The sequence below is a fragment of the Schistocerca serialis genome, chromosome 5, assembly GCF_023864345.2.
Source record: "Schistocerca serialis cubense isolate TAMUIC-IGC-003099 chromosome 5, iqSchSeri2.2, whole genome shotgun sequence".
NCBI lineage: Eukaryota > Metazoa > Arthropoda > Insecta > Orthoptera > Acrididae > Schistocerca > Schistocerca serialis.
Window position 1 is genome coordinate 723,056,270 of NC_064642.1, and position 72,089 is coordinate 723,128,358.

Here is a 72,089-nt window from a genome sequence, read left to right on the forward strand (position 1 = left end):
ATAAATTACAAATCTTGTCAACAACAAATGTATTATTCATGGAATAAATCAGGTGACTTATCAGGCGCCACCCTGTAGCTCATAAGTTTTGCAGATCTTCCATCAGAGGTGTGTATGTGTGTCAGTGTATGTAAAAAGCACATTTGATTTTAATCCTGTAAATGTAAGTAAATATTCATTAGAAGGGACAATTGAATTATGTGCAGCACGTATAAAGACACCAAATGATGAAATTTATGTTATATGTTTATATAGACCACCAGGTGGAAACTTTGAAGTTTTCATAACAAAGTTTTGTGACATGATAGAGAATGTTTTTATCACACACAAGAGTAAGTTAGTAATTATAGGAGATTTCAACATAACTGTATTAGCAGATAAGTTACACACTAGACTATTCAAGTATACTCTGCCTGAATATAAAGTAAGATACCTGATCAACACTGTGACCAGAGAGACTGGAACATGCCAGACTGCAATAGATAACATAATCACTGGTATTAATCTTTATGATCTTACATCTTCTCTTACTATGCTTTGTCAGGCCACCACGCAGTAGAACTAGGTGTGAACATAAAAAAGGTTCCTACACACAGTTGCTATAGATATATTAGGATGAATACAGACCAAAATACAATAAATTTGAATAACATGGTAAGCAATGTAGATTGGACCAGAATTATAATGACACATTGTAGTCTTCACGGGTTTGCTGTCGGATCACATTGTGCAAATTCCACATTTCCTCGGAGCAACTGTCCGACTTCTTCAGGTGGCTAGGTATGACTGATGGTATCCACCCATCGATGCCCTGTTTCTAGAACATGCATGCAAAGAATGCACAGGTGTGGAAATCATGCATGCACAATGATTTGCAGTTAGATGGTGCCATATTCAAACTCCCTATGCCGAAAATCACAAAGCGGCTCTCCTGTGTGTGAGTTGTACGCTGCATTTGCCAACAGTGCGGCCATACATTACTAACTGATGGCCATACTAGACCAATTTTATGATGAGCCTGTTATCGAAGAATCTTGATTTTCGTGTCATGATTTAATAGCAGCCAGTGTAGGCTTCCAAACTGAGCTCAGTTGAAATCCTGTATCCATGTTGATGAGATTATTAGCTGTACGGATATATATTGCTTCCTTAATGATGCAATCCCAGAAAGATGATGCCAGGGATAAAACTTCCGTCTTTTCATAAATCATCTGATGTCCTGTATTCAGACAGTGTTCCGAAATTGCCGACTTTTCCGGTTGACAAAGGCATGTATGACGTTGATGTTCATCACAGCGCTTTTGTACTGTGCAGCATGTATGGCCTATACACGCTGACCCACATTGGCAAGGAATCTTGTACACAACACATTTCTTCAGGGCAAGGTGATCCTTAACCAAACCCAACAGGTTTCTCAGTTTAGCAGATGGTTGAAAGACACACTTAATTCCATATCTTCTGAGGACTCTTCTGATTCTTGATGACATGGCACCAAAATATGGCAGAATGGCCAAAGTGTTGGGTGTCTTTGTATCTTTATTCAGCTCCACAGATTGAACTCCTGGGGCTGAATCCATTATGTATCTCTCTCACAGAATAGCCATTTTGTCAGAACACTGTCTTCAAATGTCGTGTTTCACTCAACAGGCTTTCAGGATCAGATACCATGTGTGCTCTATGAACTAACACACATAATGCACTACCACATTGTGCAGGATGATGGCAGCTTGTGGCCGGTAGATATAGATCAGTATGCATTGGCTTGCAGTAGACACCGTGTCCCAAGGTTCCATCTGCTTTCCTTCATACCAAAACATCAAGAAAAGGTAAAGTACCATCTTTTTCCACTTCCACTGTGAAGTTTATATTCAGATGAAGTGAATTCAGATGCTGAAGAAATGTAGGTAGAGTATCAAGTCCATGTGTCACTATTGGGACCTCTCGTAGGCAAGTGCGACCATCACATTCAAAACTCTGAAGATTTCATAGGTCACCTGAAAACTCTTAGATTGCAATCATTGGATCCCTTAGTAAGTTTTGATGTTATGTTTTTATTTACAAAGTGCCTTTGCAGGACTCTTCAGAGCTCATTAGTAACAAGTTTGAGGGGGACATAGTAGCATTATATAAACATGTGCTTACTTCAACATACTTCTTATTTCATGACCAAAATTTTGAACAAGTGGACAGTGTCACCATGGGAAGCCCTCTGTCTCCTTTGGTGGCCAATTATTTTATGGAGGACTTTGAAGATAAAGCACTACAGTCAGCCACACACAAACCCTATTGTTTTCTGCAGTATGTGGATGATACATTTTTGGTGTGTCCACATGGACTTGATACTCTACCTACATTTCTTCAGCATTCGAATTCACTCCATCCGAATGTAAACTTCACAGTGGAAGTGGGATAAGATGGTACTTTACCTTTTCTTGATGTTTTGGTATGAAGGAAATCAAATGGAACCTTGGGACACAGTGTCTACCGCAAGCCAACGCATACTGATATATATCTGCAGGTCACAAGCTGCCATCATCCTGCACAATGTGGTAGTGTATTACAATTCTGAGGCAAATATATTTTGCACTATTTGAATCTCATCTAAGCTATGGGACAGAGGTATGGGGATTGAGTGATGAAGGTAATATGAAAAATGTACTTACCCTACAAAAGAAGGCACTTAAAATTAAGGGAAAGAAATGTGCCAGGGAGTCCTGCAGAAATTTGTTTAAAGAATTTAAAATACTAACCGTTCATAACTTGTACATACTTAAGATGATCTTTATGGCTGTAAACATTAACAAAACACTTAATAAAGAAACACATGAACACAACACTAAAGGGAGAGAGTGACAGCACAACATCTCTCACAGAACAACACTTTATGAGAAAGGCCCTCACTATGCATACAGGCATAAAACTACTGAATTGCTTCCATCCTAATATCTCCAAATTGCCCATTATAGAGCTAAAAAAAAAATTGAAATAAAAATTATGGCTACTAAACAATCCTGTGTATTCAATAGATGAGTTTCTAGATTTAGTACACTTGGCTGATGGAAGACATCTACCTAAAAATATATGACTCTCAGGTCTGTGTTACAAACTGTAAATATTTGAATCTTAGATTTGAAGACTGTGTCACAAACTGTAAATTCCTTAATCAATGTATTGCAATAGCAAATTGGTTTTATGTGTAGTCCATATGTGTTACATTGTACTCTCAACTAAATTTAGAAACAGTGTAAATAATAATGCCAGGCTGTAGTAAGTAAGACTCTGACTTATCCAGAAGACTGGAACAAAGAAAACTTTTTTTTGTAATCAGTTAATGTTGGATCAAAATAAATAATGCTTCAAGCCAATAAACATTACATATTTAGCTTCAGTCAAACATTTTTGTGCCATTGGTGTGGTCGTTTGACTGTTTTGTTAATTTTACTGGGAGCATTTAGACTGAATATAATATCTTCTGTTCTACTGTCATTTTTCTGCAGCACGTACACGTGAAACTAAGTGGTACATCTCTCCAACATACCACCATAATGTGGCGTACATTTCAAAGATTGGTGTTTGATGAGATGACTGTTGTGTCACCTCAATAGTTCACATTGCGGGACTGTGGGAACATAATCTGTATCAATACTGCACAACAAAGATCCAAGAGCAGATCACGTGAAATTGGGTGAAATCTGTGTTTGTGGCTGTAACTATACTTGTGAATCTGATTTCTTACTACTAATGCTTTACAAGGAATCATTTTATAAATGCAAGACAATCTCAATTTTCATTATTTATTTTCCTGACTGACTAAATTGCATTGGTCATAGAGGATTGTCTTCTACTCCATAGTGGCAAAGTTTTCTGATGAAAATATTGTGGGGCACCATAAAAAACGTGTTCCTTAGATCCAATGTTGTTGCAAAAATTATTTATTATTATTGGAAACATTTGTGCACCTTAGTTATCATGGTTTCAACTGCTTGGGCTGTAGAAAGGCTGGACCAGAACTAGTATTATAAGGAGCTAAGTATATCATTAGATTCAAATATTGGTTTACCTATTCATGCACACAGTATTATATTATTTTTGGTACTGCAGGTGTAAGTGATGGAGGTCAATAGGCACTACATCTCCTTTCTTGTAAACTAGTTTAACTACAGATATTTTCAAACATTCTGGAGATGTTCCTTCATTTAAAATCTTATTAATTGTTTTAGCCAATGTGATTACAATACCTTTTTAGGTATTTAGTAACATACTCTCAGAGGTCATAATAGTCCACTTCTCTAGTGTTACTAAGCTTAGCTACTGATCATCTTCTCTGTCATTAGTCTTGTGAAAGTCAAAAAGCTGTTACAGTAGTGACTAGTTTCTTTCACAGCAGCTATGGATACTGTATGTGTCTTTTACTGTCATAGAGAATTAGTACTTGTGACTGTAATTATGTTTCTGAAGTGCTAATGTTATTAATGTTTTACAGTCTTAGGTCTTGAATTATAATGGCCAATATCACTCCACACCTCTTTTAAAATTTTAATTTTCTTTGGTGCTAAATAGTTTGAACACACTTCTAAATTGTACTTTTTCCTGTGTTCTTATCGTTTTTGCATAAAAATGCTTTAGTTTAAATACTGGTAATTATTTTTAGAAAATGTGTTACAGATTATTCGCAGAAATAGAGAAACAGTTAAATTTCCTTAAAGTTTCTATATGCAGGAACAGAGAGAAATTAAATATATCATTCTAAAAATTGCTGTAAATGTGTTCCATGTATACCATAATGAAAGGTTCCTTTAACAAAAAGTCTAGTTTGTGGACATGCAAATTCATGTTTTGATGAAGGTATTTTTTTTCAGAGGATCTCTCACATTTGTAAGTACTGCATGGAAGTAGAATATCTGATTACCTGTACCATTTCTTCAATTTTACTCCTCCAGTAAGTCTTAAAGTCTTTCTTTGCACCACAAAATTCTTTGTATTCAGGCATGTAATGACCTTTAGAGAATAGCATAAAAATGACATAAAAATAAGACCACACACATACAATTTTCAAGACAAGGTTTGTGCCAACAGTTTCCATGAAAATTCATTAATCAGCAGCTCCTTCCAAAAATTTTCAGTATTTGTATCCAAACTGAGATCATTCTAGAATAAAATATTAATGTTTTGTGCTGTCTTCTGCTCAAGCGTATCTGTCAGAACACTACATTTTTTATATTGTTCTCATTAGTACCAAAGTAAAGGTAATGGTAACTATTCACCGTATCATCAAGTCATTGAGCAATTGACATGCACATAAACAAGACTGAAAATATTTCTGGGCTTTCTGGCAGTGTCCTTATTTGGTGCTAATAAAAGAAACATACAGACACATTCTTGGCTGCATTGTCCTGACACTGGAGAGTCAGGCCAGTTCAGTTGGCTGAGATAATGTAGCTTTGTCAGGGTGTGTACGACCCGGGACAACCGGGAGATCCGGGAAAAACCTGGGAATTTTTTCATCCGGGAGAAAACCGGGAAAAACCCGGGGTATTTGTAGAATTCCGGGAATTTTTAATTGTTTGAGTTTTTAGTTAAATTTTTGTAATTTTGGCTGGTAAGAACCTATCTCTAACAAAGGATATTACTGTATCCCGCTACTGAAGAAAAATTCTTCAGCAATAAAACATAAAAGAGAGAAAACAACGAAAATAACTTAAATTGCAAAGGAAATGCACCATGTACAACAATGACACACAGTGCTCACGCAAGCGTCTGCCGATTGAAAATGTGTCAAAGGCTTTAGGAAGACTATGCAGTGCTTCATAACAACAAATTGCCTCCAATGAGCGTGAAGTCGCAACTGTTTACATTCGATTTGTTTTAGCAGTTATGCGTGGGCTCATGCGCATGCGCAGTTGAGTCACATTTGAGTAGTAGATTCTCCCGCTTCTTTTTTTTTTTTAATTCTCATTTTATTCGTTTTCATTCATTGTACGTGCTCGGGGCGGACGTCGTAAGACATCCGTTTAAGTTCGTCTTTGATCAGTTAACTCAGTTCTTTTTAATTACAGAGGGCTGCTAACTTTCTGACCGAACACGCTGAGCTACCGTGCTGGCAACCCGCTTCTGGCTACAGGAATGGGGCTGTTGGCTGTGCAAGCAGTCGCAGCAAGCAGCTGGATGCTACCGGAAAAAGGGGGCACCAAATTCATATTATTGAGGAAAAAAAACTTGTTTCACAAAGCGCCTAGCATCCAGCGCACGTTTATCTATCGATTATTCATATGATTTTGAAATGCTTTCCTGTTGGTTTTTGAACATTTTTGAACACATTTTAAATTGATTTCTGAATGAATCATAAGTTGGCTTGAATGCATGCATAGTGTATGTGATGTCTCTATCAGGAGAATCCTCGTCGCATCTAGGAATAAACTTTCCGCAGACAAAAGGGGGCGGGGCAATACGAGCTGAGGGAGTAAACGGATGAATGCCAATTGCTCTCTGATTATGTGAATGATTGGGTTTGCGAATGATCAGCATTGTTATAATTACTAGAGAAATCCATAGATTCAGACTACCAGATTGGAAATAAACGACTTACAGGAATAACAGGTGAGAAAGATTACGTATTATCCTCTCGGTGTATCCAAGAAAATGAAATTTTGACAGAAAATTTTTGGCCAGATTGCTACACTAGTAAGGATCAGTTGTACAGTCCCCGACTAGCAGACACATAGGTTCTATTCTGGAAGTAACGCGGAAAACATGTTGTCCAACCGGAAAATAATCGCGGGATAACTAAACCTGTGATTCTGACAGGGTTAGTGAAGTTAATCGGCGAACAAATTTTGACAATGGCAGCAATAGCTACAGAATTGGTGATGACAAGATTGTTAGAACGAGGAAGGAGAAGAAACAGGGGCATGACACAAATTATGGAAGAATAAGACGATTCTATATTTATATAAAAATTTCGTAATACTACTTTTCGATCTCATGCTTGAGAAGTTGGTGCGTATAAATGAAATGTGAAATTATTTCCTAAGATAAAGCTTTTTGCTTGTGGTAGGCCTAATAGGCATTTGATATTGGTACTTCGTGGATTATATTCTGTCGTGTTATAAAAATGGCCATTTGTGCGAAAACAGTTTCGTTTATTTGGTGTGTTACAAAATTGCTGCCATATTAGAAGGGCCTATTTTGTTTTATGTAGCAGACAGTGACAAAATAGACGTAATCAGATCGAGAAACCACACCAGTCTTGGGTATTATTTGTATTAACGGCGTTTTCAGTATTAGATAACATTTCGATTTTTCATGTAGCGAAACGTTTGACGAACTTTGATGAGGTAATAGATTCTTTCACAGAAAGGACAGCACGCCATGCAAAGCTGTAGCAAGATTAGAGAGAAAAAAAACGCTAGGAGCTAAGGTTTGAAGAAATGTCTAATTTCTTGCTTATCTCTTGTCAGTATTGGTTTTATATATTCTATATTTAATTTTATGCCACACAAAACAGCATGTTATTAACTAATAGGCAATAAAGAGTTCAGATTTTCTGAAGAGTTCTTGTTCTCTCGATTACAAATAATCCCATCCGCTTTTAATTGCGATAATTTTTTTAAAGAGGAGCAGGCTGTCAAACCGGCCAACTGGGAACGCCTGAATATAGTTTGGGCGTGCGGTAGAAAAATGCTTTATGAAGAGGCGTGGCACTGCACTTTTGCGTACTTAAGACCAAATAATATGTCTTACATTTCCTCGAATACATATGCTTTATGTTTGAGACTTTTCAGAAAGATGTGCGCTACAAGATGAACATATTTTGAAAATTCGATTTTTTTAGTATTGACCCGGTTCGCAAATGTCTTAGATCCGAGGCTGATGCGCAGAGCAGTCTGAGTTATAGTGGGTAGTCTCCACATGCCCCGTGTTTACATTTAGTGATTTTGCTGTTTCCCCTTCGTTTACCCTCACGTCAAATGAAAACAAAACGGATATCTGTGGCCGGGAGCTATCAAGTGAATTAAAACAGATTCACCTAATTACGAAAGGCTAAAATATGTCATTAGTTACAGATTTTATTTTTATTTCCACCTTTCTGACAGTCAAGCATTAATCGCCTTACGGAACAATGAAGTTGTTTTTGTCTGTTTGCTAAAGAAATTTGACTTTTGTTAACCTTTTCCGCAGAGGCAGTCAATGTATTTGAAACGAAATGTTTAATTCCACAGTACTGGCTAATTTCAACTGTTCGATGTATTTGAAGTGCACGTTTTCATTTTATAGCACAGATGGCATTATGTCATAATAAATAACCAAACATGATATAATGCAGTACTGGTGGGCCCAGAAAATTTACAACCCGAAAACCACACTGGAAAGCTTAATATCAGGTCAAGATCTACATCATAGTTGGGAATCTGGACATACGAATGTGCACTTTAAGTATGCACTTTAAATGTGCACATTTTAATATTGTTCACGAAATTCCGATGCTCTTGCAGTATCCTCTGATGTCTTGTTTCTTTTATGACATAATGTATGATCTTTCAATGTTTTACACGTACGTACATACGGCCTTCCTACGTCGTGATAGCTACCCAAGCTCGGTGTCGCCTGTTATCTGCGCTTTCTGGCAACTGCTGAAAGGAACCTATTTCTAACTGGTCGCGGGAAAATATTGCGAATAGTGGTTTGAAAAGTGTTCCTTTCAAAGTAAATATCCTTTTACGTAAGTTGAACTATGTGCAAGAATTTACCATGAATTTATTAAATCACACAGCGTTTGACTCTCATTTAAAAATTAACTCTTTGATGACGCGCCATTTAGAAGAATTTCGAACCCTGAAGGTCAGACATTTACGTCATTATTAAAAATTTTACTGTCACATTTGTGTGATCTATCTTTAAGTGTAACACGCGCAAAAAAGATCAACAGTATATGCGAAAGCTTAACTTCTCTTGCAGCTTGAGAACAATATTATATGTGAAAACTTCGCTTTTCTTGTAGCAACACTACGTATATTAATTTAAACTATTAACTTTCCCTGTTTTTGTGTTCGTAATACTTAACAGTGATGTTGCTGTTGGCTGACTACATCACGTGCCTTATGCTCTGAATATCTGCTGTCATCGGCTGGCAAGATCACGTGACATGAGCTACGAACGGCCTACAAAAGCGCATCGAAATCTCGATTTCAGTGATTCGGAAAGTAACATGCAGTGTGTGGTGGAATTCCAGTGTATACTTTCGTAATACGAAAATAAGCAGCGTACATGTTGCTGCACATCAAAGATGTTTTCTAAACCTGTCTTTTTCCCTGAGTTTCGTTTTTTAAAGTGCCGGGATATTGTACGCCCAGGTATAAAACCGTAACCATTCAATGGATTGTTAGGGGAAAATATACTGTCACCCGGGAGAAAACGTATTTTTAACCGGGAAATCCGGGAAAAATCCGGGAATTTTTTTCCTTGTCCACGTGTACACCATGTGTGTGTATGTGTGTGTTGTCTGTGATGGGTTGGTTCTGTATACTACTTGAAAGTTTTTACTAATGTGCCTACGAGCATACATCACTCCACACCAAATAGAAGAAGAAATAAACAACAGATCAGTATAAGTTGAATGTTTCTTCTATTTGCAAAATAGTGATGTAACCTCATGTAGGTATGTATTTCATATTGAATTTTCCATTCGTGTATAAATTTTATATTACTGATTTATTTGGTAGTTCTTAATGTCTTCCAACAGTAATGTTGATTGCTGTTATAAACTGAAAACAGTTGTGACATTAATATTTCACTTGAAGTCATCATTAAACAACAGAAATGACAATAGTTACATCACAGAACTTCACAGTATGCCACGTTTAATGACCTACTTGGATAGACATAAAAAAAAAAAAACCTACTCACCAAGTATTGGCAGAACACACACCTAAAAGAAGCTCATAATTAGGGAAGCTTTCAGAGCCAGTGGCAGCTTCTTCAGGCAGAACGGTTGAAGGGGAAGAAAAAGGAGTGAAGGAAAAAGACTGGAGAGGTCTAGGTAATGGCGTAGATCTCAGGAAAGTCACCCAGGACCATGGGTTAGGGGAAATTTACTGCATGGGATGAGAAGGAAAGACTGATTGTTGGGGACTGGACTTTCCCAAAACCTATTCCTTTCCCTAGACATCTCCAGTCCTTTTCCTTCACCCCTCTTCCTTCCCCTTCACCCTGAAGAAGGAGCTACTGGCTCCAAAAGCTTGCCTTATTATAACTTTCTTCTATGTGTGTGTTCTGGCACTGCTTGGTGAGTAGATTTTGTATCTGTCCAATAAAATTATTTTGTCAAAAATTGGTTGTTTTCATTGCTATATTTAATGACCTGGTTTTCACAATGTTTAGTTAATCTTCTCTTGTAGTTAAATGACACTGGAGTGTTGTTTGTGTCAGTTGTGGGTTTATTTTGTTACTAGTTTTGATTACATGTTTCGGAAGTATCGTGGTACTTTCTCTCTTTCTAATTTGTAACAGTAGTTTGTTTTATAATGTTTCAGATTTTTGAATCAAATCAACATTATCCATGATGAAAACTCCCATACGATAGATGATGGTAACAGTACGTGGAATGGACTCCATGTGTGAACATGACAACCTTGTTGCATCAATCTCATCAAGGAGAGCTGTCAGAAGTATGGAAAAAATACGTGATGGTCTACCTAAGGAGGCAAAAATTTATCATAAATGATTTAATTTGAACAATTTCATGATGTTGATGACAATTAATGTGTCTATTATTTTTTTTTGTGTGCATGTAAGGAAAGATGTCATTGATACAAAGTCACCTGGTGGGTGAGACTGTACCCTATATGATTTTCTATTACTGTCGTAGAATGACTTTCGCTTTTTACTGTCTACTTTGTTTTGTCATCATTGTCATATGTACTATATAGTTTTACTGAATATAGTACATCCATAAACATAAATGTTTTATTGATGTGAAAATATCATCTCTCTGAAGCCAAATGCTTTTCATATTAATTCTTCCATTTGTCGGTCAAATTTGTTTTCCTTACCTTTTTTTTCATCTATTGATTATGTTGCATAAGTCAAACATAAAATGATAATTTTGTAAGACACTGATTAGTCGAGGAATATGTACCACCATATATTCCTTATTAAAAACTAGATTTATTTATTTATTTATTTAGTTAATCAAATCTTATATGTACAAGATCTATGAAGATTTTGGACAAACTTAAAATTTTTAGAACTGAACTTCACCTTTCAATATGTGATACGAATTGTAAGCCATAGATTACACAATATTGATGAACAGATTAGATTATTTGTGATAACACACTAATAACCGAGCACAGCATAGCTCATCAGACTAGACCACAGTTAAGGAACTTAGTCAACTGCACATGAGCAATACTAAATATTAAAAATAAAACACAAAAACATAACAGCACAATTCAGATCAATTATACACTATTACAAAAGTTTATATACATACCATAGTACAACCACAGTGTAGAATAAGAGTACAAGAACATTTAGGTCAAATTCAGTGTTGATATTCATCAACCCCCAAATAAAATGAATGCTTAAGTAAGATATTTTTTTCTTTATTCCTAAATGCGTTTCTACTGTCTGTAATTGATTTAAGTATTTTATTGTAGAGCACACTACACATATTTCTAACACCAAGCAAATTTTTGGTCAGTCTTTGACTCTTTAGGAGAATGTCTGTACTAGTAGGAGTATTATGATCATGAATAGATTTATTGGTCTGAAACAAATGCAAATTCTTATTAACAAAAGTTACAGTTTTTATATATTAATGCAGGGAACTGGCAGTATTTTCAGTTCCCTGATAATAGGGATAGTGGAGGTATGGGGAGATGACATCTGTCTCATTATCTTCAAGAGCATCTTCTGCATTACAAGAATTTCTCCAAATAGTGATCCCCACAATGGGATACCACATGAGAGAACTGAGTGTATTAAACCAAAAAGTGTTTTTAGGATGGAGATATCACATGACTGACAAAGAATATGAAAAGCATAGCACATATAATCATTTTCTTTAGTAGCTATTCTCTGTGAATATTCCACTGTAAGTTATTGTCTATCCACACACCAAGAAATTTGATCTCATTGACTTGCTCTATTGTTTCATTGTCAATTAGTATGGGCTCCATGTAGGCAGGCTAATTTTTGGAGGCACTGAAAAGTATATGAGCAGTTTTGCTTTTGTTTAATAGTAGTTTCTTTTTGTGTACACAAAAAATTAGTCTGTTGATAGAATCTGTTATTACATTCTTAACAACCTGGAGAGATGGACTATGAAAAAGGAGATTTGTGTCACCCTCACTCAAACAATGTAAGTAAGGCATTAGGCAGATTCTGAGGCAAGTCATTGATAAATAGAGGGAAAAGTAAAAGCCCTAGACTGAACTTTGAGGGACACTACACCTAATCATAGTTTCATTGGATAGAGCTCTAATGCTATCTTTGTTTGAGACTTCAACCACCTGCCTCCTGTTACTGAGGTTTGACTGAAACCACATATTACAAATGTCTCTAATGCCAATAAATTCTACTTCTTCGAGCTGCAGAGAGTGACTGACTAAGTCCAAGGGTTTAGTCAGGTCTACAAAAAGACCAGAGACAGAATGTTTAACATTAAAAGCACTTAGAGCTTGATCAGTAAAGGAAAATAATGCTTCATTTACGGACCTGTTCTTGCAAAAACCAAACTAATGTTCTTTGAGTAGGCAATATTTATCAGAGAATGAAATTACATAGGAACACATTACTTTTCTAGGACCTTTGATATGGCAGAAAGAATGGAGATTGTGAAATTTAAAATTTCCCCAACAAATTAACATTAAAAGAGATTTTGGGATTGCAGCTGCGCATCATAAACTTCACTTCATGTTATTTCGGCTAGCCAACTGCCAGTCATTTTCAGATGAGTCATCAAAGACTAACAAAGATGTTCTCTGCTCCACCTTATATATGTATTGATCAATCACTGTTCTGTTTGAAGAGATTTTGGGATTGTAGCTGGTTGTTGCAAACTTCACTCCACGATATTTCGATTGGACACCTGCCAGCCGTCTTCAGGTGGGCCATCAAAGAGAGACAAAGACATTCTATGCTCCACCTTATATATTTATTGACCAATCTCTATTCTGTTTGAAAAGATTTTGGGATTGCATGCAGTTGTTATAAACTTCACTTCATGATATTTCAACTGTGTGCCTGACAGTCATATTCAGGTGAACCATCAGAGACATTGTCTGCTCCTCCTCTTAAACAAAGCAATAATTTTAGCAGTTTGAAAACAACTGGGAAAGAGCCTGTAATTAGGGAACTGTTAATTAGGGAATTATAATTTCTAGAGCAATATTTTTTAACAAAAAATCATGCTTGCCATCAATGCAAGGTGAATATTAGTCACTAAATAATAATCTGTTGGTCAGTTTCTCCTTGTTTGTAGAGCACTGCTGTCTGTTTGTAAAGTTTTAATACAGGGCATTAAATGTATCATGTCCACATTTAAAATGGCCTTAAGTGAATATCTGTTTCAACAGAGACAAAAACTCTGTTTCCTACTTATGCCATTCAGCTGCAATCTGTCTGAAAGTGAATATGTCACAGAACTATTACTAAATTAATAATTTACAAAGGAAAATAATTATCTGTGAAGAAGTTAGTATTACAATTACTGTTCTCAGAGGAAAATATGACAACATGCTGGCCATTTACTTGTTTTCATTTTATTTTATTTTTATTTTTTTACAGACATATTTACAGTGATTTATAATTTACACACACACACACACACACACACACACGCACACACACACACACACACACACACACACACACACACACACACACGCACACACACACACAATAATAAAAAATCATACTATTAAACATTTATTAATTCGTTTAAGGAGCAGAAGGAATGATAAGCATATATAATTTCAGTTTGTGTCTGAAGTTCATTTTATCATCCATTAAGTTCTTCATGTCAGTGTGCAGGTGGTCAAGGATTTGAATACCTCACCCCTATCTGTGACACACAAAGGCTGACTTATGGATAGTGTAAATAATTTCTCCTTCTAGTATTATATTTGTGAATGTGACTATTGTTTTTAAACATTGATAGACTGTTGACAACAAACTTCATAAGGGTATACATGGACTGTGAGACTGTTGTCAGTACACCTGACTGTTTAACGAGCTATCTACAAGAGGTCCTAGAGTGCACACCACATCTTATCCTTATGGTATGGTTCTGTGTAACAAACACTTTTTGCCTCAATGAGAAGTTACTACAGCAGAATAAAGATTTACAGATCTAAAACTGAAGTATTTAAATTATTGGCAGAATGGATTGTTTCAAAGAAACTTGCTTAAAGTATGCTACATTTTATGAGAATTCTCAATTTCCTGTGATAGGTCCTTAGGCATCACACTGGTGGCTTTTCTGCAAGAATTCACAAATACACTCTAGACCCTAACAAGAATGAACAGTTTAAATGAAAATTATTTTTATAATTTCTTGCATCCATGTGTATTTCACAGTTAATCTGAAGGCACTATCAAAGAAGATACCTGTAATGATATTCCCTTGGCAGTGGGACAGCATGTTTCTGCTCATTTTTTGTGCATACTCTATGAATGTGACTATTGTTTTTAAACATTGATAGACTGTTGACAACAAACTTCATAAGGGTATACATGGACTGTGAGACTGTTGTCAGTACACCTGACTGTTTAACGAGCTATCTACAAGAGGTCCTAGAGTGCACACCACATCTTATCCTTATGGTATGGTTCTGTGTAACAAACACTTTTTGCCTCAATGAGAAGTTACCCCGAAAAAGATGCCGTATTATATTAATGTATGAAAATAGGAAAAGTAAGTCAATATTGTACATTTTTGTCTCCAAATTCTGATATTATCCATAACACAAAAGTTGCAGAGCTGAGAAATTTAAGATGATCTGTAAATCTATAATGTATGACTTCCAGTTAAAATTCTTATCAGTATAAACAATTTTGAATGCTCTGTTTCATTTATTAATTTGTCCTCGAGTATTAATTATAACTGTGTGGTCAGGATTTGTGCTGTACTAAATTGCATATATTATCTTTTATCCAAATTAAGTGACAGTCCATTTGGAGAGGAACAGTTATTACAAGAATGGACAGCTTTGTCACTATGAAAATTATTTACTACAGCAGAATAAAGATTTACAGATCTAAAACTGAAGTATTTAAATTATTGGCAGAATGGATTGTTTCAAAGAAACTTGCTTAAAGTATGCTACATTTTATGAGAATTCTCAATTTCCTGTGATAGGTCCTTAGGCATCACACTGGTGGCTTTTCTGCAAGAATTCACAAATACACTCTAGACCCTAACAAGAATGAACAGTTTAAATGAAAATTATTTTTATAATTTCTTGCATCCATGTGTATTTCACAGTTAATCTGAAGGCACTATCAAAGAAGATACCTGTAATGATATTCCCTTGGCAGTGGGACAGCATGTTTCTGCTCATTTTTTGTGCATACTCTATGAGGATTTTGTAAATAAAATTGCGGCAACTATCGAACTAAAAACATTACCTCTGCTATTTGACTTCCATTCTCTTTGACCAATGTTGTTTGCTTTACTTCTGTTTGTGGGTTTTTGCATGCTTGTTCACTGTGTTGTTGTCTCAAGTGAACAAAAGTGTTTTATGACTAATTACATTTGGTGAGTTATGACTCCCTCGTCACATGACCAAGGAACAGAGTTTGCTACAAAGTTAAAGACATGGCAGGTAAGAGCTTGAAGAAAGATACAGGCCTTGGGAAACAGTTTGCTGTTAAGTGCGCTACTAGAGAACACCTTCAGGGTCACTTAAGGTTTCAGCTCACCACAGACTGAAACTATTCTTTCCAAACTCCACATCACCTGTGCACTGACCATGTATTGTGGTCTTGAGTGTGAAAACTGGTTTGATGCAGCTCTCCATGCTAGTCTAACCTGTGCAAGTTTTTTCATCCCTTTATAACTACTGCAGCCTACAGCCAGCTGAACCTGCTAACTGTAATCAAGTCTTGATCTCTCTTTACAGCTTTTACCCTAAACACTTCCCTCCATTATCAAATTGACAATTCATTTATGCCTAAAAATGTGTCCTATCAGCTGATGCCTTCTTCTAGCCAAGTGCACTACAAATTTCTTTTTTCTCCAATTGAATTCAGCAGCTCTCTCTTTTAATCCCACCTGATGAATCAATAGATGAAGGGATATAATTACACATATGTCCAGCAAGGTTGCTAAGCAAGGCACAGAATGTTACATCCTTCAGCACCAGGTCATGCGGTTCAACAACAGTGGCAGATTTGAGGTCTACCATGGACCATCTTGGCCTCACTTTCCTCAACTCCCTGATGTGTACTACATGGTCTCCAGTCAACTCTTTTGTGATAGCCTTGCAATACTTGGCTATTTTCTGGACATTCATTTGTACTTTGTTATTCCCTGCTGTTGATATTTAACTTACGCAGGGACAGGTCCGTTTTCCTAAAGTGGTGCTGTCTCATTATCTTTTTGAGTGCACATCGTGCCTTCTGTAAGTGAATTAATGGAATGTTCAAGCACTGAATGAATGGTTTGTATTTGAGTGTTCCCAGTTGGCTGAACTTAGAATATTCCCCCGCAATAATATTTAAGTTATTCAGTAAATGACCAGAGTACTTAAATGATTAAGAGGCATTTACCTCCAGAACTCTTTGTTACTGTTGAGTTCAGGAAAAGTCAGCATATGTGATTTATTTATATTTAACTGGTGTTGAATAAAACCTGTGTTGTTGAAGAAGCACACATACAATAACTACTTTATTAGGTATTTAATCTACCCATTTAATCTTCAGCATTCATATGTAACACCACATATCATAAGCTTATATTCTCTTCTTGACTGAACTGCTTATTGTAGTGTGGGATTTGGGTGGAGTGTCAATTAGGCTAGTGGTTGTACAGGTGTAGTCTTAATTTTACAGTTTTATTGAACATAAAATATTCTTCTTGACAAGTGACAAATAGGTATATAGTTGGACTTAGTTTGTAGCCTAATTGCAGTTCCTGTATAAGCAATACGTCAGGAAACAGTCCTCTGGCTTAGTCAGGCCTTCTTACATGGCACTCAACTAAATCTAGATCTACTGCCACTCCCAACCACAACTACTCACTTTAGCAATGCTGCTATCAACCCACTAAAATACATCCTAAACAAATTTCACACTCAACACAAAGCCTGCATCCTTTCTACATCTACATCTACATCCATTCTCTGCAAGCCACCTGACGGTGTGCGGTGGAGGGTACTTTGAGTACCTCTATCAGTTCTCCCTTCTATTCCAGTCTTTGTTGTACACTAAATTGTGCAACTCAACTGAGCAAAATACCACTGTTGGTTACTAATACTCCTTTTGTAATCTAGAAGCCTCTGTCTGCATCTCCTGTGGAACTCTGTCCTCCTGCCCAGGAACCTACGCCAACCACCCTCCTAGATTGTTTGTGTCCTCGCAGTGGCCATGCCCCATGCTGACCATTAGTGAAGTCTGTAAAAAAATCTACGTTGGACAGAAAGGAAGAAATTTTAAAACTAGGTTCAAAGAACATACCACGGGAATAGCACACAATAAATCGCTATTTGGACAACACCTAGATGCCGAGAAACACACAGAAATTCATATAGAAGAAAATCTAAGGGTATTGCGTGTGGCCCAGATGGGACCCATGATGAACAACTTGGAAAATTTAGAGATCTTCCTGCACAATAAACAGGATACAACGGCAATTATTAATGAGCAAATAGTAAGCTGGGATAATAATTATTTTGAAATCTTATTAGTTCATGACAATACTGCTTCTTCTTCTTAGCTATATTAATATTGTTTGGCAATGTATATTGATAATACTTTTATTATAGTATTTTAATTTTATAATGAAGACCTACAAAGTTTAAAGATTTCCTTACATAAGTCCTAAAATATTAATATATAATTCAGAAACAACTTTGTGGATGAGTATCCATAATACAACAACTTACGTGGATCGATGGCAGCATGATGAAGGGAGGATTGTGGTACACCATGCTATGATATCGAACGGCATGCTACAGCAGACGACATGTACGAGGAGGCTACTATGATGATGAAATCCTAGCCAAATAGGCAAATGGGCACTTGATATACTTATTTATCTAATATGTTAATTTTATAATGGAGAATACACTGATTTTGAAGTTTTTTACTAATTACTAGGAACAACTCTTATTAATAGCAGCCAAAACACACCACGACAAAGATAACAATGCAGCAGAAGACCGTAAGGATTGACAACAACACAACAGAAGAATAGTTAACGGTACGCCGTTACCATAACAATGAATGCTGCGCAAAGATGGTGTTACAGCAGATGACTTTTATGAAGCAGCTACCATGATGACAGCGTCCCAACCACACAGGCTAGGGGGCGCTCGATGTATACTGTCACCCATGGCAACGGTGTCCCTACCACAAAAGATAGAAGGCTCTGCTCTATCCACAAATGATGTGAAAAATGGATGGGACAACAGTTACCTGAATTTTAAATAATTGTAAATTTCTCGAGGTTTAATTAGTTATTTTATTATTATTATTTATTATGTTTTATATTACAACTAGAACAAACTTGAAAATTTATGATTTCTTGCTTAAGCATGTAACTACCATTGGCCACCATGGAGGGTGTTATCGTCTGCCCATGTTTTGTTAGCCTTTATTTAAGCTCATTCAGAGAGCCAACAATACATAGTTACCAACCGTGCACAGGCAGGGTGATGACTCTAGCGAGTGACCAAATGGGTATAAAAATCTGTTTATTTATGTAACTTTGACTAATTGCTTGTAGATTACATACGTGATTACTTACTAATATTATAACTTTACAGTGTAAATTGCCCTGAAGATGACCCCATCGTGGGTTGAAACAGGTTGGTGGCAAAATAAATAATTTGATTGTGACTGTCATTTTGAATAATTGATTATAAGTAAATTAATCGCTGTTTATCTCCATACAACTATTTTGTCTAAAAAAAAAAACCTCGACATTGACCACTGGTAGGCTTCCCGACGCCAGCCATGTGGTCACAGGCACTCGCTTTCAGGAAATGTGTACATGCTGATAACAGAATGACTGACTGACTTCCTTCCACCTTGTACTGCCCCACCCAACCTTAGAGCCATACTAGCTGCTACAAATGTCACTGACTGTGCCCCCAAGCCAAGCAGGATCACAAGAGCAGCACTGGTGGAGCTAGCTGATCTGTGCAGGAAGGAAGACATGCCATGAATTACAAATTCATGGCACATTATCACCCATATTTCACACCCATAGAAGGCTGTGCTCCAGACAAATAACTTCAAAGAAAGACTTTCTAGTATCTAGCTTTATTTTGATGTTAACAAATTCCTCTTGTCTAGAAATATTTTTCTTGGTATTTCCAGTCTGCATTTTATATCCTGTATAGTTTGGTCACCACCAGTCATTTGGCTGCCCAAACAGAAAAACTCACCTACTACTTTTAGTTTTTTATTTCTAGTCAAATTCATTCAGCATCACTTCACTTAACCCAACTATACTCCATTGCCCTTGTGTTACTTTTGATGATGTTCATCTTACACCTTCCAAACCACTGAAGTGCTCATCCAAGTTCTTTGCCACCTCTGACAGAATTACAATCTCATTATCAAACCTCAAAGAAATAAAAACTTTGAGTTTTAATTCAGTTTCAAAATTTCTTTTTGATTTCCTTTCCTGCGAGCTCAATGTACAGTACTCTCTTCTTATCTATTGCTTCCCTTTCATCTTATCCAACTGTACAACTGTAATCTGGTTGTAGATAAACTTTAGCTCTGGTACCTTCAAGCTTTCTCTAAATCTACAAATTCTGTAAATGTAGGTTTGCCTTTGTTCAGCATAGCTTCTAAGCTAAGTCATAGGATGTTTAATAACCCCAGTGAACATGCAAATGAAAGATATGGATGTATCAATGTGCATAACACTGACCCTGTCAGGTGGGGAAGCCAACGATGTTGCAGGTCAGTCACATGTCATTCCATGGCATGCCAATATAAGGCTACCCACATGTGGCTCACTGTTACTTTTCCTTCATTAGCGGCAGTTATCAGACTCGACTCCATGAAGTGAATTACTACCACTGCTGCTGTTTACCTGGACTGAACTGGACATGTGCTGGGATATTGTTTACTGTCCTTTAAAATTACTGCATGAATAAAGTAATGGGCCTGTTACCTGCAGGCTAAAAGCTCAAAGAACACTGTTGTGTTGTGCTTCTATTTAATGAGAGTGCAGTTTCCACTACTGTAAGACTTATTTCGTATGGTGCTTAGTATTATAACTGTGAAACATTTTGTAACATTTTACTGGCTTATGTTCATTTGCGAGGTGCCGGGGCTAGCAGTGTATTTAACACTAAATTCTAGAATCTACACATGTAAATGATGCTCTGAGCCCCCCCCTATTCTAACTCCGACTTTTGCTGTTGCACAAGGATTAAAAAATATACGCGAACTGACTGTAATCAACCCTGCAAGTGGAGTAGAAAAGAGTTTGGCACCTGCAATAATTTAATTTGATAAATAAGTTAAATAAACGAAGGTTTCATTAACATAGTGAGGAATGATAGGTTTGCTCTACCGATTAACAGAATGAAAGTTCTGTCCAAAATAACAATATGATTTATTAAGACTAAACACAAAATACTAAACCAAAACACATGAAACATTTACAATACATCAAATTGGCTCAAATTGGATACTCATACAAACACTGTAAAGGTGAAGTTGTCCCTAAACTAGATTGTGAGGTTTAAAACGAAGTGGTATGTGGAGCCAATTCCTTGCTACTCAAATCATAAGAGAGACACACAACTAACCCAACATTAATTGCTGGTACTCAAGACAGAACAAAGTTAGAAAAAGACGAACAGGCACGCTCTGCTGAGCTCTGATTATCACCTAGGAAAATCCCTATCTGCCAGTGCTGTGGACATACATTACCAAACTGTCTTCTTAACTGCCAGAACACGATCTGGCGTACCGTAGGTGATGGCTGGTTGCTTCGACGTCCTCGACCGAAAGGCGAGAGACGACTCCCACAAGAGCACCCGTACAGGCCGAACACAGAACATTCCCACCCCCACGACAGTGGCCGTGGTTAAACGTTCCAATCAGCAACTCGAAAACCGGCGGAAAATTCCACCCCATTGCTGGAGCACTACCATTCCACCAATGGAGATTCTTGGCGCCAATTTCTGCGCTGATTTTGCTACGTCACGGATGCCCTGAGCAAGCCAATCACAGTTACTATTTTGTAGAAAGCGCGGGAATTTTCCCGCCACAACTGCCTGGGTACACAAGTCATTCCCACGCCTCGCTGGTAGCCCGCCAGAAAGTGTTTTCGCTAAGTTTCTGCGAAGTGACGGAACCTCTAGCCCAGCCGCTACTTCAGGCCCCGGCGGGCGTGTCTCTTGACAATGTCGGCGTCTGGAAAGCATTCACTCGACTGCCTCACACATGTCGGCTTAACCCTCTCGAGATCAGTGGAGCCCGCCTGTCACCGGACCACCTGGGTGACGAGAGACGCTGCGTGGGAAGTCCGTGTGTGAAGGAATAGCAACTTTCCACCGCATGCAATTAGAGAGGAGAATCGTAAGATAGAAATATGAGAGGGGGCTCATGCCACCTCTCATTGCCCCTACGCCATTTTAGATTGTAATTGGCGAGCGGTTGGCTCACTTAGGAGCAAGGTAGTGAGTCAATCGCCCAAGAACAATCTTACAAACTGACTCCACATGCCGCACTCTATAAAAGAATCACTGCAACCGAAAAATGCAGCTCATAGAGGGAGGATTATTTATGATGTAGCCAACTTCACCTTCTTAATATGGAACACTAACACTCACATCACACATCCATACCCAGGGAGCCCCTTCCAAACACCGATTCACACAGACATTCACGCTCTAAATATGGCCCGGGCATGTGAGCCAAATATGGAGCAGTTTATTCTTTACAATCAGAGTTGGAGTGCTCCGCAGTTAAATGCCCAAGATTTTACAACAATTTGATTCATGAAACTAACCTGAACTCACTCACACATGATACTATTTAAGTTAACAATCTCTTTGTGAGCTTTCAGAATCTAGTTACAACCTCCGATTCATTCTGTCTCCCTGCAGCAAGAATAACCTTTACAAAATGTTCCCTGAACTGATGGTCCATTCACAATTACAGTGGTGGTATCTGCTTCAGTTTATGGGGACTTCAGGCACACTGTTTGCATACACACAACAATAAATACAAAATGCAAAAAAAAACATGGTGTGGAGAACAATACAGTAATTTGTAGTAAATATTACAGTGTGAAACACAAACACATACAAGGTATAACATACGTTACAAAAACAACACTAGAGAAAGAAATTTAAAAAAAAAACAAGGTTCATGGGGCATCAAGTTGTGCGTGCACATTGCACAAAGTTCACGACTATGCTGAGAATGAGGCACTAAATCACATTATTAGAAATATTCGAAGCACTTCACAAATTCGACAGTACTGACATCTCATAGGGCTAAACGTCGTGTGTTGTTACTACGTTGTTGCAACGGCAATAGGGTGTTCTGGAGCATCTGCAGTACTCTGTTGAGATTGCACCGAGACCTACGCATATGATCACGGCAGCACGGTAGGAAGACACAGTGATAGGCTCTCCTCACGTCGATTAATTGTCTCTGAGGTCTATTTGTTGGGATACATCACTAGTCTAGGTCTCTTGTCTCGCTGGACAGTACTTTACGTTTCCCAATATTGCAGTTCGACGAGGGATGATGGCACGTGGAGTGACTCCACAAGTGTGTGAGGTCATCCATACAGGATCGAACTAGGAGCGACGATTGCTAAAACTGCTCTCTAATAGAGAGGAGAAGTTAGAAATGAGACCATACATTTGTTAGTGTGGCACGATACTGCTTTGTGTATGCAGATCGGCCAATGCTAGTGACTTGTAAAAACCCAAACAGGTGAGTATAGAGCGTCCCTTTCTGTCCTGAGGCACATGAGGTGCAGGTTCTGACACGATATGTGATCTTCTTCGTGTACTCACGACAACGTGGTCTGCCGCAGGGAATCCCTCCAAACGGCTGCCGCGTCCGGAGAGCTAGCAGGCTGTCACGTGTCAGGGTCAACGGCCAGCCTCACTTTCGCTTGTGGCCCGGCGAGGATCCCGCCTAATCCCTCAGGTATACGGCCCGGTGACTGTCAGCTTGCAGGACCGGACGCTCGCCCTCCTGCAGGTAGCCAAAGACCTCTTGTTTTAGCGCTGGCTGGCCTCTGCATTGCCACGATACCCGTCATCTGCACAGTTCTGACAAAAATCTTATGCCTAACTTTTTCCAATGACCTTCTATGTTATAATAAATTTACATAATGACACATTGATGGTCTGTCATTTGAGACACTCTTATTTTACTTTTATAGTTATTTATCTGTAGCTATCATTATAACATCTAATCTAGACATGGAATAATTTATTTTGATATACGTGTAGAGACCGATCTCAGTATTGTACATGGTGTGTGATAACTGATGCCATGTAATGGATGAACAACTAAATGTGCGGGCCCGCACCAATATTACTATTACTTATATAGATCGACAGTAGACATGCTCAAGAATTAACTACCATATGCCAACGATCTACATTCTATGTCTTCGGAATAAATTATGTTATTATGCAGGCTGAAGTTTTACTGAGCTATAAAGAACATGCAACTATTCTACGTTCGCTCGCCGGTCGTCCCTCCATCTCGGGTCTGTGATTTGATGACCTGAAAAAATAACATCCCAACAGGCGCGCGCCAAACACTTGTGGTAGAAAACCCCCACAATATTAATCTAGTTATTGTTAAATCATACAGTTTAACTTATCCTAGTATATCGTACCCTTTTTATTTATTTATTTATTATTTATTTTTTTGTTTACCTTATACAATACTCTTACATAATTCCTGTTACATTGAGATGTCTCGCTGCTCGCCGCTATTGACGACAGTAATGTGCGCGCCGTACGACATGGCCTCCGAGTTCTCACTACGCCTCACTGAAACTCCAGAGACTGGGTTAGCCATGGCTATACAGGACAATAAATTTATAGTTGCAACTTCTTTTTCTATGTTATGCAGTATTCGCGATCAAAGCACACCTTTCCAGAGGCAATGTAATATGACCAAGCCAGGACTGGTTCCTGTTGCGGACTGAGTCGCCCAACACACGCCAGCTACAGAGTATGTCACGAATCTCCAAGTATAATTCCTTGGTTATTCATCTATGACAGTCACGAGCAGCACGCTAAATCCCCAATCTGCACATTGGCATGGTAGGCTTTATGCCCGCATTTCTATCATCTAGGGCACCATTGGCGTCAAACGCTCACAGGTTCACCCCGACTTGCAAGACAACGATGCTGGCGCAGCTCTGCAAAAACTATACTGCCCATATTCATCCTCGAAATCACGCAATATACCACAATCTTGCAGTGCACTGACGTGTGCCTGCAAGCATTGGTATGAACGTCTCACGAACTGGTTGTGGCCGCTATGGAGCGTATCACGACTTCTCAGAACGCTTCTAAGAGCACGTTCTTGTATGCGCCCGTTTGTGCGACATCTCGTCACTCATCTTTATCCCTTAACATGGACACCAGATAGGAAAGGACAAAAACATTGCTCATGGAAAGGTAGTGCCTCTTATCGCAACGACAGAGGAGATCCCGAACATAGACAAAAAAAATTAACAGCAGTAAATTCGTATGCGAGAAAACACAGCGTGTTAATACTTTAACAATCTTAATCTATTAATGCAACGATTATTGTTCCCCAAAGAAAGGTTCATATATTTGCCTATTCTACTATGTACACCACTTAAACTACTATTATTCCACGAACTTCTTTGTGTGAGAGATGTGGTGGAGTCCTATGGACTAGCGCCAATCCCTTGTCAGACTCCCCCTCCTCTGACGTGCCTTAGGATTTGCAGGTCTAATTTCAATCTCCTGGTTCTCCTGTGGTCCTTGATTTCGCTCTCTCCAGTTACGGTCGCTTCGCCGTTCGTTATTCCTCCTGTCCCAGATTCCTTGTCTAGATTGACCCTGTTCCCTGACGTTCTGGTTTCCGTGTCTCTGGTTTCCATAATCTTGAATTGCGTGGCCTTGATTTCCGTAACCCTGGTTTCCTAACTGATGAGCGCGATTATGCGATCTGTTGTCGCCTGCCCTTGCTGGCCCGTGGTATTTGTTATTTTGCGCCTTCTTCCTGTCCTTTGCGTCTTGTTTATCGAAGACTACTTCGAGTTCGCGCAATAGACTCTTGAATGCTTCGATGTCAGATCCACACTTGCCGACAAGTGTCTGTTGATACCTAACAGGCAATTTGGAAAAACAAAATTTGATGATTTCTCCCTTGCTATATGGACTATCTAAAAACTGATTCTTCTTGAGTAAATCATCAAAAAATTTGGTTGCGCTCTTATGCCCGGACACTTCCAGTTCAGGACAAAATATTATTTCGTCTTTAATGCTGTCTTGCGTTTCCTTTGACCAGTAGATCCCCAGGAATGCATCAACAAATTCCTGATAAGTCTGACACGTCGCTGCCACACCCCGCATCTTTTCCGCGGCTTGGCCCTCGATGTGTCCACACATGAATTCTAATTTTGCCAGGGTTGGCCATGATGACGGTAATGAATTTGTAAACTGCATCACCCAGCTCTTGGGATGCATCGACCCTCCATTATCTCTGAACTTTTGGAATTTTAGTATCGACAGGAAGTGATTGTGATCAAAATCCTGTCTGATCCTCGCACTGGTGTTGTCACTCGTTTCCGATACTTGCACATCTGTTGAGTGTCCTGATCTATCTTTCTGATAACTGTGATGCGCTACCTCTGTATCACAGTGGAAGTGGCACCGCGAATTCACTCTCCTAAGCGGGCTGCAATTATTGGAACTATTACTCGCTGTTTCTGTGTATGCATTGTTAGTTCCGCACTCTGTCACTGGGCTGGAGCACGGGGGGCTTTTCCTCGGAGACACAATTCTGTGTACTCCATCATTGGTACCCGAACGCGCAGTACTCGTGTGCCCATTTCGCTCTAGTTTTGCTATTCGACTCTCTACTTCTTTCATTCGTTTCGTGATGTTCGTAACCGCGATACTACCTTGGGTTTTTAAGAAAGCTAGGGATTTTGAGTGAGCTTGTGTCGCACGTCGCAAGCGCCGTACGAGTTGAGAAGTTACTTTTGCGATTTTCATTGCCCCTGTTGCTGCCGTTTTGGCTAGGCCTGCTACTTTTTGTGCAGCCATTGACATTTGTTTTATTTCTCCACATTCTATCTTTATTGTTAGTAATTCCCCTCGAATTTCTCCTATATGCGAAATTATTGCCTGAGTGTCCTTCTTACGCTGTTCGTCAGCTTCTTCCTTCTCCTTCTTACGTTGTTTCTCATCTTCTTCCTTCTCCCTTTTAAGTTGTTTGTCAGCTTCTTCTTTTTCCTTTTTACGCTGTTTCTCATCTTCTTCCTTCTCCTTCTTACGTTGTTCATCAGCTTCTTCTTTCATTGATCGTAGGAAGCTCAGTATTGGGTTTACGTCATCTTTTTGATCCTCTTCAAACATGGGCGATGTAACTCTGGACACCTGGGCGCTAGAGCTCTGACGTGACCGAGCTGGCCTCTGTCTGCACTCGTTCGTTTGACTATAAACTTCTGCTACCGTCTCGACCTGTGTGCCTGTCTCCGTTCCATCCTCCACTTCACTATCATAATCACGGTCGCGACGTTGCTCTAAGATCGCGTCCAAATCACCTTCCTCATCAATGACCCTGTCGTCCTGTGCTGCCAAAAATGTACCCATCTCATCTCCGAACCTATCCTCGTCAGTAACGTGCCTCTTATCCATTATAGTATCCACTTTTGTTTTAGCTTCGCTCACTAAGAGTCATGCCTTACTTCTCGTGATCATTCATAAGAAACAAAATTTATCTAAAATACACAATAAAAATAATCTACTCCCTGTATTTTTACACATAGACATAAAATTTCAACAACGCCTCTCCAACGCTGTAATTATACGCACGATTTGTTGTGGTACAGAAACCGCACACAAACCCGACAAAGTGTGATGTGATACGGACACACCATCAAAGGAACACAAAAACAATGAACAAAAGAATATACACGCTGAAAACAAAAACTGTAATCATGCGCCGCTACTTAAAACTAAACGAGGAACTACCAGAAAAAAAACTCTGCTGAGCTCTGATTATCACCTAGGAAAATCACTATCTGCCAGTGCTGCGGACATACATCAATAAAAAAATTAAACAAAAAAAATTCTATGTGTCCCTACTACTAATAATACTTGCTTATCAGCGATTCACAGGAAAGATCCTGGCAGGGTCGCCATATTATGCAAGGTGCCGGGGCTAGCAGTGTATTTAACACTAAATTCTAGAATCTGCACATGTAAATGATGCTCTGAGCCCCCCCTATTCTAACTCCGACTTTTGCTGTTGCATAAGGATTAAAAAATATACGCGAACTGACTGTAATCAACCCTGCAAGTGGAGTAGAAAAGAGTTTGGCACCTGCAATAATTAAATTTGATAAATAAGTTAAATAAACGAAGGTTTCATTAACATAGTGAGGAATGATAGGTTTGCTCTACCGATTAACAGAATGAAAGTTCTGTCCAAAATAACAATATGATTTATTAAGACTAAACACAAAATACTAAACCAAAACACATGAAACATTTACAATACATCAAATTGGCTCAAATTGGATACTCATACAAACACTGTAAAGGTGAAGTTGTCCCTAAACTAGATTGTGAGGTTTAAAATGAAGTGGTATGTGGAGCCAATTCCTTGCTACTCAAATCATAAGAGAGACACACAACTAACCCAACATTAATTGCTGGTACTCAAGACAGAACAAAGTTAGAAAAAGGCGAACAGGCACGCTCTGCTGAGCTCTGATTATCACCTAGGAAAATCCCTATCTGCCAGTGCTGTGGACATACATTACCAAACTGTCTTCTTAACTGCCAGAACACGATCTGGCGTACCGTAGGCGATGGCTGGTTGCTTCGACGTCCTCGACCGAAAGGCGAGAGACGACTCCCACAAGAGCACCTGTACAGGCCGAACACAGAACATTCCCACCCCCACGACAGTGGCCGTGGTTAAACGTTCCAATCAGCAACTCGAAAACCGGCGGAAAATTCCACCCCATTGCCGGAGCACTACCATTCCACCAATGGAGATTCTTGGCGCCAATTTCTGCGCTGATTTTGCTACGTCACGGAGCTATGCCCTGAGCAAGCCAATCACAGTTACTATTTTGCAGAAAGCGCGGGAATTTTCCCGCCACAACTGCCTGGGTACACAAGTCATTCCCACGCCTCGCTGGTAGCCCGCCAGAAAGTGTTTTCGCTAAGTTTCTGCGAAGTAACGGAACCTCTAGCCCAGCCGCTACTTCAGGCCCCGGTGGGCGTGTCTCTTGACAATGTCGGCGTCTGGAAAGCATTCACTCGACTGCCTCACACACGTCGGCTTAACCCTCTCGAGATCAGTGGAGCCCGCCTGTCACCGGACCACCTGGGTGACGAGAGACGCTGCGTGGGAAGTCCGTGTGTGAAGGAATAGCAACTTTCCACCGCATGCAATTAGAGAGGAGAATCGTAAGATAGAAATATGAGAGGGGGCTCATGCCACCTCTCACATTTGCAAAATCCATGATTATAGCTCGGTGCTGGAATTCTCTTGCATAATCAGTATGAAGCACATCTATCTATCTATCTTCTCAGCAATCACAGGCCCTGTAGACCACGCTCTGCATCAACGATCTGCTTCCACTGCCTTCTATCTCTTGCAGCCTCTCTCCACCCTGCGGAAATTCCTAATGCTGCGATGTCCTTCTCTTTTTCATCTTTCCACCTTGTATGAGGTCGGCCCAATGGTATTGTTGCCTGGAGAGTTCCTTCAAATGCTTTCTTGGTGATCCTGTCCAGCCCATTGCAGTCTCCTACTTTTTAATATCTGGATGATAGTGGGTTGCTTCATTAATTGATAAATTTCATTGTTCTTTTGAATTCTCCATCTGCCATTCTCCAACGCAGGTCCCCCGATTTTTCTCATTTCTTTTCTTTCGAAAACATTCAGTTTTTCTCTTTCATTCTTTGTAAGCTTCCAGCTTTCTGAACCGTATAGTGCTATGGGGCAGATAATAGTGTTGTGTATCTTCATCTTTGTGGTGATTGACAAAGCTTTACTTTTGAGTGGGTTGCTTACTGAGTACAGACATCTTGACCCTGAGGCTACTCTTTTATTTATATCCATTATTATGATATTTTTACTGTTGAAACATGATCCAAGATATTTAAACTGTGGAACTTTTCTGAATTTAGAATGTTGGTCAATTTCAAAGTATGGATTTGGGTTTATGACTCAACCTATTTCCATATATTCGGTTTTCTCTTGGTTAATCAAAAGTCCGATTTTGCTTGCAATGTGACGGAGAGATCTGTACATGTCATTATGAAGCACATAACAGATAAAATTGGTTTGGTGGCAGAACACTTATCTTTCATTTAGTTCAGACGTGTGTGTGTGTGTGTGTGTGTGTGTGTGTGTGTGTGTGTGTGTGTGCGTGTGTGCGTGCGCGCGCTTCTGCAGATATTGTAAGTAAAATCTTTGATGTTTTATTCATGTATTACCTGTTTGAAGTGTTCATAGTTAGCTGAGCCACCTCAGACCAACTACGGACACATTTGCATACTTCTTATTCTTCGTGCCATAAACTTTAGTTTTTTTTGGTGGTGGTGATTGTGGAACCTAGCATGAGCACAGTTTTTGATACTGCAGACAATATTGGATGATGGAATGTGCACTGCCTACTGAGATGGGCATATGTTGACTGGTGTCTAACATTCTTAGGGGTTGGTTTACTCATTGTATCACGCAATCTGTCACAGCATAAGTCCTGGAGACAGTTACTGTAAAATTCCAACTTCAGAAAAGTTAAAATTAAAAATCATCTTGTATTATGTTATTTTAAATACATTTATTATACTTAAAAACATAGTTAAAGCATTATTACAAAGGCAAACAATACTTACAATACAAAAGGAGCAGCTATATGCTCACTGCTCAAAAGCCAAAACCAGACTGACTCCCTCTGCCAACATGGCAGTCACTCTTTATATTTTCTTAACAATCCTGAACAATCCTTTGCATTGTTTAAGATGAACATTTGATTAATTAACAATTAAAATTCATACAAAAAAATGAAAATACATGTCTAAATGTAGGTCTGTTCAGAACAGTAAGTACACTACGATATTAGTACATGTCTATTATTTCTTTCAAGAATAAACTCTTACATAAGAAATTACAATAATACATTTATATTTTTCATTAATTACTAGAGACTTCCTTCACGGGAATTATTCGCTTCATTTACAGAGCTTCTACACTTTGAACTGAAATAGATTAAACAGTTATTTTCTCAGTTATAAGTATTTCTGGATGAGTTACATATTTTGTTTACATGTGCAATCCTGAATTAGACTGGGAAATGTTCATTTTAAATAGGCCTTAATGGGCTGTTATGTTTCAACACCTCCAAAATGATTTCTGAAACTGAAAGTTGAACAAAACCTGCTTGTTCCTCCAGTTTTTTTATAAAATGAGGACTGTTACGTACATCTGACAGAAAAGATTTTGTTCAACTTTCAGTTTCACAAATGCTTTTCTGTCAGATGTACGTAACAGTCCTCATTTTATAAAAAACTGGAGGAACAAGCATTTTACTTATGGCATGACATAAATTCTATGTTTGATTAAAAATGTAATTTAATTATGAAGCATTATGCAATAATTAGAACAAGTTATTTCTTAACTGTATGAGCTGACATGCAACTTAGAGTTTCAAACTAGTACAATATTCCTAAGTGTAAATGTACTAATCTCTGTACTTTACATAAATGTAAATAGTCTTGATGTTTGCAGCTCGCAGACTGCTCCATAGTGAATCTTGAAGCACGCAGTATGCAGACTGCTTTGTAGATAATCTTGAAGTTTGTAGTACGCAGACTGCTGTTTAGGATGAAGTGTCTGACCAATGACCAATCTTACTATTTTTCATTTGTCAAGACACTTGCAATGCCACTTTCCCACTTTCACAATCATTCAAACATGATATATAAGAGTGCAGTTACATATATCTCAGAGAGACAATATAAGTGACTAATACATTATATTGGTTGTGTCTTATAAGTAATTGAAACAGCACTGATAACTTTGTGGTTGAGCCTTATATAAAGGTACGTTTTCACCACTTGGGTGTGAATACATAATAAATGACTCATTAATAATTGGTACATCATAACAATTATAAGGTTGAACATTATACATTGGTAATTGGTTCATAAGTGACACATGCACCATGACAGTTATATGGTTGAGCATTACATATATATATGTAACATATTTAAGTAAAATCAGTATCTTCAACAGTGCAAAAATGCTCTCCCATAAAATAGGCTTTGTACTCTGTTGAGAAGTAAGAAATGAAATAGAAAATTCGGAGTGTTAGAGTTGAAGAAGACTTGCACATAAGTGAGTTCACAATTTTGAGTGCTGGTACATATAAAAAAAAATTACATACATCAACCTTGGATATTGATAAATATAGAGAGTAACTACAAATATTAATAAGTGAGCCATACCTCACGATAATCACAAATATTAATGAGTGAGCCATTTCTCATGATAATTACAAATATTAATGAGTGTTCACAACTTTGAGTGCTGGTATGTAGCAAAATAAATTCATAAGTAAAATGTTTATCAATTTGGTGATAACATGCAACAAAATAAGATATGAATAAATAATATAGTATGACTGAGTATGGTTACATCTAATAATGCATAAATGATGGCTTGTTTCCTGGTTCCTCCTATAAAACTGGCTTTAGCCATTTAATAGACTGACAAGGTAAATTAGATGGGTCTCAGCAATAGAGACATATGCATGTGAACAGGGACCAGAATAACTTGGTACTCATTAGGCATGTGAACAGAGACCAGAATAACTTGGTACTCAAATGAGAAGTAATACATGAAATACACTCCTGGAAGTGGAAAAAAGAACACATTGACACCGGTGTGTCAGACCCACCATACTTGCTCCGGACACTGCGAGAGGGCTGTACAAGCAATGATCACACGCACGGCACAGCGGACACACCAGGAACCGCAGTGTTGGCCGTCGAATGGCGCTAGCTGCGCAGCATTTGTGCACCGCCGCCGTCAGTGTCAGTCAGTTTGCCGTGGCATACGGAGCTCCATCGCAGTCTTTAACACTGGTAGCATGCCGCGACAGCGTGGACGTGAACCGTATGTGCAGCTGACGGACTTTGAGCGAGGGCGTATAGTGGGCATGCGGGAGGCCGGGTGGACGTACCGCCGAATTGCTCAACACGTGGGGCGTGAGGTCTCCACAGTACATCGATGTTGTCGCCAGTGGTCGGCGGAAGGTGCACGTGCCCGTCGACCTGGGACCGGACCGCAGCGACGCACGGATGCACGCCAAGACCGTAGGATCCTATGCAGTGCCGTAGGGGACCGCACCGCCACTTCCCAGCAAATTAGGGACACTGTTGCTCCTGGGGTATCGGCGAGGACCATTCGCAACCGTCTCCATGAAGCTGGGCTACGGTCCCGCACACCGTTAGGCCGTCTTCCGCTCACGCCCCAACATCGTGCAGCCCGCCTCCAGTGATGTCGCGACAGGCGTGAATGGAGGGACGAATGGAGACGTGTCGTCTTCAGCGATGAGAGTCGCTTCTGCCTTGGTGCCAATGATGGTCGTATGCGTGTTTGGCGCCGTGCAGGTGAGCGCCACAATCAGGACTGCATACGACCGAGGCACACAGGGCCAACACCCGGCATCATGGGGTGGGGAGCGATCTCCTACACTGGCCGTACACCACTGGTGATCGTCGAGGGGACACTGAGTAGTGCACGGTACATCCAAACCGTCATCGAACCCATCGTTCTACCATTCCTAGACCGGCAAGGGAACTTGCTGTTCCAACAGGACAATGCACGTCCGCATGTATCCCGTGCCACCCAACGTGCTCTAGAAGGTGTAAGTCAACTACCCTGGCCAGCAAGATCTCCGGATCTGTCCCCCATTGAGCATGTTTGGGACTGGATGAAGCGTCGTCTCACGCTGTCTGCACGTCCAGCACGAACGCTGGTCCAACTGAGGCGCCAGGTGGAAATGGCATGGGAAGCCGTTCCACAGGACTACATCCAGCATCTCTACGATCGTCTCCATGGGAGAATAGCAGCCTGCATTGCTGCGAAAGGTGGATATACACTGTACTAGTGCCGACATTGTGCATGCTCTGTTGCCTGTGTCTATGTGCCTGTGGTTCTGTCAGTGTGATCGTGTGATGTATCTGACCACAGGAATGTGTCAATAAAGTTTCCCCTTCCTGGGACAATGAATTCACGGTGTTCTTATTTCAATTTCCAGGAGTGTAGAAGATTCGGAGATGCTAGTATATAGCAAAGCAAATAATTACTTATGTATTTGCTTTGCTATATACATAAGTAATTATTTATCATTTGGGTCACAACATACAACAAAATTAGACATAAATAAATAATATAGTATGGTTATATCTAATAATGCAAAAATGCTAGCTTGTTGCCCGGATCCTCCTAAAAAATAGGTTTTAGTCACTTAATAAAGTTGACACAGTAAATAAGAAGAGTCTCAACAATAGAGACATATGCATGTGGACAGAGGGAAGGATAGCTTGGTACTCTAAAGAGTAGTAAGAAATGAAATAGAAGTTTTGGAGTGTTGGAGTTGAAGAAGAAAAGACGACAGACCCCAAAGACAGGAAACCCCCATACCCCCCTTACCCAGGCGCCCCACTGTTCCAGTACTTCACTGTGGCGCCAGAGGGAGAAGAGTGTTCAGCATTCCCTGCAGAATGGACTTGCCACAGCTTCACCTTCCCAGTCCCCTAAAATTAACCCTAACACTTCCTATTGACTGATCAATGAAGGGCGAACGAATAGCATTCTGCTGAACAGAGTAAATGACAAATATAATGTGTATTGGTTAACCAAGTAATAAATGTGAGATCGAACAGCTGACTTATCAGTACCTCTAGTATCTGGGTTTGATCAAACGTAATCTATTAACTCAACACATAATTTTGAAACCTGTGACATATCTGAGACATATTCGTGAAAATTACTAAAGCGGGGTACAGAATTACTGTGTTCCGCTGAAATCTGTTGCTGCTCAAACATTAACTATTATATAAATATAACAATATAGAGATAAGGTAGCAAAATACATTAAAAAAACAAAGATGATGTAACTTACCAAACGAAAGCATTGGTATGTTGATAGAGACATTAACAAACACAAACACACACACAAAATTCAAGCTTTTGCAACCCATGGTTGCTTCATCAGGAAAGACAGAAGGAGAGGGAAAGATGAAAGGATGTGGGTTTTAAGGGAGAGGGTAAGGAGTCATTCCAATCCCGGGAGCGGAAAGATTTACCTTAGGGGGAAAAAGGGACAGGTATACACTCGCGCACACACACACATATCCATCCGCACATTTACAGACACAAGCAGACATATGTAAAGGCCTAGATATACCAGGTTAAACAGATGATTATAGTATGCATCATATCGTATAGGTAGTTGTCAAGCAATTTACAAGCAACAGTAATTGTTAGCCTTTCAGACATCTATTTTCATGGAAAAGGGACAAAGTCAACTGCCTCACTGGGTGGATCATCCATATGTTACAATATTCACATTATGTGAAGCACTTTCTTATACATCAATATATTTGCTTAGCATCACAGAGCCACGTGTGACAATGACAAAAGAAATGTTTTTTTTTTTTTTGGTCACATTTTCAAAATTAAATAAGAGGTTGGTCTGAGATATAAAATTAAAGTTACTAGAATCTCAGGTGAGTGATATAGAATTTTCTTTTCTAAATGTCATGGCATATATAGGTATTACATTAAGTTCAAGGATAATTATGTGTGTTTATAATTCTACAAAATTTTATATAAAGCAAGAAATATATATATCTGAAAACAAAGATTCTGTAACTTACCAAATGAAAGTGTTGGTACGTTGATAGAAACAATAACAAACAGAAACACACACACAAATTTCAAGCTTTCGCAACCCACGGTTGCTTCATCAGGAAAGAGGGAAGGAGAGGTAAAGACGAAAGGAAGTGGGTTTTAAGGGAGAGGGTAAGGAGTCATTCCAATCCCGGGAGCGGAAAGACTTAGCTTAGGGGGGAAAAAGGACGGGTATACACTCGCACATACACACATATCCATCCACACATATACAGACACAAGCAGACATATTTAAAAGACAAAGAGTTTGGGCAGAGATGTCAGTCGAGGCGGAAGTGCAGAGGCAAAGATGATGTTGAATGACAGGTGAGGTATGAGTGGCGGCAACTTGAAATTAGCGGAGATTGAGGCCTGGTGGGTAACGGGAAGAGAGGATATATTGAAGAGCAAGTTCCCATCTCCGGAGTTCGGATGGGTTGGTGTTGGTGGGAAGTATCCAGATAACCTGGACGGTGTAACACTGTGCCAAGATGTGCTGGCCATGCACCAAGGCACGTTTAGCCACAGGGTGATCCTCACTACCAACAAACACTGTCTGCCTGTGTCCACTCATGCAAATGGACAGTTTGTTGCTGGTCATTCCACATCACAGTGTTGGCAGGTCAGTTGGTAAATCACGTGGGTGCTTTCATATGTGGCTCTGGCTTTGATCGTGTATACCTTCCGGGTTACAGGACTGGAGTAGGTGGTGGTGGGAGGGTGCATGGGACAGGTTTTACACCGGGGGCGGTTACAAGGATAAGAGCCAGAGGGTAGGGAAGGTGGTTTGTGGATTTCATAGGGATGAACTAACAGGTTACGAAGGTTAGGTGGACGGCGGAAAGACACTCTTGGTGGAGTGGGGAGGATTTCATGAAGGATGGATCTCATTTCAGGGCAGGATTTGAGGAAGTCGTATCCCTGCTGGAGAGTCACATTCAGAGTCTGGTCCAGTCCCAGAAAGTATCCTGTCACAAGTGGGGCACTTTTGCGTTTCTTCTGTGGGGGATGCTGGGTTTGAGGGGATGAGGAAGTGGCTCTGTATATTTGCTTCTGTACCAGGTCGGGAGGGTAGTTGCGGGATGCGAAAGCTGTTGTCAGGTTGTTGGTGTAATGGTTCAGGGATTCCGGACTGGAGCAGATTCATTTGCCACGAAGACCTAGGCTGTAGGGAAGGGACCGTTTGATGTGGAATGGGTGGCAGCTGTCATAATGGAGGTACTGTTGCTTGTTGGTGGGTTTGATGTGGACGGACGTGTGAAGCTGGCCATTGGACAGGTGGAGGTCAATATCAAGGAAAGTGGCATGGGATTTGGAGTAGGACCAGGTGAATCTGATGGAACCAAAGGAGTTGAGGTTGGAGAGGAAATTCTGGAGTTCTTCTTCACTGTGAGTCCAGATCATGAAGATGTCCTCAATAAATCTGTACCAAACTTTGGGTTGGCAGGCCTGGGAAACCAAGAAGGCTTCCTCTAAGCGACCCATGAATAGGTTAGCATACGAGGGGGCCATCCTGGTACCCATGGCTGTTCCCTTTAATTTTTGGTATGTCTGGCCTTCAAAAGTGAAGAAGTTGTGGGTCAGGATGAAGCTGGCTGAGGTGATGAGGAAAGAGGTTTTAGGTAGGGTGGCAGGTGATCAGCGTGAAAGGAAATGCTCCATTGCAGCGAGGCCCTGGACGTGCAGAATATTTGTGTATAAGGAAGGGGCATCAATGGTTACAAGGATGATTTCCGGGGGTAACACATTGGGTAAGGATTCCAGGCGTTCAAGAAAGTGGTTGGTGTCTTTGATGAAAGATGGGAGACTGCATGTAATGTGTTGAAGGTGTTGATCTACGTAGGCAGAGATACGTTCTGTGGGGGCTTGGTAACCAGCTACAATGGGGCGGCCGGGATGATTGGGTTTGTGGATTTTAGGACGAAGGTAGAAGGTAGGGGTGCGGGGTGTCGGTGGGGTCAGGAGGTTGATGGAGTCAGGTGAAAGGTTTTGCAGGGGGCCTAAGGTTCTGAGGATTCCTTGAAGCTCCGCCTGGACATCGGGAATGGGGTTACCTTGGCAAACTTTGTATGTGGTGTTGTCTGAAAGCTGACGCAGTCCCTCAGCCACATACTCCCGACGATCAAGTACCACGGTCGTGGAACCCTTGTCCGCCGGAAGAATGACGATGGATCGGTCAGCCTTCAGATCATGGATAGCCTGGGCTTCAGCAGTGGTGATGTTGGGAGTAGGATTAAGGTTTTTTAAGAAGGATTGAGATGCAAGGCTGGAAGTCAGAAATTCCTGGAAGGTTTGGAGAGGGTGATTTTGAGGAAGAGGAGGTGGGTCCCGTTGCGACGGAGGATGGAACTGTTCGAGGCAGGGTTCAATTTGGATGGTGTCTTGGGGAGTTGGATCATTAGGAGTAGGATTAGGATCATTTTTCTTCGTGGCAAAGTGATATTTCCAGCAGAGAGTACGAGTGTAGGGCAGTAAATCTTTGACGAGGGCTGTTTGGTTGAATCTGGGCTGTTTGGTTGAATCTGGGAGTAGGGCTGAAGTTGAGGCCTTTGGATAGGACAGAGGTTTCGGATTGGGAGAGAGGTTTGGAGGAAAGGTTAACTAATGAATTAGGGTGTTGTGGTTCCAGATTGTGTTGATTGGAATTTTGAGGTTTTGGAGGGAGTGGAGCTGGAAGTGGGAGATTGAGTAGATGGGAGAGACTGGATTTGTGTGCAATGAGAGGAGGTTGAGGTTTGCTGGAAAGGTTGTGAAGGGTGAGTGAGTTGTCTTTCCGGAGGTGGGAAACCAGGAGATTGGATAGTTTTTTGAGGTGGAGGGTGGCAAGCTGTTCTAATTTACGGTTGGCCTGTAGGAGGATGCTCTGAACAGCCGGTGTGGATGTGGGAGAGGAAAGATTAAGGACTTTTATTAAGGATAGGAGTTGGCGGGTGTGTTCGTTGGCTGAGTTGATGTGTAGGTGAAGGATTAGGTGGGTGAGGGCAATGGATTGTTCAGTTTGGAACTGGTGTAGGGACTGATGGAAAGAAGGGTTGCAGCCAGAGATGGGAACTTTAAGTGTGAGGCCTTTGGGAGTAATTCCAAATGTCAGACAAGCCTGAGAAAATAGAATATAGGAGCATAATCTGGCTAGGGCAAAGGCATGTTTGCGGAGGGAATGTAAATAAAACTTAATGGGGTCATTGTGGGGGTGTTGTGAGGGTGACATGGTATTAGAAGGTGGAAAGTATAACATGAGGAAATGAAAATGAAAATAAAAATATATGGGGAGGGATAAAGGTGGACTGGAAAGTAACTGGAGATCTGGTGTGAAAAAAGGCGAAAAGGTGTTGGTTACAGGCTTGGCTATGTTGGACTTGGGTTGGTAGACAACGATGTGCACAAAGGTTAGGTGGTTGTGTTGCCGCCAAAACACGTTAGAGGACGGAGAAATTCGGGAAAATTTCGAAAAAACTGCGTGTAATATATTAAAAGGAGTGGTTTTGTGGTGGCAGATTATGAAAATGAGGCTAACAATTGTCTGACGAAGAAATAATGACGTTAAAACCTGTGGGAAGCGGCTAAAAATTATCAGTGATGTGGGAAAAACGGAAATGGAAATAAAGCGAAAGTTATTAGAAATAGCCGAAATGGTTCTTTAAAAGGTGAAAGGAACTGTTTGTGAACTAGAAATGGTGGATTTTATAGCGGCGGTAGTGTTGAAAGCGGCAAAAAATTTTTTTGGTTATGGTTTGGAAGTGGGTTACGTATTATTGAGTATATATAGGCGGGATAAAATTGTATAGCAGATTACGGTAAAATGGAGAAGGTGAATACAAAGTGAAACTACTAGCAAAAACAGAAAGAGAAAATAAGACGACAGAAAAGATTTCGAAATGCAACAGTGATAATAACAAACGTAATTGTTGGGTTCAAATTAATGATATCAATATAGGGAAACATTCCACGCGGGAAAAATATATTTAAAAACAAAGATGATGTGACTTACCGTACGAAAGCGCTGGCAGGTCGATAGAAACACAAACAGACACATACATACACACAAAATTCAAGCTTTTGCAACAAACTGTTGCCTCATCAGGAAAGAGGGAAGGAGAGGGAAAGATGAAAGGAAGTGGGTTTTAAGGGAGAGGGTAAGGAGTCGTTCCAATCCCAGGAGCGGAAAGACTTACCTTAGGGGGAAAAGAGGACGGGTATACACTCGCACACACACACACACATATCCATCCACACATATACAGACACAAGCAGACATATTTAAAGACAAAGAGTTTGGGCAGAGATGTCAGTCGAGGCGGAAGTGCAGAGGCAAAGATGATGTTGAATGACAAGTGAGGTATGAGTGGTGGCAACTTGAAATTAGCGGAGATTGAGGCCTGGTGAGTTATTAAAGTGCTAGTACTTATAAATTAGCAGTCATCAGCAGAGTGATAGGATCAATTATAGCTATAATATTGCTACTAAAAGTTGCTGGGGTAGGCTTTATACCACAAGAAAGCAGTTTACCGCAAACACAATAAATAATTGTAAAGAATAGAGTGGCATGTGACAGCATATCATAGTATATGTCAATACATCAGTAGTTCTAATTTTATGCCTGTAAGTTGTAGATTAATTATAGTAAGTGCATTTCTTTTGAAAAGAAAAGAGCATTGATAATAAGTGATTGCTGGGAATGGTATATCATTGTATTAAGTATAGGCAGATAATATTACAAGCAGCAGTGCATATGAATAAATACTCAAAGTTTGAAATTACATTGACAATACGTCATTGTAAAGGAATATATTGCATGTAACAAATGTATATCATTGTATTGAGTCTGGATAGACCAGAGTAAACAGATGATTATAGTTTGCATCATATCATATAGGTAGTTGTCAAGCAATTTACAAGAAACAGTAATTGTTAGCCTTTCAGAAATCTATTTTCATGGAAAAATTATGTCAGTTTTCATCTGTTGAAATGCACATGGATATAATGACTGTACCACTTGTAGGACCAAACGTCCTCATTTCTTTACAACTCAAACTCCGGCTTTAGAACAACTGAACTGACATGAACATTTCAGGTCAGGAAACCACAAGGATGGATAAAGGGATTTTCCCACAATAACTGTCAAAGGCACCCTGTTCTCGTAGCTCGAATGTTGTCATCCCAAATTTCTTCAGCATCTTCTTGTAGAGACTGAATGCCACCATGGGCAGATGTCACTGTAGAATCAGATTTACATTAGCAAATTAAGTGCCAGCAGGATACTTCCAGAACACATACTGCTTAGCAACTAGTTGACAGATTTCTCGTTGGTCATCACACTGTAGCAACATCAGATCAGACAGTAATTAACATTGGGCACAGATAAGGTAAATTCCAACATAGGCAAAGGATAAAGTACTAGTGATTAAATATGAATGGGTTAATACTAGGAGTAAAATGGTTAGTTCAGTCACTCTAAAGGTATGATAAATATATTTATAGTTCCTCACCAGCTGCATATTGATGAATCAACTAGTCTTCAATTGAAAGTAGATGTCTGCAAGAACCATAACTATATCATGAATACTAATCCTCAGTCTTTAGTTTTTCCTTTGCTACTCATTACACATGAATTATTAGTGGTCATCAGAGTATTTTCAAAAAGACATTGGAGATAATTAACCAGTTTTCACTAACAATCAGATAATAAGCTAAAATTTGTATGTACTGAAAGGCATGGACTTGCTGTAACATACAGCAGCATTGAAAAGTTCAGATTTGTGTAGACATTGTGAGAAAGAAAATCTCGTATCTGCACCAAGGAGATAGCATGACTTTTACAGATATCAGACATATCTTATAGTATTAAGATGGCAAAAGAATAGTTAAATAAGACTACCAATGGTTTGATAATTGAAGTGGTAGAAATTACATGAAAATAAAACTATGTGAATCTTAAATCCTGGAAATCAGAACACTTCTGTCCCAATAACTATTTCCAACACAAAATTCCATTTTCCTTATGCTCCACAGATGAATTACAGAAGTGATTTTTTTTTTTTTTTTTTTAATTATGAATTTGGCCAGCTATGGACTGCATACAACTTAAGACTTATGGTGTTTCTTTTTCTTCCATTCTTCCCAGTACTTCTTCATTTTCTCGCCAACTGCTCGTCTCTGCTCATCTGTCCACACTCTCTTGGGTCGAGGTTTTGGCGCATCTTCTTCATAGTTTGCGTTTTCTATAAGTAGCCTAAAGTTATTCCTGTCACGTATTATTTCTTCTGTAGCACCTATTTTGTTGGCGTCTTTCTTTACTGCTTCTATCCATCCTACGGTGTTTTTCAGCTTACTAACGTAATTAAAAATTTTCTTTGTAATTCGTGTTTCTTCCATTCTTTTTAAATGTCCATAAAATTTTAGCTGTCTCTTCCTCATTGTATCTGTGATCTTTTCTGTATTTTTGTATAGGTCTTCATTTCTCCTTTTAATCCACTTGTTTTCCTTGTTTTTCTCAGGACCTAGAATTTTTCTTAATGTTTTTCTCTCTCTTTTTTCTAGTTCTCTTAATTCGCCTTTCTTATTCAATGTTAGGCACTCTGATCCATATGTTGCTTGTGTCCTAATAACTGAATTATAATGTTTAATCTTTGCTTGTATGGATATTGATTTCTTATTGTAGTAGTTTTGTGTTAATTTACATGCAAATTCCAACTTTTTTTATTCTTTCTTTATTTGTTGTGTTATCCAGTCCATTGGCTTGGATCCACTCCCCCAGGTATTTGAATCTATCAACTCTTTTAATTTTTCCATACTTTGTTTTCATAAACTTTTCTGTATTATGTTTGTGTTCTATATACTCGGTTTTTTCGTAGGATATTTTTAGCCCAGTATTTTCAGCAATCTCGTGTAACATATCAAGCATAACTGTTGCGTCTGTTCAGTTTTCAGTTATCAATGCCATATCATCCGCAAAGGCTAAACATTTTACTTCAAATTTGTTCTTTCCTTGGCCCATGCTTATACCCTCTGTGCCTCTGTTTTTTAATGTGTTTTCCCATGTTTTTACTACTTTATCTAAAACCAAGTTAAAGAGAATTGGGGACAGTCCGTCACCTTGTCGAACTCCTGTTTTGGTTTTGAATGGTTCAGAAATTTCGCCTTGAAACTTAATTCTTGATGTTGTATCTGTTAGCATTTGTTCAACAAGTCTTCTGGTGTTTTCATCTATCCCTGATTCATAAAGTATCTGGAATAGTGTTTGTCTGTCAACTGAGTCGTAGGCCTTCTTGAAGTCTACGAAAGTAACTACTGTATTTTTATTTTGTATAGCTCTCACTCTCAAAATTGTTTTTAAATTAAGAATCTGTTCTGCACATGATCTACCTTTTCTAAATCCTGCTTGATAATCTCCTATATTAGGTCCTGCTTGTTCCTCTATTCTATTTAAAAGTGCTTTAGAAAGTATTTTGTATGTCACTGGTAACAAGGATATGCCCCTGTAGTTGTTGGTGTCTGTTTTATCTCCTTTTTTATGGAGAGGGCGGATCAATGCTTGTTTCCAGTCACTGGGTATGATTCCTTTTGTCCAAATGTCTTTAATTACTTTGTGAATTTTCTGACATGCGGATAAGCCCCCTAGTTTCCACATTTCTGCCACTATCCCATCCTCACCTGGTGCTTTGTTATTCGTCAATGCTTTGATAATCTTTTCTATTTCTTCTACTGTAGGTGGTTCCGACGGTGGATTTTCATGTTGTGGTTTTTGAAATTGTAACCTGTCATTAGGCTCCTCACAATTCAATAGATTTTCAAAGTATTCAGCTAAGATTTGGCAGTTCTCTTTATTGCTTAAAACCATTTTTCCATTTTTATCTTTAAAATGTAAACTTGGTGACTGGAATCATGTTAAAACTTCTCTGAAAGTCTTATAGAAGTCTCTAGTGTTGTTCCTTTTGAAATCAGAATCCATTTCTTCTAATCTGTCTTTGTCATATTTTCTTTTCACTGATCTGATGATTTTTGCTGTCTTTTTCCTTTCTTCTTTAAACTCTTCCCAGTATTCGTGTTTCTTATTACTGTTCCATTTTTTCCATGCCTTTAGTCGATTGTCAATTGCTTCATCACACAGCTCATTCCACCATCTGTGTTTTGCTATTCTTTGTGGCTGTCCCATTTCTTTAACTGACTCTATCATTGTTTCTTTAATTTCTTCCCAATTATCCATTTTTCTTGTGTTTAGTATATGACAGGAGAAATTTAGTGTTTACTCTTGGAAATCTTCTTGGTTTTGGTTTAGGTTTGTTTGGTTGGAACATGGTCTTTATTTCTGTCAGATAATGATCTGAGTCTATGTTTAGGCCCTTCCTCACTCTGACATCCAAGATTTCCTTGTAGTTGCGAGTCGTTATTGCCACATGGTCCAACTGATATTCACCTTGATTTGGATTAGGTGATACCCACGTTTTTTTCTTTCTTGCAAGTTTCCTGAAACATGTCGACATTAATTTTAGATTAAACTGTCTACAAAAATCTATAAGTCTTTCCCCATTTCTGTTGGTTCTTGCATGTGCTGGATAATCTCCAACTACTGATTTAAATTTTATTTCTTTGCCAACTTGTGCATTGAAGTCTCCCACTAAAATTTTTATATGTTCTTTTGGTAATATGGATGTTTCGTGTTCAAGCATTTCCCAGAAATCTTCCACTTTGTCAACATTTATTCTGTTATGTTGGTTAATAGGTGCATGTGCATTTATAATAGTGTAGCATTTATTGCCTGACTTGAACGTCAGAAATGAAATTCGTTCTGATGGGGAGCTAAAATTAGTTATTGATTCCGTACGTTGCTGTTTGACCATAAATGCGGTCCCTAATATAGTCGTATTATTGGAATTTTTAATGGCTGGTTTTCCTTTGTAGATCCTGTATCCACCTGATTCAAATGCATTTTCATCCAGATACCTTGTTTCTTGAAGAGCTAATATAAGTATGTTGCGTTGATTGAGAGCGTCCGTTAGGTGTTTTAGTTTTCCAACTTTCATAAGTGTGTTGATATTCAGAATCCCCAGTAGATGTTTTTTCTTGAGTCTTATCTTTGAAGAAGAACTCGGAAGCTCCGACTCTTCCTTACATGATGTTCTAGGCTCTCCAGAATCCAAAGGCCTAGTTGCATCGCCATGAATAGCGATGGAAGATTGGTTACTTCCTGGAGTAGTTTCCATTTTGAAATTTACCATCATGTCTTAGGTTAAAGTTTGGTTTGGGGAAAGGTAGTTGAACCTTTCAGAAGTAATACAAATATAATAAATTTTTTCTGATAATTGTTCCTTTTCCAAGTACATAAAATCTAATACATGTTAAGAACAAGATCATGACAAAGTATTTTCATATTTGATAGTAAATCCACATCTATCCAGTGACTTTCACATAATAAGTGTAGTAACAGTAGAAACCAGATGAGAACATATATATAAGGCTACAAACAGTCTGACCTAATTGTATTCACATCTCAGTTGCAAAGTTATAGTACATTGCTATTACAACACAGATATCTTAAGCAAACTTCACACCAGTTCTAAACATTTTCCCTACTTTTCACAAAATCAAATGAGATTATAACTTTATCAGCATAATGAGAATAATTATATGGACATCATGAGTAAATATTACACCAACTCTCCTCAAAATTCATACTCTGGTTGTATTATTAAACTACATGTTATTAAATCTGGCCAAAGTTTGTACTCATATCCAGATAACCAGAAAAAGGCAGCCTGCCCAGTATAAAATACGTGCACCAGTTCCTTTTGGCATCCAATCTGTATCTACTCATCCAAATCAGAAAGTGGAAGAGGGTGAGTTTGTACAGATAAGTAAGAGAGGATGTGACTTGCAACGGAAATAGTCACACCAGCTCAGAGCTTGGGTTTGCCACCCCCAAAATGCAAAAAGAGCTTGCAACCTCCTGAGGAAAGACAATTCTTATGATGTTATATGAGTGATGAAGGCTGTTTGAATAATTTCAGCTGTGTAACATTACTGAGTTAAAATAATCTTTTGGACTTATGATATACAAGTCTATAAGCATTTGGGTGTGGGTTATCAACAGTTTCAAATGGTCCTATATAAATATCAAAAAATTTCTTTATTTCTCTATTTAGTGCTTTAGATTTGGTGTAACTTTTGTCAATACTAGATCCCCAACTTTGAATTCTGTGTTTTTTATCTGTTTGTCATGCCATTTCTTTCTTTTTTCATAATAATCTTTCATAGTTCTTCTAACTATCTCCTCTCTTTCAGTTGCTGTTATACTTTTACAAGCTGGGAACTTTATAAGTTCTTTGATTAAGTAAGGTGGTTTTTGGTCAAACATGATCTCATAAGGGGAGTATGTATCCTGTGGTAGTATGTTGTGGGCTACTTATAATGTCTTCAAATTCTGTAACATAACATAACCAATTTGTGTGATCTTCCTGACAGTAAGTTCTACACAACCTGCCAGTTTCCCTCATGTACCACTCAGTTGGGTTACATTTAGGTGAATAGGATGATATTAAGATATGTCTGATGTTATGTTTTTCTACAAATTCCTTCCAAAATTTAGAAGTAAACTGGCTCCCATTGTCAGATAAAAGAGCTTTAGGTGTACCCACTTTAATAAAGTAGTCGTTTATAAATGTAGAAGCTATTTTCTTACTAGTGGCTTTCTTTAAAGGATAAAATTTCACATATTTATATATCTACAATGACGAAAATATACTGAAATCCCCATTTAGCTCTTGGAAGTTGACCATACAAATCTATCCCTACTGTTTATTTGGTACCACATTTTGTAAAATTCCCTTGTTGGTTTTGTTACTAACTTTTGTTCTTTGACATCTGTCACAGCAGATGAGTAAGGTCCTAACTCTCCTGGATATATTATGAAAATATATACACTCTTTTTTTTTAGTACATTTCAATGCACCACAGTGTCCAAAGCTTTCATGTGTGTACTTTAACAAACTATTTATGTGAGAATCTGGCCAACAAACCTTCTAAACATCACTATCTGTGCTGGGTCTATAAAACAGAATACCTTTGAAGACCTGATAATACATTTGCACTTTCTCATGACCTTTCTTCCCTAAATAACTTTTAACAAGCTTCCAATGATCATCACCATTTTGATATCTTCTCAATTGATTACAGATTTTTCTAATTTCACTTTCCTCTTTGACATCTTTAAAATACATTATTTTAAACTTTCCCTCCTGACTATTGTTTCCATTATCATTTTCATTCCCCACTGGCATTCTTCACAAGGCATCAGCATGACATTTTCCTTACCCTTTATAAAATGAACTGTGTATTTAAACTGCTGTAAGAACATTGAGCATGTGGTAATTCTCCCATGATACAATTTACACTCTTGTAAGTGATCTGTATAAACTTGGACTTCATGCCCAAACAGATAATTTTTAAATTTTTTGAATCCCCATACAATTGCCAAAAGTTCCTTTTCAGTAATCATGTAATTTCTCTCATGTTTTTGTAAGGTTCTGCTTGCAAATGCTATAGAATGATGTTCAATTTTCCTGTTAATTTCTTTCTCTTGGAATAAATGTACCCCCAGTCCACAATCACAACTGTCATCATACAAAATGGTAAAGATAAGTCAGGTCTATGGAGGATTTCATTTTCTGCCAATTCTTTCTTAATTCTGTCAAAAGCTATCTGGCATTCATCAGACCAATCCCACACTGCATTTTTTCTTAACAGGTTGTTCAAGCATGGTGCATTAAGTGCCTGTGTTTTGACATATTTTTGATAGAAGTTTATTAATCCAAAGTAAGATTTAAATCTTTTTTATTTCTAGGTTTTGGGAATTTTGTGATGGCCTCAATCTTTTCTCCATCAGGCAAAATCCCCTTTTCATTTATGCAGTGGCCAAGAAATTTTAATTCTTTCATTGCAAACTTATATTTTTCTAATTTCAAAGTCATATCCCCCTGTCTCATTTTCTCTCCAATTTCCTTTAAAATCTGAATATGTTCCTCCCAAGTTCTTACTTGATACCAAAATGTCATCCACATAAATAATTAACTTTTCTAAGAGTTCTTTACCCAAAACAAAATCCAATCCCCAAATGGTACAACACAATATTGAAAACATTTCCCATTAAACAAAAATGCAGTGTCCTTTCTAGAATCTCTTTCTAATTCAATCTGATGAAATCCAGAAGTCAAGTCAAGACTAGTCATACATTTTACATTTTCAAATTTATTTAGTAGTTCATCTATACCTTCAGGGTGGTCAGTTTTTCTCTCCAAATATTTATTCAAGTGTCTAGAGTCGAGCACTAAACGAATACTCCCATCTCATTTCAAAACTGCCACTAATGGGTTATTGTAAGAAGTACAGCTTCTTTCTATTATTTTCCACCTTTCCATTTTCTGAAGTTCTCTTTCTACTTCCTTTCTCTTACAGATAGGGATAGCGTAGTGTTGGCAGAAGCGCCAACACTGTGTTGCTAGAGGAGGCCGAAATGCACGCGTTTAATTACACGCTGACTGGCGTGAGGTCTGGAACAGGACAATATCTTGAGAATTGCAAATAAAGTACGTAGATGATGTAATACTTAACTTTAATCCACAATTGTAGAACATCTCTCTTGATGATACATGCTTCACAAAATAAATATCAATTGAATACGGCACCTTGTTAGGTCGTAGCAAATGTAGCTGAAGGCTATGGTAACTATCGTCTCGGCAAATGAGAGCGTATTTGTCAGTGAACCATTGCTATGAACGTCGGCTGTACAACTGGGGCGAGTGCCAGGACGTCTCTCTAGACCTGCCGTGTGGTGGCGCTCGGTCTGCAATTACTGACAGTGGCGACACGTGAGTCCGGCGTATACTAATGGACCGCGGCCGATTTAAAGGCTACCACCTAGCAAGTGTGGTGTCTGGCGGTGACACCACAGATAGCATATGGTTTTATGAAAAATGGCTCATGAGCTTTCAATTTTAGTCTACATTGATACCCTTTTACTCTCCCTGGTTTTATATCAAATATGTCATTATAATCCTACAAAAAATTTTCATGTTCTCTCCTGTCCTCTGCATGAAGGCTTTCAGTTTCAGATACCCTTTTAGCCACTAGTTCACTGTAATAATTAACACCACCCTCATCAATACCAAATTCTTCCCCTTTCTCACAATAACCATCACCGTCAGACTCTTGCATCTCTCTAATCTGACTACTTAGACCATGATCTTCCATTACAATACAAGTTTCCCCATGAATTCCACTTTTTGGTTCAACAAATGTTATTTTCATGTCACCCCAGATAAAATTTACTTTAGCCTTAACAATCCCGTTCATTCCTAGTATCAAGTTTTCATTCAAATCATCAATTACTAAGCATCATTGTATAAACTGTACATTATTAATCTTAAATTCAAGTAAGATTTGTCTGGTAATAAAATTACTGCTCTTTCCTGTTTCCCCTTTTATCCTTACCCCTGCTACCAGAAATTCTGTGAAATTTTTATTGTTTTTGATCCTGTCTCTTAGCTTTCTCGATATTCCTGTAATTGGGCTGCCTGTATCCAGAAGACAGTTTCCTATCCAATCATTAGTCTGTACTACAATATATGGACTTCCAAATTCTTTACCCATTTCATCGACCTATTTTCAAATAACAAATCCTCTTCTATGTCCCAAAAACTCACCCCTTTATCACAATCACTAGTTTTTATTACAGATTCTACGCATTTACTAATCATATTACCATCAGGAGACTGTTCCACATTTTTCATGGCAATTTTATCATCTGAGTGCACACTTTGACAAATTTCATTTACGACCTTACACTTTTGATCACCATATTGACAATTACTACTATAGTCATTGACTACCCTTAATACTCTATCACTAATTAGACCTTCCTTTCCATTTTCACCAACACATTCAGACACAACATCACTGACATCAACCGGTGACATTAATCTATCAGGCACTGCTCTACTGGTTTCTAAATCATTACTCGAACACACACCAGAAATTCCAGAATCGTTCAGCATCAAATCATCAAGTTTAACTTCTACATATACTATCCCACGTAATTCTGTAAGTAACATTTCATCATCAACATCATTATTATCACCATCACCAAATCATTCTCATTAGAAACATTATCATCACATTTAATATTTTCAACACCAAACTCATTTCTCTCTTCACATACTTCTTCAACAACCTCAACACTGTGACTACTCTGTTCTACCCCATCCTCATTTTCCTGTTTATTATCTACTGTAATTTCATCTGGAATTACTCTGTCATTCTCACTTCCAGTGCCTAGCACATGAACATCAGCTTCCACACATACAGCTTCAGTGTCAGTGTTTTCACTCATTTCACATTCACTCAACATTCTCACTAAACTATACTCATCAGACCTGTTCTCATCACTATCAACAGCTACTACTGCATTCCTATTGTTAAAGAAATTTGTCATAGTGTTTTCTCCTAATTCAGATCCAGATTTTTTACTTTTTTGTTCATCATTGTTTTCAGATAAAAAAAATTCCCAAAATTCCCTATCAAACTTCATTCTACTTACTTCGGGTTGTAAACTGGGTACAAAATTTTGGTATGTTCTATTTGTTCTGCCCTTTCCCCTTCTGAAATTACTACAGTGTGCCTGATTGTAATTCCCATGTGTATTTGCCCCATTTCACCAGGCTCCGAAAGAGGCAGGTCTTAGTTTACCAGACCATTTCTTCTGTTTTCAAAATTGTTACTATTGTTTCCCTGATTTTGCCCCCACTGCCTATTTCTTGGTTCGAAATTCCTATTCGCAGGTCTCTGCCTATCATTCCTCTCCGCATTTCTTCTGTCATCATTTCTGAATCTGCTATTGAAATGATCATTGAAAGCTCTGTTATTGTTATTCCTGCTGTCATCAGGTCTGTCATTACATCTGTCATTTCTCTCCCATGCTAAATCCAATTTATCTATACATCTAAGGAATTGTTCAATTGTATCATCAGGTCCGTAGACAAGACTCCACTGAACCCTATTTGGTAACCTACATTTAAGGGCATCTATTTGGATCATTTCATCGAGTGTTTTATTTAGATGTACTAAAGTTCTTAACTGTTGTTCACAAAAAGTTTTCATGTGTCCACTACCCAGTTTGAAATTTGGTTCATTCAAAAATTCTGACTTAGTTCTAGCTTGTTTAGTTTCTGACAAGAATTTGTTCATGAAAGCTCGCTCTACCTCATTAAATGACATTTCAGGATAGATTGCTTGATTCGCCCATGACAAAGCCTCCCCATCTAAGAACTTTTAAAAAAATTTAATTTTCGAATTATCGCTCATTTTATCAGACAAGTTGTCTTTAATCTGGAACATAAAATCAACTGGATGTGTATTGCATTCCTCTGAAAATGTTTTTATGTTTACGTTTTTCAAAATGGACTGTAACTACAGAAAGATTTCACAGCAACGGAATCTTCGATTTCTTGAAATTTAGATTTGAAGTTCAAAATTTCATCTAAACAAGTGCCTACATCTTCTTTTAACTCCGAAAAATTATCATTTGCAATTTTAGTGAAATTTTGTATATTCTGATCCGTTTCTGTGAATTTCTTTATGAAATCTTTGTTGAGTTTTTTCAATTGTAGCACTTCTACAGTAGCATTTTCTTCAAAATTTTCCACAGAATCTAGCATCTATTTGAATTTTTGGTTTTCCTGTTTTAATGTAATGATTTCCCCTTCTATAGCTGACACATTTTTGGTATTCTCATCTACTTTTTCCCAACACCCTTATAAACTCTCTTTTGTCTTGCGAATTTGGGTTCCAAGGTTGTCTAATTTTTTACTGATAGAATCAAGCTCCTGATCAAATAAAGTTTTATGTTCAACAAACGATTTTTTAATTGTCTTTTTCTGTTCTTCCATTGATCTTTTCTGTTCTTCCATTGACTGAACTAACCTATTAAAGCCTGATACATTACAGTCAAATCCACAAAAGGGTGAACATTCACTACTGTGGTCACTATCCTCTTCGATTTTACTGTCTTGATTGACTACATTATTAGCAGTAATATCTATGCTGTTTTCCAAGTTTCCATTAACCTCCCATTATCATTAACTTGCCTATTGTTGTTCGCTTCTCTATTATCCTCCATAATGACAAAGCAGACGAAAAAGCAGTTTCCAAAACTAAAATTAAAGTAAAAAGGCAGACGAAAAAACAGTTTCCAAAAGTAAAATTAGAGTACATTTTGTACTTACAAAAAGTTGGTTCTACAAGTTGCATTTTCACATAAGTATACTTTGTAGTGCTACTCATGCTCTTCTTTGTCCTATTCTCATAAAAAATGGAATATTATTTCAACAAATGTGCTAACTCTGAAGCAAAATACAAGATTAGTTTACAGATTTACACTGTATCCCTGCTCCATACACCACTTATAACATTCTTAGGGGTTGGTTTACTCATCGTATCAGGCAATCTGTCGCAGCATAAGTCCTGGAGACAGTTACTGTAAAATTCCAACTTCAGAAAAGTTAAAATTAATAATCATCTTGTATTGTGTTATTTTAAATACATTTATTATACTTTCAAAACATAGTTAAAGCATTATTACAAAGGCAAACAATACTTACAATACAAAAGGAGTAGCTACATGCTCACTGCTCAAAACCCAAAACCAGACTGACTCCCTCTGCCAACATGGCAGTCGCTCCTTATATTTTCTTAACAATCCCAAACAATCCTCGGCATTGTTTAAGATGAACATTTGATTAATTAACAATTAAAATTCATACCAAAAAAAGGAAAATACATATCTAAATGTAGGTCTGCTCAGAACAGTAAGTACACTACGATATTAGTACATGTCTATTATTTCTTTCGAGAATAAACTCTTACATAAGAAATTACAATAATACATTTATATTTTTCATTAATTACTAGAGACTTCCTTCACGGGAATTATTCCCTTCATTTACAGAGCTTCTACACTTTGAACTGAAATAGATTAAACAGTTATTTTCTCAGTTATAAGTTTTTCTGGATGAGTTACATATTTTGTTTACATGTGCAATCCTGAATTAGACTGGGAAATGTTGATTTTAAATAGGCCTTAATGGGCTGTTACGTTTCATGTCCATGACAATCACACTGCAATTTCTCTATATCATTTCCTGGATTGTGTGGACATTGTTGCCTGTGGTTGACGGTAATCAGTGTCACCCATGTCTGTGTGGGCTTGGTCAAATTGTTGGCACCATGGCTGGACACAACATTGCATTTGGTGTATATACTGCCAGAATTTCATTGTGAATCTATGTGAAATTTAGACATTCTGCCCACAAGAATCATACTGTTCCATGTAGTTCAACTTTGGAGTATATTTCCAGCTGTTGTGCCATTTCACTTACACACAGTGAGCACTCATTATCTGTACCACAGCTGAACTGCATCTCCACAAAACATGTAATATTTACTAATACTCTGTTCTGACAATGCGCCACTCTTGTTGCACAATTGTCTTAGTGTGGGATGACAGTGTAACTAGCTTTTTGAAGTCCATACATATTTTTGATTTATTTTGTTGTAATTAGCATGGAGTGTGTGAAGTTTTGGTAGAGTAAGCAGAGTGATAAGATGTACAGTTTTCAAATGTCACGTGTTCAAGAAAATGTGAATAAATGGAAGAATTACTGGATTCAAATGTTGAAATTATACAGAACAGCAAAAATCCAGACTCTTTATGGAATGTCTACAATCAACAACCATTAAGAGAATTGATCCAAAAAGATAAGAATAATATATATTTCACTTCTTGCCCTTGAATAACTGAATGAGACCAGGAGGATTACAGGCTAGATGTAATGATTGTAAACTGAGGGGACATCAGCATGTGGGTAAGTAAACCAACAAGCTAAGTTCTGCCTGCTTTGTATTTAGAAATTTCTCGCACTGTGTTCTGATACAGAGTGCATTGCTAGCATATTTTCCCTCCTTACAGCCCCTGTGGCGTAAACTTATGGGTCCATACAACTGTGGTCAAGAAGTATTTGTTCTACAGAACAGTGCAGTAAGTAACCATGCATAAAGCTTATAACTGAACATCTTACAGAAGCCTCTTCAGGGACCTAGGGATTCTTACACTTTTGTACCAATATACACAGCTGAGTAGCAGAAGAGAAGAAGCAATGGTTTTTATTCAAAGCAGCTTTTTTTTCTTAGATAAATAAACACATGTAGAGCAATTTAGAAGTAATTTCCATAATCATCACTATGAGTGGGTCAGCACTAGTCATAATTTATTGTTGGTATCATAATTTTTTGAGCCTTTGTCCTGCATTGTCACAGGGTCAGTACAGTTATTAATATATGAGGCATGGTTAATTTAAGGGGTAGCCAGATGCGCTTCCTATTACCACTCCACCAGCCTCCAGGATGGAATATGAATATCCAACTGTCTACGTGTTGTGTTATCTGTACGGAAGTGGGGGGATAGTTCTCTAAATGTTTGTGAATCATGTAACTGAGGAGGGACTTGGATACCGCTCTGGTATTCACATTGCAGGGTGTGGGAAACTTGACTAAAAATGGCATTTGGGCTCATGGGTACACCAAACCTTGTCATTTATCTGTTGGGTGGATTCAGTCCAGGGCCAGAAGCAGTGCATAACATGCATGGATATTCTGGTAGGTACAATTTATTGTTGTTATACTTAATGGAAGTGGCCTGTTAGGGCCACTTTTGTTTGTTTAAGTATATCTTTATGAAAGAAGATCTTGAGGAGGTCCTCAGAGCAATGGAAATGATTTTCTGTGACAAGCATGGTATGAGGATAAACAAGAAAAAGAATTAAGTGATGGTCTGTAGTACTGAAGAAGAATTGGAAAAGAGGAGCTAGAAATGGTACAGGAATATATCTATTTAGGAATCTGGATTATTAGGGACAGAATAAACAAGAAAGACAATGTGAACACAATGCTACAGACCAAAATTGCATTTAATATAAGAAAGAATTTATGGAGCAGCAAAAACATAAGTCTCAAAATAAGGAAACAGATCATAAAAGAATTTGTTTGAAATGCGGCCTATACATGTGTGAAACTCTGGCAATAGGAAAACAAGAGAGAAGACAGCTAGAAGGCCTGGAAGATTTGGAGTTACAGAAGGATATTGAAGATAAGCTGAAAATGTGGAGTTACAGATAATCTGGAGATTTGATATTGCAGAAGGGTATTGAAGATCAAATGGAGAGGCATAGGCAACAATAAAGATGTGCTGAAAACAAATACAGGAAACAAGATCCTTCTGGATCCACATTCAGACAAGAAGGAACAAACTCGTAGGACACATTCTAAGACACAATAACACTGCTGGAACAGTAGCAGGAGCTACTGAGCAAAGGAATCACTGGAACGATGAAGGATGTCATGTGTGCAGCAGATTATGAGTGATGTAGGGTGTGCTTGTAACTGCAAAGCTAAGAATAGGATAGATGACTAGGGTACAGTCATATTTTCTATGCAAGAGGTTTGGAAAATGGTGAAATCTGCTAGCAATAGATTAGACTTCTTCAACAGCTCCATCACTCTGGATAATGTACACAAAAGGTAAGTGGTAAGGGGATTTACTGTGGGATGCTGAGAAGTAGCCTACCTAGAAGATATAGCTGGTCTTAGGCACTGCAGTAGTTGGGCGTAATGCTCCATCATTATGAACAGAGGAGCACTTAATCTTAAGGATCAAAACTTAAATGGCAGTATTACGGGGAGAATTAGAGTTGCTGATATCTGCAAGCCTAGGAATAGGATACTGTGGTCAAATTTGCCAGATTGAGCAAGAGGTTTGAGATATGGTACAATCGACTAATTTTAGTCCAAACATCTTCAAAAGCTTCATTAATACAGGTATTATTAACAAAAATGTGAATCAACTCAAGGAGTTCGGGAAAAATCAGACAAGACAGGGGAAAAGATGCAAGTCAAGGTTACTAATTAGGAGAGAACTAAGAAGATCTTGCTGTTAGAGGGTAGTCATAGGAGTGAAGTGTTCAAATTAGTGCAGAATTTACCAGGTACTGAACACTAGGTCACTGGATTCCTAAGTGAAGTGCAGAACAACTTGTCACTTGTGATTTAGATTCACTTGGGAAATACTGTAGAAAAAATTAACATGGTTTACAGAAAGATTAAATGTGTGGTTTTTCCCATGGTGATGAGTAGATGGATCAAGACATACATACTGATTCCATGAAATGTGACAACTTTATTAAAGCTGAATGATCACATGATATGAGACACATGCATCAGCAAGTTGATGTTGTTGTGGTCTTCAGTTCAGAGGCTGGTTTGATGCAGCTCTCCGTGCTACTCTATCCTGTGCAAGCTTGTTCATCTCTGAGTAACTACTGCAACCTACATCCTTCTGAATCTGATTAGTGTATTCATCTCTTGGTCTCCCTCTACAATTTTTACCCCCACAAATTCCTCTTCTCCATAGTTCTATTCAGTACCTCCTCATTAGTTACGTGATCTACCCATCTAATCTTCAACATTCTTCTGTAGCACCATATCTCAAAAGCTCCTATTCTCTTCTTGATATCCTCTCTACTTTTACCATCTGCAGTTATTTTGCACCTCAAATAGCAAAACTCATTTGCTACTTCAAGTGTCTCAGTTCCTAATCTGATTCCCTCAGCATCACCTGATTTAATTTGACTACATTCCATTACATTTGTTTTGCTTTTGTTGATGTTCATTTTATATTCACCTTTCAAGACACTGTCCATTCCGTTCAACTGCTCTTCCAGGTCCTTTGCTGTCTCTGACAGAATTACAATGTCATTGGTGAACCTCAAAGTTTTTATTTCTTCTCCATGGATTTTAATTCCTACTCCAAATTTTTCTTTTGTTTCCTCTACTACTTACTCAATATACAGACTGAATACCATTTGGGGTTAGGCTACAACCCTGTCTCACTCCCTCCTTAATCATTGCGTACCTTTCATGCCCCTCAACTCCTATGCCTGCCATCTGGTTTTTGACCCCTGCCACCTTCAGAATTTGAAAGAGAGTATTCCAGTCAACACTGTCAAAAGCTTTCTCTAAGTCTACAAATGCTATAAATGTAAGTTTGCCTTTTCTTAATCTATCTTCTAAGATAAGTCATAGGCTCAGTATTGCCTTGCGTGTTCCAGCATTTCTATGGAGTCCAAACTGATCTTCCATGAGTTCTGCTTCTACCAGTTTTTCCATTCATCTGTAAAGAATGTGTGTTAGTATTTTGCAGCTGTGACTTATTAAACTGATAGTTTGGTAATTTTCACACTTGTCAACACCTGCTTTCTTCAGGATTGGAATTATTATAGTCTTCTTGAAGTCTGAGGGTATTTCACCTGTCTCATACATCTTGCTTACCAGATGGTAGAGTTTTGTCAGAGCTGGCTCTGTTAAGACTATCAGTAGTTCTAATGGGATGCTGTCTACTCCCGGGCCCTTGCATCAGCACATGCAGCCCAAAATGAGCTAGTTGACAACCAAGAGTAAAACATTACACATATATAGAGTTCTTAGGGCTAGATTTTGCTTGCTCATATCGACCTTCACAGGTAAACATCACCACATATGTTAAATCTGTAACAATATGAAATGCAGGTGAAATACCTCTACATCATTTCATGTCAAATCATTCATGCCATCTCACCCACAATCTCAGTTTGAATGAAACTTTGTTCTCCTTGTGGAGATAACACAGGTCTGCAAAAAATTTTTTCTCAGCTGCTTGAGATATTTTTACTGAATTATGTGTTTTAGAATGCACTGCTTTCAGAAGTGATGTCCATTTTTTCTATCACATAAGGGTTTTTTGCAAATTCAAACACAAAAAATTGGTAAAAGCACTCATTTATTGAAAATTATCAAATGTAATATTTTTTTTACAACCAATGAAACATTATTTTGAGACATACAGTAACAATATTATACTTATTCATGTGTTTTTATGAAACCTTTTCTTGTTTTCCTTCGTATTTTGCTGAGTCCTTTTCTGATTTCCATGTATAGTTTCCCACTTAAGCATCCAACAATAGTCAGCAAGCATAGTGACATCCCATCTTCCTTGGTACCATCTCTCGATATCACAGACATCCTGATGGAATCGCTCCCTCTGTTCTTCACTGTAAGCTTCCAGATTTACAGGAAAACTGTCTATGTAGGAGTGTAAAAAATGAACCTTCAAGCTCATCTTGTAGCCTTGAACTTTGTATGCTGCTAACATCCATTGAAAAATGGTTTTGTAGCCAGGATCCTTAGTATTTCCCAAAAACTTCTGCACTACATCTTTGAACAATATCCAAGCTTCTTTTTCCTTCTCATTCAAACATTCCACAAAGAGGGTATCAGTTAAAAGTTTGCTTACGTTGGGGCCAGTGAAAACTCTCTCTTTCAACTTTGTTTCTGACAGCTTCGAGAATTTTGTACATAGATATTTCAAATAGTCCCCATCTTTTTGCAGTGATTTTACAAATTGGTTCATCAACCTTAATTTGATATGGAGAGGGGGCAAGAAAACCTTTTCTGGTGGTACCAAAGTAGTATTTATAACATTTTTCTCTCCAGGTTCTAAAGTTTCTCGGGGTGGCCAATCGCTTTTAGTCCAGTTCTGTTCTCTGGATCTACTATCCCACAAGGGTAAGAAGCATAGGTATTTAGTATAGCCTGCGTGCTGACCCAAAAGCATCATGAGTATTTTGAAGTCCCCAAAAACCATCCATTGACAGTCCTGATATTCAATTTTTCCAGGATAATGGCCAAATCATTATAGTTTTCGCCCATATGCACAGAATGTCCCATCAGAAGCAATGCAAATTTATTTCCATTGTGCAATAATACTACTTTAAGACTAGTTTTGGATGAATCAATGCATAGGTGCCATTCAGATGAGTCATACTGCATATTAAAGCAATGCATGAATCCTTCCACACCATTGCAATAAACTAAATTTCCTTCTTCTGAGAAAAACTTGGTAAATTCTTTTTCTTGGTGTCTGTACCATGAAAATGAGGTGCCAGATGATAAAAGGTTTTATTTTTTAATCTAGAACCTAATAGTTCAGCTGCATCTTTTGAAAGACCTAAATCTCTTACTAGATCATTGAGCTCACTTTGATAAAATAGTTGAGACCTTTCATCTTCGCCTGAAGAAAAATCTGAGCTTGATTCACCCTGAGGAGGTAATGTAACTATGTCCTCCAACCTACTCGAGTATTCATCCAAACTGAAAGGTGGCTGTAGGATAGGTATTTCAGAGCTATGGGACACTGGACATGTAGCTGAGTCAAGGATAGGATAACTTACGCTTCTTTTGTTTTTTGAATTGAATCCCTTTACGTCAACTGAACAGAAGTAGCAATCAGTAGTATGGTTTTTCTGCTCATGCCATATCATAGGAATTCCAAATTGAAAAGCAGGGATGCATTTTTATTACCCTTAAACCACAAATGAAGATCTTCTTCGCATCTTCTACACACCTTCTACAAACCCATGGTTTATCTTGAGCACCAAGTTTTAATTTAAAGTAAGCAAAATAGACTTTCCTCACAAAAACACTTATCTTTCTCTGTTTACTTTTAATAGTGTATTCACCACAGATATAAGAAAAACTGTTTGGAGAAATAAGACAACCTCTTGTAACCATGACTAGACAGAAACAACAGCACTGTTAACTTTAATAGCAATATGTCTACTGAGAGTTTCTCTTCATTTCATGCAAGATACAAACCATCATTTGACTTGTCACATGATAAAACTGAACAATAAGATTGTTTCCATTTGCTTCTGGCACCCAGGAGTTCACAGTAAAACCTACAAGTGGTAACAAACAGTAGTTAACATTGTAATTTTTAAAAAATTTAAGTTTATTTTATCAATTATAATTGGTGTAATTATTAATAATTATTAAATTAAAAAACCACATAGGCTTATTACTAATGAACTTAAATACTGCAATATACATAGAAAACTATGTGATAGAATTTTTTGAATATTTTTCCTGTTTTTGGGAGGTTCAAATCTATAAGAAAATGTTAAAAAATCCTATGCAGTTTTTTAGTTGCAGACCTGTGTAATTGAGCATACACAATTTTAGAATTATGTTTCTCTCCATCTCTCTCTGTTTTTGCTTTAGCTTTTTTCTAAGTTTGGAAGTTTTGTTGTTTTTAACACCTGTAATGTTACCAAATGATACTTGCTCACATTTTGGAAAAAAATATCATTTTCTTATTTATCATCGAAACCATGTGAAATCTGCAGGTTATATACCCTAGTATAATGAGTCCAGTGTTGTAACCAAGGCATCATCTCACTTGGTGTATGATATAAGGATCGCAGAATAAAAAAAAAAAAATATGGCACACTTCAAGTAAATCTAGCAAGACAAGATCCTATATACTCACATTTTTCATACAAAAGCATGTTTCACAATTGTATTAAATATCACATAAACGGAAATGGATGCCCTCTAAAAAGGTTTTTTTTTATTTTTTTTTATTTGCAAAATAGGCTTCAAAGCTAGGATTTTCACTTGAGAAAGTAAAATTAATGTTTTTTTTTGGTTCCACTGTTTGTAGTAAACAGAAGTTTTTAATTTTTTTCTTGAGAAGCTATAATAAACCAATGAAAATTCATAGGTTCTAAATAATATACTTTTAACTTAACAAAAATTTTAAGTGATTGAACTTATAAAAGAAACAGGCTCAGCCAACCATATTTAAAAAAGCTAAAGCTATTTCGACTCTTAAACAACACTTCATATAGTAGACATAATTTATGACAGTAAAATCTTTCTTCTGAACAGAGCATATACACTCCTCTGAAAACTGACAAGTTCTTCTGAGTAATATCCCAATGTGTTCAACAACAGCAAGCATATTAGGAATGGCCTCTGGGCAAATGCCCTCCCATTTGGGTCAATGGAAGGACAGTAAAAGTCCCAAAGCATGTATAAACTAAACAGTATCATAGTATTTTGTTCTATTTAGTTCAATGATTATCTGAAAGTACCACAGACTGGAACATTTGCAATCTACATAGCTTGATAGGATATGGATTTGCTGGCTAGTAACACAAGGAATAATATATGCCAAGACTCAGAGAAGAAACAAATTCAGTTGCTGACTGCCCTTGAATCACTGAACAGGTCTCACAAGGGGAGGCCATGATGTTAGCATCACATATTTACTTAAAACTTCGTACATATGCAGCAGATCATTAAAACAACTTAATGTGCAAATAGTAAGGTGCATTACTCTTGCAATTCTGAGAAAATGGCAAGAGAAATTTTATGCATTTATTATGTGGCCACGTATCTGATTAAATAATGTGACCAGTAATGAAAAAAATATATATATTACAAAATAAGTGTAAGCAGGATTCAAATTGTTGCTTTGCTTGTGATGCATGAATGCTAACTGAAAGATCACAATCACTTTATATGGTCAGCACCTTTTCACAGATACATCAGTTACATAAGAGATGCACAAAACTTTCCTTGCTATTTTCTCAGAATTGCCAGATCATGTGGTTTCAATGGCCTGCTAAAGATGTACAAGGTTTGAAGAAAATCTGTGATCACAATGTGGTCACCTCCCCTTGTCAGCAAAAAATCCGGAATACTTTCAAAGTTCCTGAATACTGACAACAAGGTCTTTCTAAAGAGAAGAGTTTCTTACTACAACAAAGCATGGAAAGATTGATTGGTTGGTTGGTTGATTTTGGGGAGGGGACCAAACAGCGAGGTCATCAGTCCCATACAGATGAGGGAAGGATGGGGAAGGAAATCGGCTGCACTCTTTCAAAGGAACCATCCTGGCATTTATCTTTTTTCCCTGTAACACTCACAATTAGAGTGAGGAAGAAACAGTTGTCTGTATGCCAATCCCTGAAAATTGTGATGAAAATGGAACCATTGATTTTCATCAATAGATGGTAGGACATAAATGATCATATGCACTGCAAATATTGCTCACTTTACTGAGGATCTTTAATCTAAAATGGAAAAAATAATTATTACATTGCCTAGCATCAGTCAAAATATTAGATGAGAGTTGTCATATAATGTGAATGTTGCAACTGACTTTAGTAAAAATTGCTCTTTTGCTATCCAGGATGAAACTCAGTGATGCCACTAGAGAGCTAACTCTTGGAACATACATCCTACCACAACTAGATAAAAAAAGAACTGATCGTGAAATATTAGTTAAAAATGTCTCTGTGTTATATTTGATGGCATGAAACATGATGCTTGTATGGTACATGAAATGCAATACACCCTGACTAATTTCAGCAGAGAAACACTTTCAACTGTTAATATAAGCCATTATTTTAGTTATAGGTGTGCAGGTCAATAAAAAATAAGTTTAGTTTTAGAAACCTATGTTCCCTGTGTAATAGGCATAGTGTCTTTGGCTAGTAAGCAAAATGCTCTGTCCTGGGTTTAGTCCTAGCCACTGCTCAAATTCTGAATAACAGTCACCAGCAACGTTGACTGAAGGCTTCCAGTATCACTCTTGTTCTGCCAGTGGCCTTGTCAAAGAGGGCAAAGGATTGTATAGAATTTCAGGGCACCCTCTTACCCTTGTGGTGGGAAACTGACTTTAAAAGATTGAGGAACCAGCAATGATCATTGGCATGAGGACACAGAAGGCAATAGAAATCACTGCATTTAAGACACATTATGCACATCCATGGGACATTTGGCCTGTAATTGAAAAAGTGTCTTGATGATCCCATAAACAATGCAAGGGTAACATTCTATGAGACAGAGTATGGAATTGCAGAAATTTAAATGTGGTAGGAATGTTAGAAAATCGGAAAAGGGAAATGCAAGGGCTCAGTCTTGATGTAAAGGGTTCAGTGAAGTGAAATGGAAAGAAGATAAGATTTCTGGCTACAGGAATATAGGGTAGTATCAGCAACAGCAAACAGTGTAACAGGAGTAGACTTCGTTATGAATAAGAAGACAGGACAGAGAGCGAGGAACTGTGAACAGCTTAGTGACAGCATTATTCACATCAGACCTGAGTGCAAACTGATGTCAAAAATGATAATTCAAGTATACACACTGACATCACAAGTATAAGATGAAGAGATGAAAATATATGAGGATATTGAATGAGTAATTCAATACGTAAAGTTGACAGTCTCATAATCATGGGGGGACTGGAACAAGATAGTAGGGGAGGGAACAGAAGAAAGAGGGGAGCAAATACGCTTGGTAGTAGGAAAGAGAGAGAGAGACAGAAACTAAATTAGTTCTGCAATTAAATTCAGTCAGAAAAAAATGAGTACACTGGTCAAAAATTGCAATAGGAGGAGTTATACTTGCAAAGGACCACAGACCACAGGTATAGGTAGAAATTTATCCAAGATGGGGCAAGATGCCAATTTTTGATGCAACTGAGTGGTTGAGTTTGTAAACATGTCATGCCACAAGACAAATTTGGCAGAAAGTTCACAGAGCTAATAGTATCTTAAATATTTGAGAGTTATTTAGTGAATATTTTTGGAAAGTTGATTACTGCTGTACCTTAAAGGTAAGCATAATTCATTAGTATACCAAAATGCATATATGCATGCATAAACACATGTTTTTGTATTATTATTACAAATACGGATGCAGGAAACCTTCAGAAACAACTATCAAATTGCTCAGTACATTCAGCTCTTAACAGCCTTGGACTCAAAAAATTGACTTCAACTCCTGATTTGACAGTTTATTGTGTAGACAGGGCAACTGGACTATTTAATTCACAGCTGACTGGAATCTTACATTCCATCCTGGATTTTCCATTGTTTGATTTCATAGCTGACTGGATGTCACACAGGGTTGTACTCTGTGTAGTTTAAGAAACATTTTTTTAAGAAGGTCGAATCACCTTTTTGACATCAATATTTCACTTTTTTTTCCTCTCATCAAGTGCAGAAATTTGCATTTTTTCTGTATTTGGGCCCACAGATAAAATATACATGAATACACCTGCAGTACACCATGACAGTGACCCTGATGCTCTACTACAATCACTCTAGTGTGTAAAATAGAATGAAGTCCCAACAAGGCCTGACGTTTCAAATGCAAACATCCTGCAGAGATTAAGATGTGTGGAAGTGAAGGTGCTTTTCTTGTCTTAACTGGGGATGGCTATCAGGCTGGCACAATGCAGGCATACATGTGCTGTGCTCGGGTTTGGAACTGCCCCTTTCCATAGCCCATTAAGAGCTGTACAAGGAAGCAACAGAGAAAAGATTGGGTGATCTATTTTGGTAAAGTTCTGTGAAGATTCAAAAACACACCTAGATGACAGAACAACATCATAACTGCTGCTACTGCACACACAGAGGCATTCAAACAATCATTCTTCCCATGCTCCATATGTGAATGGAATGGGAAGAAACTGTAATAAATGATAGAATGGGACATACCCTCTACCATGCACCTCACACTGGTTTGTAGAGTATAGATGTTGAAGTAGATGTAGAAAGTGGTATAATTTCTTGTGACAAACCTGAAAACCAGACAATGTAGTCTTTACTAAAGCCACTGAGTTATGTCTTGCATGTGTTTAAGTAGAATCAGAGACAATATGTGAGAATTTTTAAGTTGATAAAAATTCTCACATATTGCGGGGGGTAGCAAGTGCTCCCTCTTGCAGATAGCTATGCAAAAGACATGAGCATAATCCAGCTGGATTACATCATTGTAAATTCTGAAATAAGATATTTGATTTAAGCATACCCAAAAGCAGATGTACACTTGAATCAAATTTTAGTAAGAATGACAAATAGACTAAAGTTTAAGAAAATTGTCTGGAAGAATTAGTGTGGAAAGAACTGGGATACTACAATAGTGAGGAATGATGAACGAAAAATTTGGAAATCCACCTAATACAACATGGAAAGAACTTTCATCTATTGAAATAAATAATATATCCATGTTCCTCAGTCCTGTAAGCCCAACAGAGCTCCTAAATACCATTAATTCACTGAAGAGTAAGTACTCAAGGTATTGATGATATTACAGATTATATTATAAAAATAACAGCAAGACAAATACTTTCACCTTTATTGGACATATGCAATTCATCCATATCATGTGGTGTCTTCCCTCAGCAACTGATAATGGCAAAAGTAATACCCCTATGTAAAAAAGGTGATCATCAATGTATGGGTAACTATAGGCCTGTGTCTCTATTGTCAGAGTTTTCGAAAATTATTGAAAAAGTGTTCCTTTCAAAACTAATTACATTCTTCGACAAGAATAATATTATTTCTGGATGTCAACATGGCTTCAGACCACAGAGATCAATTGAAACTGCCACTTTCAATCTGATAAACCATGTTGTAAATGCACTGGACAACTACAGAAATATCTCAGGTTTATTCTTGGACCTAACAAAAGTTTTTGATGTGATTGATCATTCTATACTCCTGAGGAAGCTCGAATGGTATGGTGTAAGAGGTGTGCCAAATCAGTTGATCAAATCGTATTTGGAATATCGTTCTCAGGTAACTGAAATTGAGTACACAGAAGGAAATGAACTCCAGGTACACGTTTCAGAACTACGTGGACTAACTCATGGTGTTCCACAGGGCTCCATTTTAGGTCCCTTTCTTTTTTTGTCTACATTAATGATTTCCCATCACACGTTAGGGATTCTGAACCAGTACTTTTTGCAGATGACACCAGTCTATTGATTGAGGGGAATAATGAAGAAAATCCTACTGCATCTGCAAAAGATATTACAAAAGGAGTGTCTGAATGGTTTACCAGAAACCGGCTAATAGTTAATCCCCAAAAAACTGTACTAATGAATTTCCACACTGATCAAAATAAAAATCTGGCACAGCCTGTAATATGTATAGATAACCAAAACATTAGTTCTGTCAATGAAATTTCTTGGGATTCATATCCAGGAAAATATTAAATGGAACACTCATATTACAGCCCTAAATTCAAAACTAGCAAAAATGAGCTATGTGGTAAGAATTCTCTGCAACAGTACTAGTGCAGAAACAGTTAGGGCTGTATACTTTGCTCATGTACATTCAATACTGAAGTACGGTATCATTTTCTGGGGAAATGTACATCAGGCCATAACAGTTTTCAGGAAACAAAAGGCAATTATAAGAATAATGAAACAAGTGAGCAGCAGAAAATCATGCAAACCTTTCTTTAAAGATCTAAAGATCCTACCCCTTCCCTGCATTTATATACTGGAAATAGTCACGCATGTCAAAAAAAGCATACTGAGAAAAGGAAACCTTTTTCCTCAAAACAAAAGTGTCCATGATTACAGTACCAGGTCAGACAGTGACATACATGTCAATCATTGTAACACCACATTATGCCAAAAAGGTGTATATCATCCAGTAACAAAACTTTACAACAGATTACCAAGACATATAAAATCTCTTACTGAACTACAAAGCTTTAAAAAGTCTGTGACATCCTACCTTCTGAAAAACTGCTACTATTCAGTCTCACAGTATCTTATGCAAGAAAAAATGTAATTTGTATCTTTAATTGTAGAAATAAGTTATAAATATACAGTATTTCAAAAATTTGTAATTATTAACTGTATAGATCCAATTTGTCATAAAAATTTATAAAATTTATGTTTGATATTTGAAAATCCAATAGCCAAAAAATGTTTTCTGTCCAATATCCTGTGTACAATATATGTACTTAAAAAGAGATTTATATGGACAAATAAATAAATAAATAAACATTAGAAGCTCTCTAAGGCCATTGATACTGTGATAATGAATGTCACAACAGACAGTTGAATTCAAGAGGAATGGACGTCTCTAAATGGGCAATCACAGAAGTTGGACAGACAAACATCATTTCCAGGAAGGTAACTGGAAAGAAACCTTAGGTAACAAAATAAATGCTTCAACTGATTGATGGAAAAAGGCAGTATAAAAATGTTCAGGAAAATACATGTATACAGCAGTGTTACTAGGAAAAGAAATAAAAAGAAGTGCAGTGAAGTCAAGGCAGAATGGCTGCATGGAACAAGGGAAGAAATCAAAATGTAAATTGTGGTAAATATCAAGTTCTTAGTGTACAATGGATTCCTCTAGTACTAAAATACATGAAACGACAGAAACAGTGTGGAATAAACTTTGCTACTGTAAAAAGAGGGTAGAAAAAGGAGTAAACCATGCAAAATGCAGATGTAAATTTCATTACTTGTGTGTTAAAACAACAGCTAGAACAAAAAGCTGGAAGTGTAACAAGTGCTTTCTGTCAGGTAGGTCTAAGCCAGACGACTTCAGGAACACTCTCTCGAAATCATGTGAGTGTAGCAAGGTAATTGAAGAACTCTGAACAACAAAAAATGAACTTAGGAATAAAAAATCATTAATTAGTGAACTGGCTAACAAACTGAATAAAGAGGAAGTGCTCAAAGGTGATATTTTGCATGACACAAATGATCGTAATGAGACTAGTGCTATGAAACGAAATGTTGCAAATGAACTTGTCAACATGACATACAGTGGCTCTGTGAACTATGTAACGGAAACCAACCATTTTCAAGCATCAGTGTCAGATATAAATGTGAAATCAACAGAAAACTGCGAAAACAAGAACTGCACACAGAAAATGCAAGTAAGTGGACACCACAGTAATAATGATATGCACAAGAATAAAAGTAATGTAAATATATATTCCGATAGTCATGGTCATGGCATTGCAGAATTATTACTTTATGACTACTGTGTGGAAGCTAATAGCTTTGTCAAACCAGGAGCCTGTATGCAACAAATTACCAAAAACATAAAAACTGAAGAAGATATTGTAATCATTGTAGGAGCAAATGATGTCTTTAGAAATGAACTATTCTATGCAACACGTAATCTTGAGACAGTAATAAACACTATTACAGAAAAAAACTGTCGGTGTTGTTGGAATTCCACATAGCCATGATCTTCCGAATTAGTCATGTGTAAATGCAGAAATAAAAAAAGGCCAATAGGCAATACCTGAAAATATGCAAGGCCTATCGAAATGCACATTTCTTAAGTATGGATTCCATAGAGAGAAATAGCTGTACAAAGCAGGGCATGCATTTTAATAAAATGGGGAAGAGGTTCCTGTGCCAAGAAATTAGACGGATGCTGGAAGCAGTAACCAGACAAGAAGATATAGTTGTTGTTCCAGCTCCTCTACTAATACCAGCAAAATCTATAACAGCAGCAAACTCCACTACTAATACAATAGAACCAGTCAACAGGCAAGATGATTTAGGAGAAGTAGTTTCAGCTCCTTTATCAATGCTAACGAAGTTCACAGAAGGGGGTACCTTTCCCACACCAGCAGCAGAATCTACTACGGTTGGACAAAAATCATTTCAAAAATATTCATCAGTAGAAGGTGAAACACCATCCACACCACCACCAGCTGAAGAAATATCAGGAGACAACATTAGAATTCGACTTAGAAGAAAAGCAGCTCCACCAAAACATCTCCAGGATTTTTTATTGGCAGGCAGCATCACACAAATAATAAGGTAAATGGTGCACCAAAATCAAAAATAAGTTAACAGTCTTCTATCAAAATGAACAGGGTTCAGGCAGCAAGCTAGGTGAAATAGAAGTCCTTCTAACCGATTATTTAAAAGAAACTGCAGTCTTATGTGTAAATGAGCATTGGCTGAAAGAGACACAGTCATGTACTGCTGTTATTCATGACTTTGAAATGGTAAGTACGTTTTGTAGAGTTAATAGTAAGGGTGATGGTACGTGCATATATTTTAGGACAGGTAGTGATGCAAAAGAAATTAAATATAGTAATGTAAAATGCATAGAAAAAGACTTTGAATACTTCTAACATTTTCCTGATGACTGGAGACTGTGTGGTGCTGTGGTGCAAGACTCACACGTCTCTCGCGGATGATTTATGTATTGTGTGCAGCCTATCTTCTCAGGACAGATGGCTGCATCGATCTTCGCAATACTACTTCCCCGGAGATTATGTGCTGGTTAGGGATATATTATGAACTATTTCTCTACCCTTGAAATGATTCATTACTCTCAGAATACTACTAGGCCTATATAAACTCTGCTACATTTCTTCATCACAATAAGACACTACACAAGTTTCACATGGTCTTTCAAGTATCATAAATCAACTACAGTTGGAAAACATTAGTACTTAACATATACCATTACAGTCTATTTCGGTTTTAATAACCCTTGTCAAAACACTTCTTGCTGTTAGCAAGTGAAATAACAGAGTATAAGAGTCTCTAGATAAAACATATTTCATTTGTTCCCAACAGTCACTACTATTTCACTGCCAACTAGTAGCCCTTGATTACTACTTGTACTGGACATACAGCTTCCAAGGCGTGTGCGGCCACCAGTTGTCAGCGCCGATAAAGCACCATAACTTCAGTCTTCTCCTAACACACACACACCCGTCCTCCACACACATAAACCGTAGCACAGTACACACATTTCCATCCCTCACTTTCGTACCTAAAATATCAGGTGTCTGAGACGGTGGAAAGCCGAGGGTCTCTAGAATTTGCATCAAATTCTCGAGGCACTACATGTCCCTCCCCTTAGCTCAAACACTTGATATTTTATACATATTCAAAACGTACAGTGTTAGACATAAAAACTGACCGTCAGCCGGCCACCACAGAGACTAAGTCCGAGTCTTTCACTTAAGGTGGCCAATAAAACCGATCGCCCCTGACAACACTCAACGCTCGTCTGGTAATCTGTATGATCTGACAACACTGCTAGATGCGGAAGTGTCAGGAGGAAGTGTTGTCTACTTCCGAGAGGTAGTAATGTTTGGGTGAGCCAGTGGTCTACTTCGCTGGCACGGTAGCTCAGCGTGTTCGGTCAGAGGGCTGCGTGCTCTGTGTAATAAAAAAAACTGATCAAGGAATCAACGATCAACTTGAACGGATGTCTTGTGACGTCCGCCCAGACCAAACGCAACGAACTATATCAAACAAAAAATAAAAAAGTGGTAATCATCGCGAATTATAAACTTATAGTCGCGTGTTCGCGTCCAATTCTATTTTTTTAACCACATTTCGGCCCTTGTGGAAAAAGGTGTAACATCTGCAACAAAATATCTACTTTTGGTATAACAGAGAGGTGAATGCAGAGGAGGCAGGTAGGAAGATTTGAACGGTGTGTGGAGCGAGTGCTTTTGAGAAAAATACGACAGAAAAAGATATTCTTGTTTCAACAAAGATCATTCTGGCATGAATGATTTTCCACATTAACGAAGTCTCAACTACTGATATATGTGACAGGTTTAACCATCATGCGACATTTACATTCAGCAGGCAAACTTCAGAAGTCTGTTGTAGGAGCACTGCGTGCTCTAATTCGAAACAAGAAAAAACAACGGAGTGACTATTATTTAACGTCATCAGGTCGCTCATTGAGCATTCTTACGCAGTACTGTTTATGGTGCGAGTTATGATGCCTTTATCATTAACTTCCTAAGAAGAAATGGGAGGCTGAGCCCCACCAAAAGACGTAAAATCGAACAGAGGGTAGTGAACATCATATTTAACATCTGATAGCTCCAAAAGTGTGTTTTGCGCTACGAATTCTGCTCCAAGGGGTGTGTGCATCACAGCTGGCATTTGTTGCCAACAACTGAGACTCCTCTTGGTCGCAGTGTGAGAAAGCTGACCGACAAAACTACATCACGTGTGGTAAGGCACTCTGTTGATTTGAGAAACAAAACTGTCCAGGAGATTGATAGGAAAGTTCTCTCTCAAGCACTTGTCCCTCTCATCATATACTCGTAAAATTTTACCTTTCCCACTCTTGATCGATCAACCGTCAAGGAAATTCATTTCTGGACGAAAATACTCTTCAAAATACACTGGTTTAATGACATTGTTAGGACCAGTAGGCCTCTACAGGTGTAGAACTACTTTAGCATTGTCAGATTGTTTTAGATATCATGAAAGAAAATCCTGCTGCTGATTAATTTCTCTTTGATGATTACTGTTGCATTCAGTAAAAAAGTGGAAAACGCAGTTAAAGCATTCACTGTACTAATATAAATTAAATTCAGCTTACTACAGAAGCATCACGACGGCAGTCTATCTTAATAAAGCATTAAGTATCTGTAAGACAATTGAGCTTATTTTAACACGAATTAGTAGGATATCACCGACTTTTGACTTCGAAAATGTCCTGTATCATTCGCAAGTACTGTATTAGGAAAATGTGGCAGTTAATAGATACAATTATGTATTCACAACAACAACAAATATGTTGGAAGAAAACAGAAGTGGCATTTTGAATTTTGCAGTACTGTAAAGTTTTCGCTCTGACACTAAGGCGTACTAAAAGTAGCAAGATGAATTTTGCTCGAGTGTTATCTTACGATTCCCTTATTGAGTTTGTATCTGCCTGCTTGTAGCTCTGCTACAAAAGAATTAAAAAGCTGGCTTTCAGCGATTCTCGAAAGGCGAAGGAAAGCATCTTGCACCTGGTAGCCAAGCATTTCCCGGTAAATGGTTTTTTCCTAAAGTGGGTAGACATTTTGAGGTTTAATTGTTGGCAAATGTCAGTCTGATGTGTGCCGTTGGTGTAAGGGTTTCGGTGAGTTGAATTTGTGCCAATGATTTGTCTATAGGTTTTTTTTCTGTCCCAAATAGACAACTGAAGTCTCCCATTAGTATTGTCACGTCATCTTGATGAATTTTGCTCGTGGTTTTTTCGAGTGTGCTCCAGAATTTTTCGACATTTTCGGTGTTTTTCTTATTTTCGGTGTTGGTGGGGGAATGTGCATCGATGAACGTATATTTTTTATTAGGGCTCTGAATGAGCATAGTCATAAGTCGATTGTTGATGGGTGTGATTTCTTTGACAGAGTTGATGATAGATCTGTGTTCGAGAAATGTCATGCCGAAGATTGGTGCGCCTTTCGCTATCTTTTGTTATTGTTTGCTCTTGAAGATGCGATAGTTTCCGTAATGTAAGGTTTCATTGTCAGTTGGTCTTGGTTCTTGAAGAGCAAGGATGAGAATTTTTTGTCGGTCAATTTCTTATGTACGATTATTTAGTTTTCGTGTTTAGATCAATGTATCGATGTTTAGTTCTGAAATGCATTTTTTCTGTTTATAGGGAGATCACAGATATTCTCTGCCGTGCTAGCCTGGACTCCCCAGAATCCGAAAATCTAGCTGCCGACTGTCGACGGACGGGTTGTGTACCACATGGGGTAAAGTTGACTGTGCTTGCACAGTTCATGTTTCCTTATGTTTCATTGGTTTGGCCTGGGTGATACCAGGACCGGACAGGACCAGAGGGTGTTGAAGCCTTTGGAAGCAAATATTGCCGACCGGAGTGGCCGAGTGGTTCTAGGCGCTACAGTCTGGAACCGCGCGACCGCTACGGTCGCAGGTTCGAATCCTGCCTCGGGCATGGATGTGTGTGATGTCCTTAGGTTAGTTAGGTTTAAGTAGTTCTGTGGTCGATTCAACATTTCCATCAGATAAATATGGGTTATAATTACGTTACGTTGCTGCTAGTAGACATAGTCCTCACCTTTTCCTAGACAGTTCCTACCTGTTACTCCATCAAAGGAATTTGTGTGCGCAGCATTGTTGCAATACAGACGTTCAAATTATCCGATTTCTGCAATTTCATTTCGATACCAGATCGTTCTAA